Source organism: Varanus komodoensis, unplaced genomic scaffold, assembly GCF_004798865.1.
Source record: "Varanus komodoensis strain SLA01 unplaced genomic scaffold, ASM479886v1 scaffold20_1, whole genome shotgun sequence".
Classification (NCBI taxonomy): domain Eukaryota; kingdom Metazoa; phylum Chordata; class Lepidosauria; order Squamata; family Varanidae; genus Varanus; species Varanus komodoensis.
The window spans coordinates 2945008-3004391 of record NW_025335587.1 but is presented as its reverse complement, the minus strand read 5'-3'; the positions used below and the strand labels follow the sequence as shown (position 1 = coordinate 3004391).

At 41.0% G+C, this 59384-nt stretch overlaps 1 protein-coding gene across 1 annotated transcript; it reads left to right on the top strand.

Moving 5' to 3' along the window:
- The first annotated feature begins 19402 nt into the window (after positions 1–19402).
- Positions 19403–52680, top strand: TTC39A (tetratricopeptide repeat domain 39A). The gene is given in 13 exon segments (XM_044430215.1): positions 19403–19485; positions 28578–28709; positions 30274–30350; positions 32329–32444; positions 34190–34216; positions 36527–36591; positions 38616–38715; positions 41004–41069; positions 46307–46415; positions 48046–48113; positions 48209–48268; positions 48862–49023; positions 52585–52680. Coding segments are annotated over 13 exon segments (1143 nt in total). The 5' UTR covers positions 19403–19420.
- Positions 52681–59384: the final 6704 nt, after the last annotated feature.

Genomic DNA, 59384 nt, shown 5'->3' with positions numbered 1-59384 from the left:
TGTATACTCACTACTTTACATTGTAGCAAAGTGTCATTTCTTCAGTGTTGTCACATGAAAAGATATAATAAAATATTTACAAAATGTGAGGGCTGTACTCCTGTGATATACTGTACTTTAACCATAGACAAAGATGTCCACTGACTTCACCTGATGGAAAGGGTCTGTTGCTTTGGGTCTTTGGTGGTAAATTACTAGGCTGTAATGTCACTGGACTTGCCAGAAAAGCAGAGACTGTTGGCCTTTAACTTCCAGTTGGTGGCAGTACAACTTTTTTAGCAATAGATTAATACCATGAGGCATCAGGTAAGTCACCGTTGATCCCATTGCTTTTTGTCAACATTAAGATCAGCAGACTTGATCTAATTGCAGGAGGTGGATTTCTTTAATAAACGTTGCCTTTAGTACTCTCTAACCTTTCTCACTGCACCACCTCAGTATGGAAATTGTCTTTCCCAAAATCCATATGGGGAATTCATACTGCAACACTTCTAAAATCAATCCATCTTGTGCAAATTTAACTGCACCACACCCACAAGAAGAGATAATGAGCAAACTTGGTAATCCTAAGACTTGTAGGCCCTACAAAAATATCAGGGTAAAAAAGTGAAATCCCATTGAGCCTATGGAACCCTTTGTGTTGCCTAAAACACTTCTTTGGATTCTATTCAGTAAGCAGAGCATCTCTGAGTTGTTTCGAACCATTTTTTTCTTCATGTCCTCTTCCAAGTCTATCTCACAATGTGCTGTTCATTCTGTTAACGGTGTCCTCTTTTGTCACTTTTATACAACTAGAAACAGTTAATACCATTCAAACAAAGCTCAGTTTTCTTATAAAAAGGCTGTGGTAAACAAATATGTTATAAGACCTTTCTAAAGTACTGTAACAAAGGATCCTTCCAGATCCCAGTTGAAGATCTTCCTGCAGCTGTGGAAATATCACTGAAAAAGACTTATCTCTCATGACTGCTAACCTTTTGTGTGTTTTTAATTGGTAGGCACACAATCATTCCAAACCTTAAACTTTCAGCATGCAGGCTGAAAGGTGTAAATAAAGTCCTTTGACTAACATGGTCTCAAACAAATTAAGGTAGGTTTTAAAAGTTTAAAGTCAGCATGTTAAATGGGATACAATCCTATGCACAACTACCTGGGAAAATAAGATCCTACTGAATGTCTTGGAGCTTCTGTGTTGATATGCATTGATTTTTAATTGTAGAAGACATCTCACATCATCCTTAGCCAGCATAGCCATTCCAAAACTCTGAATTGATGGGTGATTATGAAGACTATACAGGAGAAAACTCTCAGTGTTAATATATACTAGACATTAATAGGCAATTGACCTCTGAGCTGGGACTCTGTGGAGTGCTTGCTCTCATTACAGCTGTCACAGAAAAAGGTTTAAGGGATGGAGAAAAGACTGCATCCCCAAGGTACAGGGTATTCTAGTGGCACTTCAGCCTCCTCCTTTGCAGTTCCAAAGTGCCACAGTTAGCCAAAATTGACTGTCTTTGCAGGGCACCCTTTTAGATTTGTGTTTTCCATCATACTTAAGAATAAAACCATTAAAATCACTGGGACTTACGTTAACTTAAGTCCTGGGTTTACTTAAAATATAACTAGGGGTGCCATCAGGTGAGTTCTTCATGATGGTAGCACCCTGCCTCATTCATGGTATTTTATGGAAAGGTTTCAGTAGCCTTCCATCTTTTTTACTGCCTACTCTTTATTCCCACCCCACCCCCCAAAAAAAATCTGTTAAGAAAGAAAAATTTGAATAGGTGCAGGATATGTTATTGCTGGTAGTGCTATGAACTCTTTACCATCTGGAAACACCCCAAGCCGAGTTCCAGCCAACTTGGTTGATGCACATAGTGGATAAGAGCAAAAGTAGCAATTGGCTGAAAGCCTTGCTTCAAATCTCAGCTCTTGCACCAAACAGTTGGGATTTAGTGTTCTGTAATGCTTATAATAAGAGGGGCCTACTTTGCAACACTGTTGTAAGAGTTGTGTGAACCATATTGTGCCTAGCCCTTCTCATACACACTGGCATATTTCCCTTTCCTTGGTAACACTTTAATTCCCCTGTGAATTCTTGCTGAATTTAATTGTTATGCCTCGAGCTTGTCCTCCCTCACAATTCTCCCTCACCTGCAAATTTGATACAAGCCTCCAAATCAGCAGTGACTAATCTCTACAGAATGAGTACTTCCTTCCATCTATCTACATCTTACATGATTTCCCCCCTCTCTTAGTCATAGTTTGATGGATTTGCTCTCAAATTGCTAAAATGAACGCAACACAAAACTGTACACCAACTCGTTTTAGAAGCATCTATCATGTGCAGTTATGCTTGGAATAACTTGTCAACTTTCACCTGGGCCTCAGTTCTGCTGTTGTAACCACTAAACCTAGGAACTTCCTCCAAGGATATCCACGTGGCCTCTCTTTGACAGTCTGCCAGACTAATGCCCTCTGTTTGAAGGCATCCTTTTTCAGAAGGTTTCTTCAGTCCCAAGTTCAGTTTAAAAATAAAGAACCATCAGAAGGAAAGCTGAGCCTTGGACTTGTAGGCCCAGCAGGCAGGCATATCGGTCACCCAGTATTCGATGTACTGCATCTTTATTTAAATTATACTTCTCCTTAACTTGGTATTTATGGATGTAAGTTAACGTGTGCTTCTCCGCCTCCCCGCCCCCGCCCGAGCCCTCTTTTGTCCCTGGGGTTCATTTCTTTGATGAAGCTGCTTGAGCGAACAGCCGGTGCCCTTTCGGACCTAGAGGTGGCAGTCGCTTCTCTTGTCTCCTAAGATTCAGAAGCCGCGGCTGCTACTGCAAGTGCCTGCCGGTAACCTGTAGGAGCGGCTCTTTAGGAAAGCAGGAGGAGGAGCTGAGCCCCGCGGGAAGCTTACTCTGAAGTTGCCCGCCTGCAGTGATCCTGCATTCGGCGCGCGCCGCGGGCTTGGACAGGATCTACCATTATTCGTGCGTCCGGGAAAACCTTGGGAAGCAAGCTCATTGCGGGCTGTCTTCCCTGCTATTCCCCATGGATGGCCGAGCGACCCGGAGAAGCAGCAGCAGGAGGAAGAAAACGGATCCTAGGTACCCTGGGGGAAGCGCATGGATAGCGGGCGGCGGGGGGACTTCGTGGTTTCAGGCTTGCAGCTGGGGTTGCCACTCCTCGTGCCTTTAACAGTTCTGGGACAGGCGGAATGTCAACCGGTGATACTTTTACTGCCTAGAGACGTAATGAATCATCTCCTCAGTGTTTGCACATCCCTTGCAGCTGTTGGAAGCATTACAATCATGGTGTATTGGTGGGTGCTTCTTCATTTTCCATTCCTGAGTGTAAGAAGGCATGGTATAAACAGATAAAGAAAGCTGGCAGCCCTGCAGCAGAACTGAAATAGTTAGCAAGTGTATTGGGAGCCATTTGATAGAAAGCAGGGATGGCCTGTGATCCTTCTTTGGACTGGAAGTCTGGGGAGATGTCTAAGCCCTGGATTTGCTCCATGTGCCTGGCCACAGGAGCCAAAGCCTTTGAGATGAAGAAAAAGAGTCCTCCAGGAAGCTACACTGAGTAGTGATGCTGGTGGGTATGTACTACCAAGTTAGTTTTTGGAGCTGTGAGGCCAGGGTACCTGCTTCTAGCACTGCCGGTGAGAATGCACTGTACAATTATTCTGTGATAATCCAAAAATTGCAAAAAGTGGTGGAATAGCCTCCCCCCATAAAATTCCATTAATGAAGAAGAATGATGAGAAACCCTGGTGGAAAGCACCTGGGTGTTGAGGTAATGCTTAAGTAGCTGATGTGTAGTTAAATAATAAAGTCCTCTAAATTAGCCTTATTTAATTAATTAAATCAACATGCCTCTAAACTAAGCAGCCTCATAGGGTTGCTTGGAGAATAAACTGGAAAGGAGGGTTCTGTACATCATCTTGGCTTCATTTGAGGAATGTAATAAACTCTGGCCCTGCCGAAATGGCAATTGTGCTCCATGTAATGGCTTATCTAGAGGCAAGTACAGTAACCTGGTGTGCGCAACACAAGAACCTACAGTAGATAAGTAGTGATGCTGTTGTGAGCCCAGCTGCTTCCTACAGGCTGCTTTTTTCCCCAAACAAGCTACCTTGAGAACTCATAGGCTGTTTTAGGGGTTGTTTTACTTATGGTGGGTTGTTCTGTCAACTAAACCTGGGCATCTTGCTTAAGTTGGTCCTCAGCAAGAGCAGCGGAATATTTCTGCCATTCGTGGCAATCTCTGCCATACCCCATGGGCCACAGCTCCTCTGAAGGCCCAAGGGGTACCTTGGAGTAGCTGTCACTGGTTGGTCACCTTTTCTTAATGCACACTCTAAATTTGTATACATTTTTCAAACTTCTAATTCTATTTAGACTTGTACAAAGGTGCAGGTATGTACTTCCAGAGGCCTGAAATAGGAAGCCTTACCTGGGCAACATATTTGGACATATCTGCTGTCTAAATGCGACAGGTACCAACCCTGGATATTGACCCAGAGAGGCTCCCCACACATTTCTTTCCCTTGACAGCTGTCAAAAGGCAAGCTGCCAAGGGAAAGCAGAGCTACAAGTAATATTTTTTCCCTGTTTGCAGTGATAGCCTTAGGACTTTGAGTGTCAAGACTAAATGCTTAGGGAGGTGGAAAAGTGTAGCCCAACCCCTTCTCACAGCTGTCAGAAGTAGGTATTTTATTGAAAACAGGGTTTTAGACAGTCCTAAAAGGGGTTGCTTGGACAGGGGAGTATGATAACCACATACTTCCATGTCTAAACTACTGTGTTTTGCCCTGCTTTTAAAATGCAACTTTTTTAAAAATGTGGAAGCTAACCACTGACAGCATTTCCAAAGTGCCACTTGGACACTTTGGAAGGGCTGCCAATTGCTATCAGATTGGTGAATGCTGTTTGCAATCTCTGAAATAAGAGAGAAATTATGCAGTGAGCCCCCAAAATGGCTAATTTTTGTGGCAGGGTGAGGGAATATGATGGTTTCAGCAGCCAGGTCTCCTGGGATATAGACTGGAGAACCAAAGGTAAGGAGGAGGGTTACAACCTAATGTGAGCCTGGTCTTCTGTTGGGCACAATGTGGATTGGTCTAGGGAAAAACCCAAAGTAGATCTTACACGGCTAATCTGCCTGTCTCTGCTGCAAAACTCTTGCCTCACAGATATCTCTGTCCTTCAATGGAGGGTTTGACAACCTGGCTCCAGTATGCCTATGGCAGAGCTTTGGCTATATTGTTGTTGTTGCTAGTCATGAAGTCGTGTTCGACCCATCGCGACCCCGTGGACAACATTCCTCCAGGCCCTCCTGTCCTCCCACCATCCCCCGGAGTCCATCTAAGCTCACGCTGACTGCGTCAGTGACTCCATCTAGCCCCCTCATCCTCTGCCGTCCCCTTCTTTTCTTGCCATCTATTGTTCCCAGCATTAGGGTCTTCCCCAGTGAGTCCTTCCTTCTCATTTGGTGGCCAAAGTATTTGAGTTTCATCTTCAGGATCTGGCCTTCTAAAGAGCAGTCAGGGTTGATCTCCTCTAGGACTGACCGGTTTGATCACCTTGCAGTCCAAGGGACTCACAGGAGTCTCTGCCAGCACCACAATTCAAAGGCCTCAATTCTTCGACACTCAGCCTTTCTTATGGTCCCAACTTTCACAGCCATACATTGCAACTGGGAAAACCATAGCCTTGACTATATACAACTTTTGTTGGCAGGGTGATGTCTCTGCTTTTTAATAAGCTGTCTAGATTTGCCATACCTTTCCTCCCAAGGAGCAAGCGTCTTTTAATTTCTTGGCTGCAGTCCCTTTCTGCGGTGATCTTGGATCCCAAGAAAATAAAATCTGTCACTACCTCCATTTCTTCCCCATCTATTTGCCAAGAAGTGAAAGGACTGGATGCCATGATCTTAGTTTTCTTGATGTTGACTTTCAAGCCAACTTTTGCACTCTCCTCCTTCACTCTCATCAAGAGGCTCTTTTGTTCCTCTTCACTCTGTGCCATTGGAGTGGTATCATCTGCATATCTGAGGTTGTTGATATTTCTCCCAGTACTCTTGTGGAAATCTGCAAGGTTAGTCCTGCTTCCCAAGTGGCTCCTGCTTATGGAAAAAAAAAAATCTGTAGTGGCAAGGTCTAGAATTTTCCAGGCACTGGTGAAGGAGAAAAGAAGGGGGGAAGGACTTAACTGAACTAACAACATTGTTAGAACACCAAGAGTGCATGTTTAGACAGAAAGAAGTACTGTGATTCCCAATGTGACCCAGTCAACATGGCTGGCTGGAAGGATACTGGGAGCCCTACGATCTTTTTTCTTGCCTAGCATACATATAATTGCACCATACAGCATACAAATGCCCTTGACTTAGAAAGTGCTTTTATAAATATTAATATCTAGATTTTCTACTAGGTTTGCAAATTGGTGTTTGCAAGCATGAAGTGCTCTCTCTCTCTCTCACTCTCACTCTCTCTGTGAGTGAATAGATATAGACAGATAGATGGATATAGAGAAAACAACATCCTTTTTTGACAGTTGTAGCAACTTGTATCGCTTGAGAGTTATTTAATCCTGCAAAACTGAAGTTTAAGAGTAAAGTGAATCAGATTCCATTTTCTCTAAGTGAGAACAGTATGCATTATAGACAGATGTTTGTTTGTTCTCTGTCAATGCCAGGTGGAGACAAGAAACCCCTGCCAGCCTGCAAATGTGGAAGGCAAGCAGGATTCCAGGTTTCCCTGCTGTGTGTGTTCAAGGGAACAGAGAAAAAGGAGTCTCTGAAATTTATAAAATTCTCCTGTTCTCTTCAGACAGGCACACTGCTTCCTATATGGGTTATCCATGGGGATCAATAAGTATAATATCCCTACAACAATGTCCAAAAGGAAGTACCAATTAAAACATCTGGAAAGGGCCAGGAGTATAAACCCCAGTAGATTTGTAGGAAATGATATAAAATAATACACTACTCCATGGTAGAAATGGGCTTAACATGTGTTTACCAATAGTTTTTTAAATGGCATGCAAAATGATTGATTTCTGAGGGTGGGAGGAGTTAAACTGCCTGTAAAACAGTGCTATATGGCAGCAGAAGATGCTGTTCTTTTCATTGTATAGGCGAGCTGGAAAGGCTAAGAAGTGATGCCTTGCCCCAGGCAATTTGGGAAGTGATGATCCACTGAACAGCACTAATGTTAGAGCTATCAGTCTAGTAAAAGCATCCCAGCTTGTGGGTAAAGTAGCAATGTAAGTTTTATCCTGTTCTTCAGCAGCCTTCCCAAACCTGGCACCCTCTAGATATGGTGGATTACAACTCCCAGCACCCCCCTAGTCCAAGCACAGCTGGTGGTACCAGGCTGAGAAAGGTTGTTGTACATCCATTCAGAAAATAGGCTGTACTTCCTTGCATCATCTGTACCCAAAGGTGAGCACGGAAAGGATTTAGTTTACAAAGCAACATTACAGTTGATCAAGTGAATGGGTCATGCTACATAGGACAAAGAAGGCAATCCACACAAACAGCTCCCTTGATCACATGTGCAGTTTTCCCCATGCCCAAACTGGCACCCTGGTGTTGGACCGCAGCTCTCATAATTCTCAGCCAGCATGGCCAATGATGGTGTTGGCTGAGAGTTCTGGGAGACGCAGTCTGGCGCATCTGGAGGGGACCATGTTGGAGAAAGAGGCGCTAATGCAATGACAACTGCGATATTATGCACATTCTGCTAGGATTAAACACCACGGAATATGTTGGGCTTGCTTTATGTTAATCTGCATGTTGTTGTGAGTGAAAGGAGGAAAAGGAGAATTATGCAAACCACCTTGACTTCTTTGATTGGAAAAAAGGTGGAATATAAATATATTAAATACATGCATACATAAATTATTGTGGTATTATTACTTCTATAATTGTTCCCATCTCAGCTTTTCTTCTTCTATTGGTTTTCCTACATTAAATGTTTAGGTTGTAACGTTTAGGAAGAAAGGCCTGCCCTTTCATATTTTGTAAAGTAATATGCAAATTGGTGGCTCTTGATAAAGAGTTGGATCCATTGATCATCCTATGAGCAGCAGGAATCCAGTGGATGAAGGCAATCTTAACTTATTCCTCCTTCCCTCTGCAGTTCCTTCCATTCAAACTGTGTCTCCTAGCCCTGCACAGCAGCTTTTCCTTGGGCTGCAAGAGAAGGAGTCGTTGTAAAGTTTGCCTCCCCATCCTCTGTCTCCAACACAAGGAAAATGATATTAAGTAATCTCTGGATCTAATCCAATAATATGAATAATCATGGAAGTAAGGTAACAATATGGTTATTTGTATTCAAGGAATAGAAATATGAACTTCAATTACATTAAACATCATTACATTAAATGTATTAAATTATACTAAAATGAATTCTGTTCAGTGTCTGGAGCAGAAATGGTTTTTGTTTTAGGTTTGAACCAGGCTTCACCAAAAGGTCTGCTTCCAAGAGCTATCTCATAGCTAAGATAAATGAGGCTGGCAACCTTGTGTCCCCCAGATATTTTGGAGGTGAGTTCTTACCAGCCCTGGCCAGCATGGCCAATGGTCAAGGATTAAGGGAACTGCAGTTGAACATGCTGGAAGGCACTTCTTTGCCTACCCCTTCTAACAGGTTAGGCCCAGTCTGGCTTATTAAAATCTACATGTGGGTCCTGCTAGACTGAAAAAAAATGCTTTTAAAAAGACCTGAGCTTTTACTTTGATTTAACATGCGTCACCCATAGGTAATATTCATTGCCAAGGCAAAGTTTAAAACAGTGAAAGAGAAGTTGATGCGGTTTCTGCAACATGTCAGGGCTCACTATGGGTTGCTTAAACCATGGTGAACTACAGGTAGTCCTGGGGTTATGGACAATTTCCATTCCTGATGATGGCCTTAAGTCAATTTTGTATGTAAGTTGGGTCACATGAGTAAGCCAAATGTTTGTCTTAGTGTGTGTATATATTTTACCCGTCTATGTGTATGTTCCAAAAACAGTTTAGAATATTCTTGAGGTAACATTAAGCCTAACATTAACTGATGATGATGGAGATGGACTTGGTGCTGCAGAGTCAAGGTTTGATTGTGTTGTTGGAGAGTAGGTAGGGTTACCACTAGAGTCTCTTTCTTGACGTAGACATCAAGGCTTGGTGGTACAACCATGTTCTGTTTCTCACCATAAATGGCCTTGTAGCAGCTGAAGGTCTAGTTACAAGGACAAATGCTAAAACAAAACCAGATGGGGACTACACATCCTACACATGCCCCAGAATGCAGTGGCCTGAGTATGCTCAAGGTGACAGCCAAAGTGAAAAGCCATGACCGCTGTATCTCTAGGGAACTAGGCTGCCACTGATAATGCCCCTCCAAGTGCATCATGTAGTTCTCCAGAGAAACGCTGCATACTTCTTTAGAGATAGCCGTGACTAACAATGACGAATCTCCATCTCTAGAAAAAAGCTGTGACTAGCTTTAGGAAACGACACAGCCACTGATGATGCGTCACAGAATTCCCTATAGGTATTTGCAGCTTTTCCTTGGAAATATCCATACAGGGTTTATGGTATACAGGGTTTATGGCAGTCTGCATGTTTATAAGTACAGGTTGTTTGCCACCCGGATATTCATAACCCAGGGACTACTTGTACAGCATTTGCCAGAGACAATGTGAAAATGCAGTTCCCAGTCAGGTGTTATTGAGTCATGTAAACCTGGCCATTAGAGTTATGCAAGGATTCATCATAACCTAGCAAGTAACTCTAACATAACCCGTTGGCTGGGTTCAGATGACATGACAACCCTCTAATTGAAATTTGGGCCAAAATGGTTACCAGCATGTACCATGGTTCATTGAGGGTTAAATAACCAATGATAGGCTGTCATGTTTTACAGACCAGCTCATCATCAGGGCAATACTGGGAGGAAAAGTTCAGTGGCAGAGGGAGGTAAAGCTTGTGTGCCTCTCAAACTGGAAAAACGAACAGATCTTTAGTGCAATGTTTTCTCTATATAATACATCTTTAATTTCTTAATTTCAAAATCCGTCAAGATTCTTTCTTCCATTCCATTCTATTTATCTGATTATGTTTAGAAGCTTTCTTCTGACATCCAGCTTAACATTCACTGATACCTTGTGAGTTTGTTTCCATTTTGATAACTAACCACTTTTCTCAGCCCAGTTGTAACCACATTTTAAAACAATAGAATAATAGCAGTGTATTTATGAATAGCTCAGTATATTTAAAAAAATTATAAGCATGATCAGACCCAGGCACAGTTATGCTTACAGATTTCATTATAGTCTCATGATATGCTTTAAAAACAACTAAAAAAATCTAAACATCTTGTATCTCACATCTACTAAGCATGCTTGAAAGGATAGACTTTTTTCTATCTAAAGTTTAAACAGACATAGATTGCACAGCAAATATTCTTCAAGATAAAATGCTTGGTAAAGTACTTGAGATATGGAATGCTCTTTGACCTTCTGTATTTATTGAACAACAAAGATGAAAAAGTACAATAACTAAGTTTACCTTAGGAGTTCATTAGTTTATATCAGTAAGGTACATTCATATACATTCCCAGGATATTGCTCAAAGAATGCTTTGAACAAAACTATTCAGAATTTTAACATCTCTTTTTAAAATGGTACCTGTTTATTTTAAAGTTAAAAAGTGTAGATATAAAGCAATAAACTTGATTCAGGCAACACATTCAACCTCCCCATTAAAAAACAGAATGAACACCTATCTATCTTGATTAATTAATTTTAAAAAACTCAGGTTCTAATCACACTAGCTCAGTTTGTAATGAACATATAATGCTTACATCTGTGTATAGGGCATTTAGAAAGTAGCTCTCCAGAAGTTTGGGACTTAGCACACAGAAGCGTTTACCAACATGGTCAGTGGTCAGGGATGCTAGGAATTTTATTTATTTATTTCATTTTTATACTGAAATGAGCTGAAGCTCTTTGGACAGTTATCAACAATTCCTAAAAGAATACCATAGTACAATAATATGGCCAGAATATTCTTTTTTCTGAAATACAGATTTTGAATACTAAGATACATGCATGCACATGGTCAGCTGAAGTGGGTGTTTTGCATCTTTATCTTCCATTTGATTGTTTTCTGATGCATGTTCATTTAACTTATTATTTATTTCATTTTTGTTCAGTTCCACAGCCAAAGCTCTCTGGGCAGATTGCAAAAATCCATAAAACAGATAATAAAATACAATAATATATAAAATCAGAAAAACATTAAAAGTTTGAAACAGCAAAAACCAAACAATGACAAGGAAAGATTCCAAATGGGCAATCTTCTCAAGCCCTTAGGTATCCAGATAAGTCTTAAAAAGCCTCTGCATTAAGGACCATCTTAACAAGGCACCAAAAAGATGACAAATTTGGGGCCATGTGGGCTGCAGTGAGAAGGTTGTGCCATAAGTGGGGGGACCACCACAGAGAAAGCCCCCCCCCCTTTGTTGCCAACCCCCACACTTCCCTCTGATATGTGGAGGAAGGCCCAAGAGGTTGAGCATAATGACTGAGCAGATCATGGTTGGAAGAGGAGTTCCAACAGGCATTGCCATGCTAAGCCATGTAAGGCTTTATAGGTTAAAACCAGCACCTTGAATTAGAACTGGAAGCATATGGGCTTTCAGTTTGTTAGCCCTCATCCAGTTAATTGTTGCAGCCAAGCACCAGTTTAGCACATCCACAGCTTCACCTATTTATGATGAAAAGGAGAACTAGAGCCATGTGTCATCAGTGTACTGATGACAATGCATTCCAAAACTTTGGACGACCCCATTCGGCAGTTTCATGTAAATGTTGAATAACATGGAGGACCAAACAGACCCCTGAAAAGCTCCATGCTGGAGAATCCACGGGGCTGAACAGTATTTCTTAAGTGCCACCTCCATAAGATGGCCCTAGAAGCCATGGCAGAGCTACTGTAATGCAGTGCCCCCCACTCCCAACTCAGTCAGTCATCCCGGAAGAATACTTTGGTCAATGGTACTGAAGCTGCTGAAAGGGCCAGCAGTATCAACTCCCCCATCTCTCTCCTGGTGTAAGTCACTATACTGGGTGACCAAGGCTGTGGCACTGCCAACCCAAAACCTGATTGAAAGGGATCCAGATAACCAGTCTTATCCAGAGTGCCTGGAATTGATGACCACCCTCTCAGGAACCCTGCCCAGGAAAGGAATACTTGCTGGCAGCCTAAAGTTGTTAAGATCTTCTGGGTCAAGGGAGGATTTCTTCAGAAGTGGTCTCACCACCGCCTCTTTAAGGCAGCTTGCAAGCACTCTCTCTCACAAGAAGCATTAATCACCTCCCTGCTCCAGCTAGTTATTCCTTCCTTGCTGGTTTTCATAAGCCAGGAACAGTAAGGGTCCAATATAGATGTGGCTGCACAAACTAATCCAAGCAGCTTCCACACCCCCAAGTTGTACTAGCTGAACCTTATCCAATAAAACCAGACTAGGCTGTGCTCTGGATATCTGCACAGATTCAGCTGCTTTAACTCTGGAGTCCAAGTCCTGGTGGATGCAAGAGATTCATTTCCTGAAAGTGCCCAGAGAGTAAATTACAGTGAACCTGAGGTGCTTCCAACTGTAGACACAGAGGAGGTTTCTGTTGCATTCACTGGAAGTTCTCCATCTGCACTCCAACAGTCTCTGAGTTGTTGCAGTTCTCAGCTGCAGGGCTTACCATGGAGCCGTATGAGTCCTGTAACAGAGAGGGTGCTTAGGAGTGATCACGTCAAGCACCCCGGTCATTTCTGCATGGAAGCCCTGCATTACCAGGGCTTCAACAGGAGCACCAGCCATGTCAGCCAGAAAATCCCCCAAAGCCATCTGGAAAGCTATTCAGATCCATTAGTCTGCAGGGCCGGGCCATCTTAATAGATCCCCCACCTTTGCAGAGGGGAAAAGCCATCAGTCTCAGGCAGTGACCTGACTGTGACCAAGAGACAAATTCAAAGTGCCAGACACTCTGAGCACCATCCTCATATCCAGCTGAGAAGACCAAGTCTAATATGCCCTGCTAACATGCGTCAGGCCAAGGACATGTTGGAACAGTCCTGTGGTTGTCATGAAATCCTGAGCCACTCTGGATAGGGTGCCCTCAGTGTGAATGTGGAAATCCTTCAGAACCAACAGCCTGGGGGGGGGGGGGCTCTGACATCCCCTTTGAGACCCCCCCCCCATGAACTCAGGTAGGGAGACTGATGGGTTGCAGGATGTGTGGTACCCCAGCAGAATCCCCAGCTGGTCCCAATAGCCCAATACAGGGTAGAAACATTCCAGTCTAGTCATCAGAGCGCCTGAAGGAAGAGATTAAATTCATTACCTTGGCAACACCCTCTTCCTGACCCTCAGGTCTACCCTGATGCAGAACCAATTACCCTGGTGGGAAAAGCTGAGAGAGACTAACTCCTCCCTTTTTACACCACAGGTCTTGGTTATACATTATTACATAGTTGCTAAATGAAACTGCTTGCTAACTTGTGAGAGAGTGTCACTTTGCACATTCTCAAAAGCACTTTATTTTCATTTCATATATTTTCAGAGTCAGGCTTTCTTTTAGGAAGAAAAAAACCACCTCTGCTGGAAAAATTATTCTCTCCTCCCCCACCTCTCACCCCTCTTTCTGTAAACTGAAAATCCCAGAATATCCCACCTATTGCTTAGTGTGTAGTTTGACTGTGTAAATTAAAGGAAGGATAAGGTTGTCTAGGCTGAATTGTTGCCAGCATTCTACAAAGCACAGGAGGAGATGTGGACCTATTAAATGTCAAATAGGCCTTGGTAAAGGACAGGATATGCCAGAACGTATTCCTTCTTTAATGAGCTTGTTTGTTATTGAATTATTCATCTGCTTTCAGATTGGCTAAAGAGGCAGAGGTGGTGCAAAAAAAAAAAAAAAAGTTGTGGGGGCTGATTGTTCATTTTTCTCTCATTTTGGCAGTCATGAGATGGCTGCTTGTATTAGATTATTTTTAAATTTGCTTTGCTTTCATAATGTTGAAGGGCTCTGTCTGATAGACTGAAAGCTGTTTGGCGCTTGGGGAAAAGAAAAAAATGTGCAGCTTTGTGGTATAGAAAGAATAGGTCTTTCATTTTCCTTTAAAATCTTGGGGTCATCTTCAACTCTGGAGACAAGAATTATCCCATTTCAAAGACTTGCAGCTGTATAATCTTTCATAAATTTTATATTACCTTTAATAAACTTGATCTAATTTAAGTTCCAATGGAGTTGTGAATTTAAAAAGTTTTCTTTCAAATCAAATAGTAATAGTTACTCTAAATATTTTCCCAGTTCTGAGACCATTCTGTTATTTGAAACTGTTGATCTACATTTTTTCCCTTGTTTTGAGTAAAGCTAGGAGCCTGATCATTTTAATAGTAAAAATCATATCAAATATATTTATTTATTTAGGGGACTTCTATGCCGCCCCATTCGCCGAAGCCTCAGGGCTGCTCACAAACCTTAAATAACATATTTACATGTCAAATTCTTCCGAAGTGCCAAACAGGGTGTTTATCTTTTGCCATAGCTCTGAAGCTTATAATTTTTATTGAAACTGAGTAAGCCCAATTTGTTATACCTGACAATGACTTGATGCCTATTCAGTTATGTGACTTTGTGAGCCTGAGTTTAAATGTGGATGGCCGATGCTTTTATTTCATAGTGCCAGACCTGGGCCAGGGCACCCTGAGTGCAGGTCTCCATTCACAAGGGCCAGTCATTACTTCTCAAAGGCAGGGCCAGCAAAAGACATATTTCTCCCTTGGGGAAAAACACATTTTATCTATTTCCTAGAGGGTCTTTTTGATGAGCTGAACAGATCCACTCTGTGTTACAATCAACCCTTCCTTCCCTTGCTATTTTAGAAAAACTGCTGGGAGCAATTAGGTCAGAGAAGCATTATAGATGACTCAACAGAAAGCTGTCAGGCATTTCCCCTGGGCAAACTGGGCAAACCCCCTTCCAGAACTTCCCTGGTCCCTCAATCTAGGATCAGTCACTGGATTCAGCACACAGCACACCCAAGCTTTGGAAGCAAACAGTTTATTAAAGGAATAAAGTATAGGGTGGAGGGTTCTAAAACATACAGACTAAACAGGATAAAACAAGGTAAAATTGGGGAAGGGAGGGGAAAGGGAAGATTGGACAGCAGCAACTTTATAGTAAACAGCCAGCCAAGAAACCCCAGCTCCCAGGATTGTGCTGGCCCACTTGGAAAGAAAATAGGAAATATAAATCCTAGCCTCAACTATCCACACAGAAGTACTACCTTCTGTAGGCTCAGGATACGCAAGGTAACAGACATTTTTTACATGAAGCAAGAGCAGCAGACTGGAAACTCCCAAGAGGGGAACAAAGAGCCTTTCTCTGTCCAAGCATTATCCCCCCATCCAGTCTAGGTCAGCTGACGTGTGGGGGAATAGCCCATCTCCCAGTCCCTGGAGCCAGTCACTCATTCCATAGGGCATAGCTGTTATCTCTGGCATCCTTGAGGCCATAATTTTAGATCTTTTCACAAAGAGAGGAGACTGACTTCCAAGGCCTTGGGTGCCAAATTCCTGCTAGGCTGGCACCTGGATTTACAACATTTCCCCAGTTACAAATTTAACCCTTCCTTTGCTTTCTGGAGCCCACCAGCCATTTCATGTTACAAAGCATAACAGCACCCTTCTGAAGCTCAGCTTGCAAGTCAGGTAAGGGCTTAGCCGGGGATGCTTGGAAAAGAAAAAAACTTCTTATGTACAATGCCTAAGAGGTTCTGATTAGATTTACCAGCTGTTTGGTAATAATTCATCTACAAAATGTCATAATTGGGCACATGAATTAAAAAAAATCACAAGGTTCAGTTAAATGTTTTCATAGGTATATGAGTATAACTGACTATACATTAAATGTAGCTGTCCAAATATTTGGACCAGGAAGGGACTGTGGATATCCAAAAGTTAACAGCTATTATTGTTAAGCAGAGCTGAAATCAGGGACTGTATTTGTGTTTGAAATTGCAAAACAAGAAAAGCAAGATGCTAAGTACGTTCAAAATTAGTTTGTTGTTACTGTTTGGTAGGGATGTAAACATCTCAATTACATTATCTGGAAGAGAACAAATCAAGTTTGGTTATGATTGACAACTCACTGTTACTGGTTTTTAATTCATTCCAAAGAAGCTTCCATTGAAGAGGATGTGTTGTAGTTCCTGTCTCCTTGAACCTGCTGGAGGGTCCTGCTGGGGCACCATAGGAGTCACTTTCTCTCCTGGCATTTAATGTCTTCACTTTAACGATGGTATTTTGCTCATAGCACTTTGAAGCCTGTTGCATTTGGACCAGGTACAGCCAACTGAGAATGAAATGATTAGGGAAATAGGAAGAATAAGGAGAAGGGCATGGTGAAGCCTGCAAAACTGGAACCGCTGCAGCTGAACTGCTTATGTTGCTCTGGGATTCATCTCTTTGCTAGGGTCATGTGATATTTCATAGGGTACGAATGATGAGCAAAGTACCAAAACCAAAGTATCTGTACCATAAAGTAGTGTTGACAAGATTTCCCAGTTAGTAAGTGTCTAAAGCAGGTCACGGTGCTGAATTAATTTTGCTTGACTTTCCCAGAAGCATATCTGCACTTCTCTCCCTTTCGTTAACACAAGTTCACATTCCCATTGCACCTTTTACACCTGTACTGGATGAGTGGACTAATCTAATTTTCACCATGGACCAATAATCTTCTGAGTAGCAAATGACAAGACTAGCTGGTTGTGTATTGGCTAGATAGGTGGTTGGGAACATATTCTCCTGCAGCTTACAAACTGTAACCTGCTGGCCTATTTGTCAGATGTCTGTTTTGGGGCTTCCAGGTTAGACTATCATCAGAAACATTTTTAGTTCCATTTTACATAGGGAATATAGAAGCAGAGAGTACGATGTACCAAGAGTGCTTCACAAAAGCAGGAAATGGTGGAAGGCTTGGATTTGGAACTCCACAGGCCAAATTCAAAACACTACAGGAAGCATGCCTATCGCAAGCCTGGTGAGACTAGAAAAGAATTCTACAGATATGCAATACATTCACCAGGAGGAACACGGAAGGCCTATTGATGGCCACTATTCCACTTCCTGACCTGCTTGCTTTCTTGGAGGAAACTTGGGTACAAAGTAGGGTGAGGAACTTTTTTCAGCCCAAGGGCCAAATTCAATTTTAGAGAAGCTCTTCCAGTCATGTGTGTGTCAAATGCAAAAGAGGTAGGACTAAAACACCCTAACTGCAGCATATTTTAGTTTAAAGTTTTTACTTCCAGTAAGACCTCTAGGAGTCCTTTATTAACTCTAGGAGTCCTTTATTAACTCTAGAAGAGTTAATAAAGTTCTTCAATTAATAGTTCTTTATTAATTCTAGGAGAGGCATTTCAGCCTTTTGGAACAGGAAATAAAACTGTACAAAATCAGGGAAACCTATTTGATATACTTACCCTGTATGAATATCTCTAGAGAAAAGCCATAAATATCTCTAGGGAACTATGCAATACATTTGGTGATGTGTTTCTCAGTGGCCACATGGTTCCCTAGTGATACAGTATTCACAGCTTTTTGTTCTACAGCATCCAGATCCTAGACTTCAGTAGTGACTCCTCTCCCTCCAGCAGCACAATTAACCCTTGACTCTACAGCACCAAGTCCATCTCCATCATCATTGATTAATGTTAGGCTTAATGTTACAAGAATGTTCTAAATTGTTTTTAGAACTGTTTCTGTTGATTTTTCCTGAACTGCATACTTACACACTTTCATATAGATTATCTGTCTACCTTCAGTACCTGTAGTTACATTATTATTACAATGCTGTATTGTGTTTAAAATGTTTTACCAAATATGGAAGTGTTCCTTAAGTAGAAACATGGAAAGGTAAAATATATACATACACTAAGACAAACATTAGGGTTATTCATGTGATCTGATTTACATACAGATTCAACTTAAGGATGTTCTCAGGAATGGAACTTGTCCATAACCCAGGGCCTACCTGTATTTTACCATTATTCCCGTACTGTACTGCGCTGTCATATAGCAGCATATGGTTTTACTGCTATATGAAATGCAGTAAACCTGAAGTCCAAAATGTGCCACCTATGAGAAATGGTAACTGCTCAGAAGAGACAGAATGGGGGTGGAGGAGTAAAGAATGACATCAGTTTGCCACTGATCCTGTTTCACTGGATAATCAGAATTGAATCCTCATTTAAAATATGGAAACAACTGATTGACTATGAAGCAAAAAATTATATATAACTCAATAGACAGATATTTTAAAAACAGCCTCATCCCTCTACTGCAACCACTACTGCAGCCACTAGAGAGCTAAGCTGCTTCCAGACAAAGCTTTTATGGCACCGTCATACTTTTACCTGGGATCTCAGATACTGTCCTAGGGCTTTTCGGTGTTTAATCTGCTGTTTTATCAAAGAGTTTTCTTTCATTTTCTTGCTTCACAAGAGAGTATTTTTCTCCCTGGAGATTTTCTTCTCTGCTTTTGTCTATGATGCCATGGTAGAATTTACAAACTTTACACATACTCTCATGGCTGCATCCTGGAAAATACTGTATTAGCTTCAGTCCAAAAAAATCCATGAAAATACCTGTGAAACACAAGAGAGACCCTGGACAATGATGTTATGTAAGGAGCCCACAAATGTCTGTGAGGGAGGGATCACAAGTAAGAAGCTCATATTCCGATTGTAAGACAGATGTGCTTGGAGCTGGCCACCTACCCCTCTCTGGATCACCCTGCCCAGGATAGGGATCTGCCACTTGAATAATTAGTTACGCACGGTTCTTTGTAGAACTGCTACAAAAACAGCAAGAACCCCTAAAAAAAATTGGAGGTTAGGCCGATAGAAAGATCCTCTCAATCTACTCTACGGCTGAGAGCATTTGGGAAGGGCTGTTCTTCTCCTCTTGTTTAACCTCTCCCCCAAAACTTTCCTTCTTCACGCTGACTACAGCTGCCATTGCAGCACTTCTGGAGGGTGAAGATAAGCATCAGCATTGTTAGAAGTACTAAATGTAGGTGATGAAGAGAATGAATGGACATTAGCCCTTTATGAGTGCACAGTCTTGTATCTGGCCCATCTTTTTTTTTTTTTAAGACCATTTCAGATTAGAATACCTGATGATATTTTTCATCATGACTATACTTTGTATATTACATGGTATCTAAGAAAAGTATTCTGATCATTATCTCGCTGATCTTCATGGGAGAAACTTACTTTTTCATGCCACCTCACAAGCAGAAAAATTAGCTTTATTTCCTTTTCTTTCAGATCATCCACGCTGGACTTGAATGTTGCTCTTCGTGAATGCATGGCAGCTGTGGACTTATTTCTGAATAACAAATTTCAAGATGCCCTTGTTTCTCTACAAACAAAGTAAGCTGCTTGTACATTTCTTCTCCCAGTCATTCATAGTGTATTTACTTACAGAAACATGGAGGCAGGCAAAGGATGTTTGGGCCCTAAAAAAGGAATGCCTGGAGCATCAGCATGTGCTGGAGCATGAGAAGAGAAGGCTGAGGTGGCACCAGGTGCTATGTATCATGGCAGCCTCTCTCCAGAAATGCCCCCCAGATCAGTACATCCAAGGCTGCTCTTTGGACCTTGGGGTTGCAGCTGATGCAGTTCTTTCTGCCGGCTATGAACAAGTTTCCAAGGTCAGAGCTAAGACTCCAAAGTCTCCTACAGCCTTCCAGACAATGTTTGGTAGGTGTAGGATTGTGCCCTACATATCTTAAATCAGGTTCTTAAATATAACTACCATCTACCTGGATAATAAAATCAACCACTGGGGCCTGTCTCCAGCCGCCACCTCTGGGGTAGGCTTGGTTGGTGGCAATAAGGAGAAGGGCCTTTAGAGTGGTGACCCCCCAGTTGTGGCCCTGGCTCCTCACTGAGGCCTACCTGGAGCCAACCTTACTATCTTCAGTGTCAGCTCAAGACTTCCTTCTGCATAATTAGTTGGAACTTTGGTAGTGTTTAATCCAGGTTCAATCAGGTTTTCTCTTGTTTATGTTATTGGAATTTTATGTGTTTTAAATGTGGTTTAAAATTTTTGTATGGTAATTTTTTGCCTTTTTTTTTTGAAAATTGTGTACATTTTAGGTCATGTTTAATGGATTGATGTAAACTGCCCAGAAAGCTTCAGCTGTTGGGCAGTTTAGAAGTGAAAGAAAGAAAGAAACAAATTTTAAACAGCAAGCTGGCTTGTCCATGTATTAATGAAAGTAATTCATAAAGGTTCCTACACAGGTCTACATTTATTTAAACCAGGAGTACACAACATGTAGGAATGACATCTGAAAGACCAGAACTCCCATCAGCCCTAGGTTGCTTAGCTAGGGGCAAGGGATGATGGGAACTGTAGACCAAAATATTTTGAGGACCATAAGTAAGTCAGTAGATTAATCCCTGATTTAAGCCTGTGAAATTCTTTAAAAATATAACATGGGAGGGATTCAAAAGAGGTAAGAACCACATTTTGTATTGAAAAAGGACCACTTTGTTTTATAGTTTATCGCTTGATGGTTTAGATTATTGCCTGGATGTGGCCTTGTTGAACTGATTGATGTGTGTGAATTTATTTCACACTGCAGAGCCATCTTAACATGGGGAACCAGGCTCCTTTGCTTTCCGGTTTGGATTGTTTGCCCCAGAGAGTCACTGTTTAATTTATCCTCAGATGAGCACTGGTACTGCAAAATGCCTCTCTGTAGAATTTGTAGCAGAGCTGAGACAGGCGTATAGTAAGAATATTTCCTTTGAACAACATCTGTTCCTTGTCATTGGTTTCAGTGTCCTTAGGGTCTAAATGTGTTTTCATGGATTATAAATGCACCAACTAGCAGAAACACAAGTGAAAAATCAGCTTTATCCTACTGAAGCTTTAGCACTCCATTTTCAGTGTGTGATCCACTCCAAATTCTGTTCTTGCAAAGCCATAAAATAAATTGTGACACATTAGCTGTGTTTAGAAACTGTATAAGAAAAATACCAACCATGTGCTCAGGTTGGGTATTGCTATTTCTTTTGTGGTTAGTGGTGCAAATAGGAATAAATGCATGGGGAAGGAAATGAGCTGTGTCAGGAAATCCCCACAGAGCTATAAAGTAAGCCATTACTGTCATATAAAATTAGCATATTCATTAACCTTTTTTTTTTTTTGCAAATTTGTCCCTTATGTCAGGATGTTCCAGCCCCAGATTACTGCTTTCTCATCTTAATTATTTTTAAAATAATTACCATTAGGTTCCAATAACACATTCATTGTAAAGGTACAAAAATGTATGTGGCATTTATCCAAAAGGCAAGGAGTATATTGTGTGGGTGTAGAGGACCTGACAGAAGGAATGCTGAAAGCTCTAGCAACCTTGTTTCTTTGCAAGTTCTTGTTCTTGCAGGACTCCTGTGCTAATGATATTGACATCTAATGTGGAAGGAAGCAAGCTCTTACGACAGAACATAGGAATGTGTGTAAATGTGTTTACATTTTAATATGATCTTACCAAATTCACACATCTGGAAATTAAACACAAAACAGAATGCATTGGAATTTCCAGATAAATGCAGTTCACAAAAAAGTGCGCTTACCTTAAGGAATAAAACAAACATGCTTTATTCTTTAGGGTATTACTTTAGAAATATGTATCTTTGCAGAAGAACACACAAAATGAATAGTTTTTTCAAATAGTGTACAAAAATACATATTTGTTTTTGTGGGGATGGTTTTAAAAAATCACAGTTCCATCTAGAATTTTCTCACACTTTGTACAGTCCAATTCAGTAATGTCATAGAATGAACTAACAAGTGGAAAAAATGGAAACAAGCAAATCTGAGCTTGCCAGATGACGCAGACCTTATAGAATTGGAAACTAATAGTTGCATCCTTCTGAAAAGCTTGAAATTATGTTTTGCTTCAAGTATCAGTGAGGAAGGGGAATGTAGAAATCAGGCTTCAGAAAAATAGGTAAATATTATCAACAGTATGACAGGAAAATTGCTGCCAATAATTGAGCTGTGTTCTTGAATGTATTAAAAAGAATTGATGGTACTAAAGAATGAGGAATAGTTTTTTCCCATGCTTTGTTATGGGATAAGAAGTATATTAATTGTATACTTGTGTGTGTATGAACTATCTTTTCAGGAAATGTTTGTGTTTGAATCATACACACACACACACACACACACACACATGCTATTGGCATAGTAATTGTAAGTGCTGAGGAATTGTGCAAAGTAATAAATTGTGGTTTTTAAAAAAGGGAGAATGGAAAGAGAGTCATTTTGGCTAATGTAATAAATAAATAAATAAATTCATGGTTTTCCTCAAGTTCTTTCTACCAGAAATGGCTTATACCTGTTATGTTTCAGCCTGTCATCTGTCTGAATGGGCCACATAGATCCTGAAAGAACAAAAATTACTCCACATTTGAACATTAGCTTCCCCTGGCCACTTCTGTAAGCTTAGCTTCTGTTCCACTGTGCATGTTGGCTGCTTGTCTGTAGAGATACAAAAGAGACATAAAACTTGTATACACATAACAGCAGCAAATCTTGGGTTAATAACCCAAGATTTTCTGTCTTGTATCATGTATGAAAGGCACATGCTACAGCTGTTTTAAATATCCAACTTTCAGACAGTCCAAGTGTAGCTTGAATTGTGATGTGTAAACCTATGGTTTAGTTGTAGGTTAGACAACCCAACATTAACCCACAATTTGCTGTTAGTAAAGAAAAGGCGAATAAGAACTTGAAGACAGAGACAGCTTTGCATATTCCTATTAAACATAGCCTTGTCTAGCTTCTTTTCTCTTCATCTTCAACTTTGGGTTGTTTAACCTATAGTAACCAGGTTTGCATGTCATAAAACAACCTTTGAACAAGCTGATTGGAGGTTATATATTTAAAAAAGCAGCAGCTGCAATTCTTGGGTTAATTAATCCACAATTTGCCAACATTAGATAAAAATGGGTGGCAGTTACAGTGGACCACTCTTGTGTCAGTTAAACAATACTGATCTGTGATTTTTGAGAAATAGTGCAGGTGGGCTTCCTTCCCACATACACCCCTGAAAGGCTGCAATATATCTACAAGCTGTGCCCGCTCAACCCTAAAGGCACATAGTCTTGGGGGTGGGTGGCAATAAGCCCCTCCTCTGGGGAGCAGAGGATTCCTTGCAAACTCCTTCCTCTGTGCCGTATTTCTTCTTCATCCATTTCTTTCATTTTACTGGCCTTCTCCCCCCTCCCCCTGGTGTAAGAATGCCACTTTGCTTCGGAAGCTTCAGCACTGCTGTGTACTTGACTATACCAACTTGGAATGGAGTAAGATTAGGAACAATCCACTTAGAGAGCAGAATGTGAGGACAGGATGATTTGCAAATGCTGATGGGACGCATGAAATCCTGTCTCTTCTGCAGAGAGGACATATACAATGTCTACTGATTGAGTAACAAGCCACTCAAAGGAATACAGACAGTTCCTTCCAACTCATGGATGGAAGGTAGAGCCCATTTCAAGACCTTTGAAGCCCAGATAGCATAGATTAAATGAAAGATTTGGTTATTAGATTGTTGGCTCTTGACTGCATTGTTCCTACATGAACTGAAACAGTACTATTAGGGATACTGACCTGACTGCCAACCCTGTCTGAAAACACAACATTATTAGACTTTGGCGAGAGACCAAGATGTCTGTTTGATATCTTATCTTGTATTGATAAATGGAATGGAACTACATGTCTGTGGTGTTTCTCTGTGGGAACCAAGAAAGTATAACTGTTTCATTACCTTTTGTACTTAGATATTTCCTATCATATTCAATGCCAAGTAAACGTATACAATATTAGAGTAAAACCTGAATACAGCTGATGGGGGGGGGGGGATAAAAAGAGAAGTTTATATCTTCCCTCAAAGCCAAGGTCACTGTAAACTATAGAAACACTTCCAGAGGTGATATGGATACTGGCTCTTTCACAAGCTAGATTTATTTTTACTCTGCACTAAGTAACAGACCAAGTCTCAGCCTTTGTTTGATCCTTGACAGAAGTTTGCAGCCCTGATCCATTAAGCACTTGTACCTGCTGGCATCCTGATAGGCTAGCCGTGCGTTTCATTTCATGGCATCATAAATGTGCTATGGGAATGCTGTTGATACCTGTTGAAGAGGGAATACCTTAAGGGATTGCTGTTATTATCTGCAATTTAACTTACAAGGAAGAGCGCTTTGTGAGTTGCAGCAGCCCATCTCTTCTCCCCCAGTGCTGAGAGCTTGCCACTTTCTGTGCTTTATCCAATATGATTAAATGTCTGAAATAATAGGTCTTTTTTCCTTTAGAGATTGCCATTTAATTAATGCCTTATACCTTACCATCTGTGTTAAAATGATGTCTTGAAGAAAGCAAGGCCTCTAATCTGGGGAGCAGTTGCTTGGCTGGTAGAGAGAGCAACAAGAGAGAAATAAAACAAGTCTGTTGTGTCTTATGGTGATACACAATCACAGCTTTCACCAATGTGGTGCTGTCCAGACACTTTAGACATCAGTCCCAGCACGATGGGAGGTGACCAGGAGGCCACAAGGTTGGGAAAGGCGGCATCAATGTATATATTACAAAACTTTAAAAAAATCATTTAAGGAGACAGTGGGTTGCATCCAGATTCAACACTGGAAGGACAATCCTGGCAGAACAGCAAACAGCAGCACTGCTTGTTACCTGAGGACCCCACACACAATCTAAGCCCACTAAGGAGCTCTTGCAAGTGCCCAGAGGGTACTCTAGGGAGCTGTAAGGAGGAGGAGAGGATGTGGAATGTGAACAGAGAGAAAGAGTGGATAGTAGTCACAAGAAGTATAAAGAATAGGAGCATTCAAGATTTAGAAGAAAAAATCTAGAGAGGACTTTATTTTATCAGAGTGTGCAAATCTTTTATGTCTCTATCTCTCCTCTGGTGGTATTCCAGGCCCATAGGCTTTGTCCCATTCTTCTCTCACTCTCTGTCCCTCTCCCTCTCCCTCTCCCACACACACAGGGTGGTGCAAATATCTGGGTGACCATAGTTGATGCTGCAATCCGTGCAAGTGAGTTGCTACTTTTAAAAGGGGGTGATGAAGGAGCACAGTAGCTGAGCAGACCCTGCCAGACATCCCTGAAGATTGTCCATGTGAGCCCCCATTACCTGAAACCTGCAAGATATACGGGGCGGGAGGGGAGAAAGCAATCCAGATGAGAGAGGGAAGCAGAGGAAGGGGCAGATGGCAGAGGGTGAATATGCTGTAAGCATTGCAAACTAGAACCAACAGAAATACCACCAGGAAATCCTTCAGAGCAGACGCAGTCTTAGTAAAAACTTAAACCCTGTTTCCTTGGTACTTCTATGGCAAGCTCACATTATAGGAGTGGATGTTAATACTGGAGATTCCACTTCTAGTGCCAAGTCTGTAATAAACTGGTGTGTGGCAAGACGGGAAGACACAGCTGCTTTGTTTGCAAGCATGCAGTGAAGAAGAGCATGAAGCCAAAGCTTTCTATGCCTGTTTCCAGCAATGTGCTACCTGTGAAAGGGACACTCCCTCTGACCTCTTTTTTAGATGTCTCCCTGTTAGCTGTGAATGTTGTGCGAGGGCTCCAGTAAACCTGTGCTGCCACTTCTGTACAATTCGGAGGATCCACTGGCTAAGCCCTCATAATACCTGACTGGGTTTGCACAACACACAGACACACATGAACAAGAAGGCCATGGTAGGACCTGCAGAGCCACCTCAGGAGGCATGGCTTGCTGTAGAAGCTCCCTGTGGAGCATGCTGTGCTGCCTCAGCTTGGGTGACATGGCCCATGAGCCACAACACCCAGAAGGGAGGGGTGTAGCAAGAGCAGCACCAGCCCCTGCCTGCTCCGGCTAAGTGGCTCCTCCTGCCCCACAGGAGCTGGTGGGAGCTGCCTGGAAGGCGGCCAGGTGGCCCTTGCCAGTAGCTGACACTGGTGTCCCAACTTCTGCATGCCTTCTCCCCAGGTTCCATTCAGGGCTTGGGGGGGGGCATGGCAGACATTGGCTCCCCCCCACCTTAGTTTGGTGCAGTCCCGCTGGGCACACACAAGCCAAGTGGGGAGGCATGGGCAGGGGTGGTGCTTCCTCTGGGGAGTCACGGCCAAGTGTGCCCCATCACCAGCAGCTATGGGTGGGGTGGGGTGGGGTGGGCCACCATGGGGATCCTCTCCCCTTCCCACCAGCAGCCACAACAGTGCTTGTGGCTGGGGTGGGTCTGAGGATTTGGCTGGGCTTCTTCCTGTGGACACCCAGGTGAAGACACCCTCCCCCCCCACCCGGTTGCACTTGCTCCTTGATTGCAGCTACAGGCAATGGCGAGGGGGCACATCCCCTGGGGCTCCCTGGGAAGAGGCTGGGCTGAAGCTGCCACCCGCACTTCTAGCTCTGCCCGGGTACCACGGCAGGAGAGTGTGAGGCACAAGCCAGAGCGGGGCCTTTGTGTCACCGCTTTGTGTTGCAGTGACAAACGGAAACATCTGTATCCCAAAAGTAGTGGTCTCATAATGAAAGGATTTTAAATTTACAGATTTGAATGAATGGTATTATTTGGTATGGAAAATTTGGTATGGAATTTGGTATTCCATAGGGATACTGGAAAAATGCCATACAAATTACAGATGATGAGAAGCCGATGAAAGTTTGATTCTTTTGCGATTGCTTGGCTACCATTCATTGAATATACTAATGTAACTGAATATGGGGGGGACAATATCAGCAAACTGTAGACTGTTAAGATTGTCACAACAGGCTCTGTATAACCCACCTGCATCCGGAGGGACTTGATTTTAGGTAACTCAGTCTAGGGATGGAAGGGGAAAAGGTTACCAATAAGGTTAACTGTACTCATATGTTTCCAAATGTTTGTTTGCTTTGTTTCTTTCTTTGGCTTTCAGAGAAGGAAACTTACCAAAGCAAAAAAGAAAAGAAACACCAGCACCCTTCTCCACTTGGTGGAAGGTGGAGGTTTCTGTTTCTCCCTGAGCCAAGGGCAAGCACAGGGCCAAGCAAAAGGAGAGGCTAGCCCATGCTGGGCTTGGAAGGTGGCTTGGGCATCCTGTATCCCGCATCCTGCTCTGTCCTGTACCCCGCTTGGCTCTGGGGGAGTAGGATTATGCGAGAGCAGCCCTGCCATCTTAACATCTGCAAGAGCTCTGGGTTGGGGAACAAATGGGTGCTTCTGAAAGTGCTTGGCAGCCGTCATCCCTGCTCAACTCAGCGCTTCTGTTGTGCCCCATGGGATGCCAGTAGGGAGACTGAGAGGAGGAGGAGGAAGGGGGCGAGGAGGACCACAGCCCCACTATACCAGTGCTTTGGCAGGCACAGTATTTGAGGAAAATGCTGAGGCGGGCTAGCATCTCATGCAAACCTGTTCCTGTGGCTTAAACAATCCATCATCGTTTGTTTCAGCTGCAGCACATGTTGGCATGTACTGGACACCATTTGCCTAATTACCCACCTGAGCCCAGATAATTAGGCATATGGATCTGTGTTTCTGAGGGGTTTTTCCTCCTCCAAAAGATATCCCCAGGCTTTCTGATCTCCCCTTATTGCCCATCCAAGCACAGTTTGTCATGTTGTCTGAACATAGGCAGCATGGCTTCTTGGACAGGGACACACTGCTTAAATGACCCATGGCAATTTGCCTAATGCATGCGGTCAGGTGGGTAATTGGGTGAATGGCACTTGGTTAAACCACAGTGATCCAGTCAACAGGCCAGAGTGTCCTCCCCTCCCCTGCATCTGGCCCAGCCACCCCCAGTCTGGAGGCTTTCAGATATTTTGGACTAGAACCCCCAGCATTCTGACCATAGGTCATTCTGGCTGGGGCTAATGAATGTCAGGTCAAAGCAGCTTGAGAGCCCCATGATGGAGAAGTCTAGTCCAGATCTACTGATGGAGTTGTGGCTGCTATAAAGTAGCTCGGCATGGATTTCTGGCCCCTCATCACTTAACAAGAGCTGTAACAACAAAGTTGCCCTAAATGATACTGCTAAAATGAGAGCGCCTGGTGTAAACCAGAGTGTTTTTTTCTGTGTGGAATTTCTGGGAGCTACATTAAGTTCATTCAAAATTCCTCAGCTCTGCAAGTTTTAATTCTTTTGGCACCAGGTTCTGGGGGTCAAAAGAATTAAAACTTGCAGAGCTGAGGAAAAAAGGCAGGTTCCGCAGGCCTGAAGTACCATCCTAAGCAGATGGTTCTGTGACGGACGAAGTTTGATTCCTTAAAATAAGGGCATTTCCCTCTCTCAGATACTGCTGTTTCTAACACCATCACTTCAGTTTCTCTTCCAGTTTTAAGGCCATGTTTGCTTGTTTGCTGGTTTTCCTTCCTTTGTTTGGCTTCTTGTATCTTCTGTACGCAGAAGCACAGCTTGTACACAGCTTGTCTTATAGATGTATCTCTCTCCCACCTGTTTCCTACAGAACAAAGGACAGTATGTATCATGCACTGACTTACGCCACCATATTGGAAATGCAAGCCATGATGACCTTTGACTCTCAGGACATTCTGAATGCTGGGAACACAATGAAAGAGGCTCAAGCTGTGTGTCAGAAGTAAGCACAGAAGACTATCCTTGGCAACTGATGTTACTGCATAGGGGAGCATATGCATTGCAGGAAGAACTAGATATTTAGCTGCTTTTTTAAGAAGCAAATTTTATTTTATTATGGACTGTTGGATTCCAGTTGGATTCCACCATGTGGAAATACACTCATAGCCATTCAGCTTTCTACATTTTCTAGATTAAAATCTAGAAGTATAATTTTATAAACAACACACCCATATGTCACCACATTTGAATTAATGCCTCATGCAGCAGCATCGTTCTTTGTTGACATGAACACAAAATAATGCTGGAGCACTAAGCACATTATGAATCAATAGACCATTTCTAAATGATCAATTTTTGTGTCAGAAAATAATTTGTAAAGCAACCACACATGCATGACATTGGATCCTGACGTGCTATTCTGTGGAAGTGAGTTGGAAGCAATGGGTGCACTTACTCTACTATCCAGATAGTCCTGTTGGCCAAACGCCTCAGAGAAGCAATGTTCACCCTTTCTCCCTGTTGCCCTCAGCATCACTCTCCAAAACCTCCAGAGCAAATTTTCAGGGGCATAGAGGACTACATGGGTAAGGAAGTATCAACAAAATTCACCTTTGCTTCCAGTTATGTGAGTGTCCAATTTGTGGAATCTGTGCTCTGTGCAATCCTGCATCCAACCCATTGAAATCTGACTCTTGATATTACCATTTTAGCATCCATTTGTTCATTGGCATTTGTTCACTCATAGAAATATTTGGTGATTCAAGTCAATTGGAATGAAAAAGAGAAACATAATTGAAAAGAGTTTTTTAGAATATTACATTATTAAACCAATTTTGGGAGATTACTATTGACAGTTCTAGTTAGGGCTGTTGGAACTTGTAGGCAAAACATTTGGAGGTCCACAAGTTCTCCAGCCCTGCTATAGTGGTGAGGTCTCAAGAGTTAAGTCAAATTGTTCAAGGGAAAAACAAAGGTAGCATCTGAAATAGATGTTGTGGAATACAGGCAGTCCCAGGGTTACAGACAAGTTCTATTCCTGAGAAAACAGAAATTAACCTTGTATGTAAGTCAGATCATGTATAGTTGGCCCTCCACATTCACTGGGGTTAGAAACACAGGACCCTCATGAAAGTGGAAAAACTGCAAATATGTCTAGGTTCCCCTCCCATCAAAAATCACCAGTGCCTCCTCTTTGCAGCAAGGAAATGCCAGAGAGATTTCCCTCTCCAGATGGGAAGGGCAGGAAGGCATACTTTGGAGGTTTCCCTCTCTATCTTTTCATTCTCTCTCTCTCTCTCTCTCTCTCTCTCTCTATGGTCATGCTTTAGAGGCCCTCCCTCTCTCCCCTTTTGCTTCTTCTCTCTCTAAGGTAATAAAGAATTTCCACAGTAATTTTAAAAAATAGGCTTTATGGCAGTTCATTTCTAAGTACAGGTTGTTCCTAACTCAGATGTTCTTAACCTGGGGACTGCCTGTACATAGTGATTGGATTTCTGAATGAATAGCTTAGCTGTGTAATATTGCAGGTGTGTTCCAAATTGCCAGTCTCTGTACTTTTTCTTTAGGTTCCGGAAAAAATCCACTGTAGCAGATTCTTTCAACAACTTAGTGCACAGACACAACCTTGAGCAATTAACTGAAGGTAAATAAATAAATAAAGCATTGTCTCATGTTGCTTCAGTTCACATCACTAGCAAGTACAATGCCCCAGGCTTCTGAGATTCAGTATTGGGTATATTTGGGATTAAGGGGTACTGGGTTTATCGAGAGACAGTGTGGTGTATGACAGCTAGTATGGCTAAGACTTGGAAGATTTGGGTTCTGATCCCCACTCAGCCACTAAGGTCACTTTGGGACAGCTATTGGTGCTCAGTCTAAGCTACCTCACAGGGTTGCTGTGAAAATAAAAAAAGAGGAGGAAAACTTTGTACACCACCTCGGGTTCCTTGCCAGTAGAAGAAATGTGGACTAGAAAATTAATACAATAATAACAATATTGGTTGAACATTTTCACATTCTCTGTGAGATGCCTACGGATACAGGTGGCATGGCTTAGCTGTGAGGCATGGATCCTTGCTGCAGTCCAGCTTTCAACATGGATTCTGGCTCTGAGGGTGAAGCTGTACAGTCAGGCCCAGCTGTGGCGAACCCAGTCAGTGGACAGTTTTCTCTGCCAGGATCAAATGTCCAGTACGTACGCTTAGCAGCTAGCCTGCTGTATTTGTGTAGCTTCCAGGATCCTTGTAGGAGACCACATGCCAAAAACCTTCCTGCCTTCTTTGGAAATAGGATCTTCATGGGAAGCTGCCCTTTGTGAGTTTACATTCTGCTCAGGAACTCCCAGACTGGACTTCTTGCCTGAAACTCAGTTTCTGTTGAACTGTTGAATGTTATTGCCTCTGTGAAAGCAAATAGAATTGTTACAATAAAAGGTTTTATTGGCACTCTTGCCTTGACTTTGGGAAACTGGGTAGGAACATTACAGGAATTTGAATTTTGTTACTTAAGTTGTCATTACATCAAGTGAAAGCTCAGGGTCCCTGATGGAAAGTCAATGTAGATGCAATAAAATGGTATTTGGTGATATACTCTAGGTATATATATATTTATGAAGTCTGCTCAAATATAAGCCCCACTGAATTTAAAGGGGTTTACTCTCAGGACACTGGCAAAGGTTTTGCAGTCTTAGTATGCAAAGGACATTTAGTTTTCAAGAAGATGAGGGAGGAAGCACATTTCTATCACTTTGACAGGGTGAACTGTTCCAAACATCACACTGAAGCAGGAGTGCAGATCAATAGCCTTGCCCGCTGATCTGGTGACAGCAACATACATTTTGTTTCGTTGTTGTGTTGTGTATTGTTTGTCTCAGGGTGAAAAATTGTTCAAAACAGCCAAACAATTAAAGGATTTGTACTGTAGCAGCAGGAGTAAAATCAATGAAGACAATGTTTTACAAGTCTTCTGTAAATGCAAAAAAAATTGCTGAAAAGGTGTAAAGAGCTAGGTTGTGCATAAGAGCAACATGTCAGTTAAGCAAGCCATGGGCTGTTGTGCAAAACTGGGAAAAAGTGAGTGCACACTGCCTGCCACTTCCAGTTTGACTCCGCAATCCATGCTCAGATTGTTCATAGGCTGTGGAAGTATGATGTCTCAACCTGGATTGATAGATTGTTTAGAGGCTAATTACAGTAAACTAATGTTTAATCCATGGCCTGTTGCTAGGTTGTTTAACCCCTAGATAACCCATTGATGCAGGCTCTAATGTCACACACCACAGCCTACAAAGGAGGTATAAAAGTGGAAGTAATGTGCATGCTGCAGGCAACACATCTGCTTGCTTCCATTTGACTCGACAGCCAGTAGTTTATTTAATCACTAGGTTTAACCTTTTTACAGTTATATGTGACCAAGGCCAAAGAGTGGGCACCAGGCAAGCCATCTACTCCCCAGAGTTGCGGGGACATGGAGAATGGCCTCAGTGGATAATTTAACATGTGGGTTTTTGAGACATGCTTGTTTTACAGGTGGGAGACAATACTGGCAATATATTGATATCATTCCATTTATTAGTGGATGTTTTTTCCTGTCCACTTGATCATTTCCCTTTACTTTTCTAGAGGAAATTCATGCAGAAATTTGTTATGCTGAGTGCTTGCTTCAGAGAGCTGCTCTTACATTCCTCCAGGTAAGAACTTTGTTTCTGGAACACTATTGTAAATGCAGTGCTGGAAATGTGACAGCACAATAAATTTCAGTAAGGCCTTGGAAGATGTCTGGCTGATCCAGGACAGCCTTCCCTAACCTTGTGTATTCCTGATGCATTGAGTTACAACTGCTTCATCTCTAACCAGCATGGCTTGGCCATGTTGACTGGAGATGGTGAGAGTTTTAGACAAACACCTCTGGAGGGCACCTGGCTTGGGGAAAGATGATCTAATGAATGGATTTTATTATTACTAGCAAACAGTATTTGGAATGACAAAACAATGAAAAGTATAGGCTTATTTGCTGACAATACCTTGATAACAATAAGGAATCCATTAGAAGAATGGAAGAATTTGAAGAGATAGCGGGTTTAAGAATAAATTAAGATAAAGCAGAGATAATGTTATTTAAGAGTGATAAGGAAGAGAAAGGAAAAATAGGAGTAAATTGAAAGTTAAGATACCTAGAGTTATTAAATATTTAGGTATTAATATTGCTAGGGATGCAGTGGCACAGTGGTTTAAACTGCTGTGCTGCTGGGCTGGTTGATCAAAAGGTTGCTTGTTCGAATCTGCACAACGAGGTAAGTTCCCATTGCTCCATCCCAGCTCCTGCCAACCTTGCAGTTCGAAAGCATACAAATACAAGTAGATAAAAAGGTACCAGTTGGGTGTTTAGTCATGCTGGCCACATGACCACAGAAACTGTCTGCAGACAAATGGAGATGAGCACTTCCCCACTAGAGTGAGATATGACTAGACTTTAATTTCAAGGGGAAACCTTTAACCTTTTAACCTTTAATTGCTAAAAAGTATAATGTTTACAAAAATAACTTCAATAAGTGAGGCATGTGCTGGCTATTATACTACAATCCATTATGGCTAAAATTAGATTTTATTCAACTAGAAGGATCCTTGATAGATTTTTAAAATAATATGATAATAAAAATATTGTAAAAACATGGAAATCCTTTCCTTAACAATACATTGCAAATATAGAATAAGTATAAGGAAAAAATATGTCATCAATCTCACCATTATTTTCAGTAACTGAATTGGAAGGGTTCCCATTAAATTTGAGAGAGAATTTAGGCAAAATATTAAAGAATAGACATATAAATAGATTAAAATGAATAAAAATGGGAAAATAAAAGTAATATTAGGAAAGAAGAAAAGAACTTGGTATAATGTAATTCTATTAGAATGTTGGGCTAGAGAATGGATAAGAAAAGGGGTAGATGCAGGGATCATAGAAATTTGAAGATATATTTATAGACAAGGAAAAACAAGAAGATATGCTGATGAAATGGATAGTAAATAAAATATATAAGATATTATTGGGAGTACAGGATCAGTATGATTCATTTAGAGAAACATAAGAAATAGATTTGAAGAACATCAGAAATGAAGATTGGGAAAATATTTGGAAGAAAAGGTTCTTAAAATATATGTCAGTAAGAATAAGGGAACATTTTTATAAAATTATATGAAAGTGGTACCTAATTCTGCTGAAGTTGAATTGTATAGATAACAAATATTCTAACTTACACTGGAGATGTGGTCGCGAAGTGGGCACATATTTCCATATATGGTAGGAATGTGAATATATAATGACGTTTTGGAAAGAGCTTTTTAAGGCCGGGCTCTGTCTTACTCCCCATGCTCTTTACCATCTACATGAAACTTTTGGGAGAGGTCATTAGAAGGTGTGGGCTGAGATGTTATCAGTACACTGATGACACTCCGCTCTACCTTTCTTTTTCATGCAATGCAGGTGAGACAGTGAATGTTCTGAATTGGAGTTTGGCCTTGATAATGGATTGGGTGAGGGCTAATAAACCAAAACTTGATCCAGACAAGATGGAGATACTGTTGGTAGGGGGATCGTCTGTTCAGATGGATGACATCCCGCCTGTCCTGGACAGGGTTGCACTCCCCCTAAAGGACAGAGTTTGTAGCTTGGGGGTGCTCCTGGACCCTGAATTAGCTCTGGAATTCCAGATGGATTAAGTGGACTGTAAAAAATAATATTTATTTATTTATTTAGGGTTTTTTATCCTGTCCAATTATGACATGTCTCTGGATGACTTCCTTTAAAAAAAAGGAATGGATTTTATTTATTTGAGAAAGAAAGCTGTATGAAACTGTGTTGTGGTGGACCAGTACAATTGGTTGCCCACCAACCTTTCCAGACCATTTGAGGTGTTCGCAGCTGCATATGGGTTGTAGAGGAAATCTGTTCCACTAGCAGTCATCTTCTGTTGGTGGAATAATGCACTTGGATAGAACTCGCTAAGTGATATATTCAGTTTGGCTGTCTTTCACAGCTCTGACATAATGGTCCTGGGACCGGCATCTCCCTGCTTTTTCCATAGCTTCCTTTGGTTACTTTTAAGAAGGCTGTAACATATTAGCAATCAATAAAAGGCAGAGATTTATGGCAGAGTCTAATTCTTTCTGAGGAAGTGGAGACACAGTTCCAGGAGCTCTTGTCAGGGTTAGGGTGGTTAGGTGTGGCAAGTGCCCAATCATGGACAACTTTGATGCTGGCCCTGAGTCCTGATAGAAAGGCTTTCTCAGGCCATAGTGATGGAACACAAGTGTGTGTGTGCTTTTCTTTTGTCAGTAAGTCACAGCTGTTTGTAGCAAAGAGAATACTTCTTGGTAAATTTCAGCAATGAAGGATAATCTAACTTGCTGTGTGTGGTATTCACACACAGCTAACTAGGAAAGCAGAGATGTGATGAGAAAAAGAACACAGGAAGAGTGGTGCTGGAAAAAACCAGGAGTCTGTCTAAGTCACCACCTGTTCGCACAATGGCCAACCAGCTGCTCACAGGAAACCCACAAGCAGGACAGAGTGCAACAGTGTTCTTCTATCCAAATTCCCCATTAGCACTGATACCAGAGATAGCATATATCCAACAATGCTAGTAGCCATTGGTAACCTTATCCTCCATGAACCCTAACCCTAACCCTAACCCTAATCTCTTTTAAAACTATCCAGATTGCTGGCCCTCGCTACCTCTTGAGCTAATGAATGTCATAGTTTAACTAAGTGAAATACTTCCTTTTATCTGTCCAGAGTCTTTCCCCATTCAGTTTCCTGGAATGGCTTGTCTGGGTTCTACTGTTATGGGAGAGGAGAAAATCTTTCTTCATCTACTTATTCCACACCATGCACAATTTTGTATACTTCTGACATATCTTTCCTTGCCTCTTTTCTGTGCTAAATAATCCCAGATATTGTAACCTTTCCCGGTTGGGGAGTTGCCTGGGTGACACCACTTGGAATTAAATCCAATCAGTGTAGATTTAATCCAGTATTAGAACACTATCTTGCCTGGAGGCTCCCTGAGTTCATTTTCCATTTCAATACTTTTCATCTTGAATGTTTTGGTCTGGGGGACATCGCATGTTCCTACTATTAAATTAGTTTTGGAGTCTGCTGTTCTGTGGAAGAGCTTGGCCCTTTTAGGCTTTCTGGTCTACTCAACACAATGCTGCCTTGATATACAGACCAAGCCTTCTCCACAGTGCTCTTCCTACAGATTTTTTCATCCATAAATGAGTATATGCTACAGTCCTCTCAGTTCTACCTGATTGACATAATGCCCACTATTTCTAACTATATCTAATTTACCATTTAAAACCAGGCACTCCAACTCCGCCATCTTGGTGCTGAAGCTTCTAGTGTTTGCATAGAAACATCTGTACATGGCGTCCTTCCCAGATGTCTTTGGCTTACACATCATCTGATTTGGCACTTAGGCCTTTTTGACTGGCTATCATATTTTATCATACGCTCATGACCTATTTCCTTCCTTTCTGCTTTTGGGCAATCAGAAATACTTCCATGTATATCTCCTGGGAATGGTTCCCAGCTTTCCCTTATGGTTCAGCTTAAAAGTTGCTCTGCCACCATTTTTATGTTTCATGTCAGTGCCTGGTTCCATTTCAGTTCAAGTTATGTATAAGAAAAGGACAGTTGTAGCAATTTACCAACCTCATTTTTTTCTAGTTGTTTCACATGGAGTTGTTACTCCTCTAAAGTAAGAGGATTTTCATCTATTCACAAACTGAAATGCACAATCAATTGTATTTTCCTTAGGATGAAAACATGATTAGCTTTGTCAAAGGCAGCATCAAAATCAGAACCAGTTATCAAACATACAGGTATTAATTTATTTATTTGTTATTGCTTGGAATATCTTCTTGCAGTGGAAAACAATTTTGTTTCAGATGTTTCTCAATGTTTATCATTCTTGCATATTATCTATGGTGTCTCTGCTTTTCATGTTTTACGTTGGCCTAGTTACTTTGGACTGATTTTTAAATTTATTTCTGTTGTCTAATGTATTCGTAAATATATATGAATTTATAATATTTTGTAAATTTATATAAACATTTATTATAATATCTAATTTATATTATGTTTCATATATCTATCCATAATTCATATAATGATTATATAATTTATATAATGATTCATATCCTGCCTTTTACAATAATATCCTCACAAAGCAGCAGTGAATGAATTCCATATGTGAGGAGATAAAACATTTAAAACAAAAAATGTTTAACAACTAAAAGAGGAACCCAGATAAAGCTAACCATGAAATGATGTGAAGAAAAATTGTTTTTAGAATGCTCTTGAAAACCATATGTACCTTCCTTTGTGGAGCCAACACTGACTGTGCTCTGGCCCTGATAGCTATATAAGAGCATGTACATAAATTAATATTAAAGACTGTTCCAAAATAGAATTTATTTCCTTCCAAAAAGAAACCTGTATTGGACATTGCCAAATCATAAATTTAAAAGAAGGATGAGCTGTATCACATCACCGATCGTGAGATGAATTAGACATTTCCTTATCAGACATTACTGTGTCAACTAGGCATGAAAATTGTATTTGCTGAGTAAAAAAATCCCTAAGCATAGACAGGATAGTTAAATGCCTAAGCAGTGATCTACTGATTAGGCATTTTGTGGTGGTACTGAAAGGAGTTTCTAATATTTTTAGTCTTAATAACATTCTTATATTTTATTTGAGGTGCTCTATTATTTTATTGTTTTATCTGCTTAATACTTGCTTTATTGTAATTTATGTATGTTTTTATGTTCTAGTTTTATAAGTTGCCTTCGGGTTATTGAGGCAGCATGGAAATAGAAATAAAGAAAGAAATATGCCGTTCTGTGCCCACAAGTCCCTAAAGGTTGAGGAGCCTAAGTTAAGTAGTGTATAAGCAGTAGTCCTTAATTACTGTCACATAGTAAACTTTGGCTGGGTTTGCATGGCACAACAACCCTTCATGCTACATGAGTTGCTGTGTCATGTGCACCTGGACTGTTTGTGTGCAACAAGCCACCCTGGCAATCCATGGTTTACTGTAGGGGTTGCTGGGCCTATGATGAGTTGTCACATTGTTTGAATCTGGGCAGCCAACTCCATTGTGGGTTCCTGGAAGTGACTAGTAAGCTACTCAGCAAGAATGGTAAAAATTCTTTGCTTGTTTGCTGAGCTCACCCAGATACCCGCCCCCAGCTTTTTCCCTTTTTTCAGAGATAATATTTCACTTTAAAAGGAACTTTTAAAAGCCTGAACTTTGACTGCTGTTGGCTGAAAGTAAAATGTAAAAACAAAAACAAAAAAACCAACCTCTTCGCAGCCTCTCTGGATCAGTATGTATGATGGGTGCCTGCTGCACTTGGACATCAGACACCTGCCAAGACATTGGTCAGGTGAGGCAGCTTATTTCAGTTCAACTACAATTTAAAAAATTACAAAAGACTTAGATAAAGATTGAAAAGGTTGGTGGCAATCCAGTGATGACCCTTCCAATGTGCCACTTCACAGGGGTTGCCACTGGTTATCAACTTAGAAACTGTGAAAAGGAATCTCTGAAAAGATAAGGGGAAAGGGAGAAGCTGTGATGAGAGAAAAAAGAGCTTGCAGTCACAATGGGGAGAGCAGCCATTGGATGCTGGTCTGAGGGATGGATGGAGTGGAAGGGAGAACAAATCCACCATGGCTCCAGTTGTCTTTCAGGTACAGTGTGGATTGTTTCACAGATAACCGCCCCCATAGCTTATTTGCAAGGTAGGTTGTCCTGATGTGAGAACCTGCCTGTTAAATCATGATTTCCTTTATATTTGGGCTATATTCTATTAGTTAATTAAGTCTTTTGTTTTAATAGGGAGCTGGAAAGCCTAATACATTCTTCCAACTATGTCAAAGGAGAAAATCACCCCCATTTTGAAGGTGGTGTCAAGCTGGGAGTTGGAGCATTTAATATGGTATGAAATACATTTTCTCGCTGGAAACCAGGTGAACAGGACTGTCAATCGTAGACCATGTGGATGCTGCTGAATTGCTTCTGAATGGTTGAACCAGTCCTGCTACCTGCCTGGCTTGTTAGCTGACCAGCACATGAAGAGCATCCATGTCAAGAATGAGTGGAACTAGTGTGGAAACTCCAAGTTATAGGAACTAGTATGTTATGTATACCTGTATCCCCTTGGCCTATGGCTTTTGAACATTGTGGCTGCTACACCATGGGAAAGCATGGCCAAAGCTTCTGCTTAGCAGCCAGAATGAGAGCGCTGTCTCTGAGGTACGCTTTGCAACATGAAGGGTGGGAAGCAGTTGTTGCAATCCTGGACTGTCCCAGTGACTGTAGACCTCTCTCGTTACTTAAAATTGGGGTGAGGAACCTGTGGCTATCCAGTTTTGTTTGACTGCGTCTCTCATCAATGCCAGCCAATGTGGCCTTTGGCCAGAGATGGTGGGAGCTGTATTTAAATAGCATCTGGAGGGCTGTCGGTTCTCCTCCCCATATTTAAAACATTAATAGTGAAAATATGGCAAACCCAAAGAAAATAGAATAGGGCCATGGCTTTTAGATCTTACATACTGTGACAGCCTCTTACAGAGTCCAAATGGCATTTCATTTGGGGTTCCCTGCACATACGTATGCCTGACATAAATGTCTGAGTGGATATTTGGTATAAAGCCCAGAGTGGGAGATTCCATGAAACTCTAAAGCATAGCAGAAGCTCTTCAGACACGTTCCTGCTTTTCACCTGTGACCCTAGTGTTTCAGAAGGCTACTTATACAGAGGGTGTTAGTTACAACATTAAAATCAGAAGCACTTCAGCAACCGAGGAAAGAAATATATGATGAAATGGGGCAGCAGGGGCTTGAAACTAAAATTGATCAAATTTTCAAGATTGCCAAGAGCTGCATTCACCTCAAATTATTCCATCATATAAGACGTTTATCTAATTGGAATGTAATAGGGCAGCACAGTGCACTCAAGAGCCAGTGCATAGATGGAGGGTCGCTTTTGATGTTAGGGCTTTCAATTGCAGGAAGGTAACTTCCTGCAAGCATGCCTCCAACTGTGAGCCACTCCTGGGATTATTAGCTGTCACAAATACTGTTGTAAACAGTCACAGCTATAAATCCATCAAATGCTGCACTTTTTTGCTAAATAAGTAACATGAACAAAAATACCAAAGTACTTCTTACATGCAGGAAATTACCTTCCTCATATTTCCCTTTCATTTCTAAATTTGCATACCAAACGTATTACTTGCAAAATGATAAGACTATAAGGTATTGCTTTATACTGAGTAATAATCTGACCCCAATAGCCCTGTGTTTCTCCAAGATCTCGGGCAAAAGTCTTTTCAGCTTACGTGAATTCTTTGGAGATGCCTGGAACAAAATCTGTAGTGTTGTGCAAGTGACTATGGAATATGGGAGAAAGAAAGAGAAAGAGAGTTCATCTTAGTACATAGTGCTGCTCTCTCTCCATGTTTCCTGTAGCAATTTTTCCCATTGCACTACTGCATGTGACTTAGCTTACTGTCAGGGTTGCTGATAAGCAAACACCCACCAAGAAACTGTTCTGCCTATTTTTTGATTCCTCTGAGTGAGCAAAGTTCCATGGCAGAGTGAAATTGCCGACCTCATAAGCTTTGTTATCTGACTTATGGCTTCTCCACTGGAGTGTAAGATGTCCGCCATGATTTACTCAGCTCTTTGTTGGCCTTGCTCTTCAGAGGCATTGAGAAATTTGCCTTCCCAAAATCTTTGCAAGCCTGAGATATTCCTTCCAGTGCTGCCACTGAATGGTGACTGGGGGTGGCATGGATCCTCTCAGCATTATGTGAATGGATAGCACAGAGGGGAGCTACGTATGATGATGAAGCCCTGCACAACACTTATAACGGTAGACCCTAGATATCTTCATGGGGAGGACGCGTGGTGCTTATCAGAAGGCACTGGGTAACTGCTCTGTATTTTTCCACTCCTCAACTGGTTTTCCTTAGTAAAGGAAAAAGTTGGAAACAAATAGAAGAGGATCACAAAAAGAAGACAATGACATCTGGACCTCCTGTAAATGTCGCCCCAGGGTCCTCATGAAAACCCTTGAGCAGAAGTGTCCTCTAAGGACTAGACTAGTAATGACTTTGTATCTTTTATTTGTGAATATTTTTTTTTCTGAGAGCTGAGAGGTGACATGGTAATATGCCATTTACTTTACACTGCTTCTGTCTTTGGCTTTTATTTCTGTAGACTTTATCCATGCTACCAACAAGGATTGTAAGATTACTAGAGATTGTTGGGTTTTCAGGAAATAAGGCAAGTATTCATCTATGGACTACTTCAACTATTATGTGTAATATGTACATACAAAATAGTTGTACAACAATGCTGTTTTCAGCTGCTTGTATTTACGGGTACTGGAATAAGCCATGGTTGCTTTCATACACCCGAACATTGATATGCAATGGAAAATATTAGCATTTTGATCCAGAAATTCCCATGAGTAGAGTTCTGCCCATGAGACCCCCTTTGGTGGAAGCAGTGAGGCATTTCTCCCCTTATTCTCCCTTTGTAAAGCCGCTTTGGAGATTTGAACATCTAAAACATCTTGGAAGGTACTTTTGAAGGAGAACCTGGTAAAAATGCTTTTTCCCAGCCCTTCCAGGAGGAGGCCCTGTGGGGTCAAAGCCCCTTCTGCAAATGGAAAGACCCTTCTGTTCATAGAAGTGTATATCTGAATCCAACCCTTCTCTACTGCAAATGTTTGCTAGATCACACAGACTTTGTTTCCATATTTGCTTGTCATGTGAATGCTTTTCCAGCACTATGTAAAGTTAACATTTTGAGATGCAATACATGGACAATTGCAGGAGTTCTCAGTGGACTGTATGTAAAGGGGAATATATTCAATTTCAAGAATTTAAAGAGAACTACCTTTAGGAAAGTAACACATAAAACCAAACTTTGATTGGCACCACTGTACCTTCTCTTGAAATATAAATAGTAGCTTCAGAGATAAAGTTTTTGTCTAGGAGCTAGCAGTGGGAGAGAGAATTAGACTCTCTCACTCCTTGGGATCCTGAGGCTTTTAATGAAAAAATGCATAATAATTGCATTCACAGTACTAATATCAAATATAATTTGGCCTTAAAGTGTACTTTAAATCGCAGACTCTTCCTTAGGGCTGCATTCTTCCACATGGTGATCTCAAGATGTATAGGATGGTAACTCTTACTTGGAGTTTATGGGAAAGATAGAAATTACAGCCACTGGAATATTTTAGATAGCATCAGAACAGAGGCTTTGATTTCAGTTTGATTACATGCAAAATAAATAAACAAGACTGTTGGGTAACTGAAAGACTAATTTTGTCCTTCTCAGGTTGTTCTAATGTGTCTATGTAATGATAGTTCAAGTACCATTCTTCTGAAAAGCCTGAGATGTTTAATATAAAGTGGAATATTTTAATGTTAGTCAAACCACCTGGTTTATATTAGCAGTTGTCCTTTTGAGGAATGAGGCTTATGGCATTATTAGCTAATGAATTATATGACACTGTCAGTCTGCATACTGGACCCTATTTTGTTCCTGACATGATCAGGCAAAGCAAGTTTTCATATAGCAGTTTTATAAATGAGAAGTTGATGTGGAGAGAGACAGGCTTATCTGGGATGACTCGGTAAGCCTTAACAGGAAATTGAATCCCAGCATCTCTGATTCAAGGCAGCAGAAACACAGCCTGGGACACTTATCAGAAAGGATCCTTAAGCAATTTAAAGGGAAAACTGTCATCAGGCTGAATTGGCTCATGATGAGTAATTTCTGTTACATGAGGCAATATCTGGGAAATATCATTACATTTCTTTTAACATTAGTCAGAAATTCTTGAAGCTTTGCTTTCTTCATTTATAGGCTTAGTAAACATTTAGAATAGCTCCCAATCTTAATTCAGCTAAATTGAAGCAACATTTTTATCCACAAGTGATTCTAGATTTGCCTGAATGTAATAACTAGGGCACATTCGGCAATGATAAAGCAAAATAAATATTGCACCCAACATCTTTTCTGGTATCTACAAAGTTATTTTACATATCTATGTGAGTGTATGCCTTCAGCCATTCCTTTCTGCACTGCAAGATACTCTTAGGGGTACAGAGCCTCAGGACAGCTCCAAACTCAGTCATCCTGTGGTCTCAATTCAGGCCCCTGAGGTTCTCCAGTTGGCAGTACTTCTTTCCCTCTCCCCTGCCTGTTTCCTGATTTTATGGCCATTTGATGGTTTTCCAGATGTTGTGCAGTGTTTCCCCATTCTAAAATGTTAAAGTGGCCCTCCTAAGGCCTCTCTAAATGCCTTTCAGATTCAATGAAGTTGAATATTTTCTACGTAGGGACCCCTGCTTAGTATTGGACAGTATAACAAACATGCCCTGTAATGTCCAGCAACACTAATCAATCCATCATCAGTTAAGCTTCTGCCACACAGAGACCATCCCCAGCTGCCCTTTACATCCCCATTCAAGGAAAGAACAAAAATGCCAGAAATTAAGCTCAGTTTATAGCAACTGTGACATCTACACTTTTAAGCATCGTTTTCAAAACCATTAATTATCTGCCGATTAGTTATGTCAATAAGAAACAGACATAAGACTCAGCTTGTTGGCTCATTGCAAAAATGCTAATAAATTGAATGTCTTATTTAGAGCACATGAAGCAACTGTCTGGAATATGTCTTTGTGTTTTAACAGATGTGTGAAATTATTCAGTAGCCATGAACTTTAAATCTTAAACTCTGCTGTTAATACTGAAAAGTGTGAAGTCAATAGAACCTAAGGAGTTTTGCTTTTATGTCCACAAATTACTAATCTGTAATTTTAAAACTCTACTTGATTAACCTATGTAAGGTACAAAATTGCACAGATTACTTAAGTAAAACCTCTCAAAACCTATAAAACAGAAACTTTTATAGGATAAATAATTTTGGATTTCATATTAAATTACCTGAAAAACTAGTTTAGATTTGAGGACCAATACTATTATCAGTAGCTCAACCTGATGTATACATTAACAAGAAGAAAAAAGCATCAATCAACAACCCTATCATAACTGGGCATAGTAGGTGCTGTTTCTGGTTTCAGTAGTTGCAGGAATATAAAGATGATATTGAGCAACTCAGAGAGGAAATGGAAGGGGCATCCCTTAGCCAGGATCAGCAGGAAACAATAAAACAGGATGAGCCTGCAAACAATAAACTTACTTGGTATTGCCAAGAACCTTTTCTGCATGGGAAAGGGCTTGTAAGTAAACATGACGGGAGGATCACAGCTATAAGAGCTTTGCTGGGTGCTCTGTGAAACCAGTTGAATTCTGTTTCCAATACACTCTGGATAAGAAATGCCTCAATATTGCTCAAGGGCTGCACTGGATGAAACCTGCCCTTCAGAAGGATGATAGACTTATCTCTTAATATACACCTGGCTTAATTTACCACTTTCCCAGACAACCTATTCTTACCCTATGTTGACAGCAAGTAAGAAATACTTGCAAGACCTCTGACAAACAGTGATTTTTCTGCTTCCTGACCAAATAATCAGTTTCTGAAAAGAGAATATCACTTGTTAAATCATGTGACAAGAAAGGGAGCTTTGTGACATCACTCCTTTAAAAAGCTTTATAATTCAGAAATTGTGACTTGTAAAGTTGAGTGAATTTTCTTATTATCGAGTGAATTTGCTTTGCTTAATAAAGATGCAAAATAGGCTCTGCAAAGCATGCCCACTGAAAATTCCTATTGTGATCACTTTCATTTTTTATTTGTATTCTACTCACCATTTATATCCTGTGTCTTCCAGTATCTTGAATGAAAGAATCCTTTCGCATGTATTATTTATTCAGGGCACTTGGCTGGCTGTTGTTTTTTCCTTCAAAGTAGGCAGTTGATTAAAGATGCGCTTGGATATTTTGAGCCAAAATAGGCCAAGATAAAACAGCCTTGGTCTGGCTTCCCATGTATACCCATTTGGGGGTAGGGAGGAATTTAATGTTAAAGGAACTTGCATGTAACAAGGCTCCAGCTAACTAATTTGGATAGAAGGAAACACTTGGGAGTAATGAAAAGTGAGTGTTCAGTTGCTTAGCTTTTTGCACCCTTCGCTTTTCCATCACCATTCTCTTTCTACTGCTTTCCTTACCTGACTTTCCAGATTTATTTATCTATTGACATATTTCTACTTCCTATTGATTGATCAAGGTGACTCTCTTAGAAATTTAAAAACAGTCAAAGCAGGCTCAATAAGCCAACAACAGAACAAAATGTATCCTTATAATTGACTAATAAGGCAACAGTGTGAACATCTGAATTCTTAGTGTCTTCTCACTAGCAGAACTATTTTAACTGTATGTAGATTATGTAGAACTTTTCAGATTAAAAGATAAGAACAAGGGGTTTTTAAAACTTACAGTGTTAAAGATTGAACTGAATTGTTCCATCTTAGATCCCTGTAGAAGCTGAAATAAAACACACCTGAGCAGCCTATAGAACCTAGCCACATAGATTTTGTTTGCTTATAAAACTGCATTACTGTATGTTGAGGAGATCTTTCCATTAATTTAAAAGAGCATTCAGATTTCAGGAGTGAGTGCATGGTGAATATGCTCAGGCAGGCTGGAAATCAGCCCCTCATCTCATTTTCAGCATTGAAGCTTTTGTCATGGGTGGAACTAGGAAAGGGGGAGCAGACACCCAGATGCTGCAGAGATGCAGACAAATCTAGAGAGAAGATCTAGTTTGGTGAAAAGGGTGGTGCAGTAAGAGGAGAGAAGCATGAAAGCAATGAGGGAAGAGAAAGCAACAGCCTTCTCCATAAACACTGCAAGGCAAGCTTTGCAGGGCCAACATTTTGTTCCCATCATGACCAAACCCAAGTCTACAGGCAAGGTGGAAGTTCAGCTTACTGAGAGCTAGTATACTGCCTTGGGCACATCATGACTAGTAACTATTGGCATATTTACTGTCCATTCATTTGTCTAATCCTATTTTAAGTCTGCACAAAATGATGGCCATCAGTGCATCATGTGGTTACATACACCATAGTTTTATGTATGCTCAGTGTGATGCCTCCTTTTATCTGCTGTGAATCTTCCACTGTTTGGTTTCATTAGAAGTTCTCTTCCAACCTTACTGTGAAATGTCATGGAAATCAACATGTGTTGAATTCACTGAGGTGACGTGTGTTATATAGAGACTTATCTAGTTTGCATGATGGAAATGGCACCACTCCTTCTGTTTGAAAAAAAATGCAGATAAATGCTATTGTGTTCTCTCTCAGTTCTGCGAAATCATCACTTGTTCATTTAGTGGTTGCATAAGAAAGTTCTTATAACTTCATGGTTACTTGCTCTGGGATTGTTTTCTCTTTTGCTAGCTGTATTAAACTGATTTGACCACATGATACTGACATATGATATGCTAGGAGATACTAGCCTCTTGGAGTGAAACAAATAAAGCAAGTCAGAAACAGAATGAACTTACAAGCTTTTCTTTGGCTACGATGCAGGAACATGGTCTGCAGCAGCTTCAAGAGGGAGCATCAATGTACAGTTTTAGATCCGTGCTGTGTACTATGCTACTTCTCTGCTATCACACCTTCCTCAGTTTTGTGCTAGGTAGGATTCATTTTCTTCTTTAAATGTTCCTCTTCATAAATCAAGATTGCCTCAGGATGGAAAACAGTGACATTCAATGCAAACCTGCTTATAGATTAGTTCTTTTAAATGGTTTTGAACTGTTTGTATGCAAATAATTTTTCAATTTTTTTCTTTTTTTGGGAAATATTCAAGATGGATATAACTTTATGCTCAGCTCATCCCAAATGATTTTGAAACATGGTTACACTATTTGAATGAGACTAATCTCAGGGATTTGAGAGGCATTAAATATGATCAACTCTGTGATGAGTTTGCCATTCCCATCCCTTAAAATAAGGGTGTGCTCCTTGTTATCCTATTCTAGAGGAGGCATTGTGAGGTCACAGGAACCAGTGTGCTATAGTGGTTACGAGCATGGGGCTGGGACTCAGGCGATCTGTGTTCTCATCATTCGACCATGGAGGCAACTGGGTGACTTGGGCCAGTCCCAGACTCTCGGCCCAACCTACCTCACAGGGTTGTTGTTGTTGGATATGATTGAGAACAGCAGGAGGAGAATGATATAAGCCGCTTTGAGTTTGTAAGAAAAAATGTGGTCTATAAATCTAATAAATTTAAAAAAAACCAAAACCGGAGGGTAGTAGTCAGCACTCTTGGTGTGGGGTTACAGATGCCTCCATTGCTAGGAGCCTAGCCCTAAAGATGCAGTGGACGATTGCTGGTTAAAAGCGATTCTAGTTCCCGGTCCCTGCACTAGCCTCTGATGCTGCTAAGATGGCCTTATGATTGCAGAAGTCTAAACCCCTTGTGCCCAGAAATATAAGAAGACTCCACTGTCCCCAGTGCCAAAAATTGTAGACAATAGAACTTAGGTAGCTCTGTTATACCATTGCTAGGACATCCTTTAATAACAGTCCTCTGAATCTCAGAACACATTCAAAAATACATTGTTATCCAAATTGTTCTCTGAAATGAAGAACCCCTCTCCTCTGTTTTCTCTGCATCAAACTAAATGGTCTAAACTATAGCTGGAGCTTTCTACATTTTCTAATGTCATCATGGGTGGCACAATCCCATGCAGTTACCTCTGCACTTTTCCTGTCTGCAAAACCTTAGACAGCCACTTTAGGCCACCTCAGTGTTTGACCCAGAGTGTAAAGAAATGGGGATGAGCACTGCCAGGATATATATGCATGCTGGTGGCATCTGTCTCCTCTCTCCCCACCAGAACATCCAAAAGCAACACATCTGAGATTGCCCCTTTGAGCTCTTTTTTGCACCAGCTGCAGGGGTGGAAGGAGGGCACCTTGGATTCGGACTCCTAGTTGTAGCCTCAAGGTGAATTTCCTAGGTCAGAGCTGGGACTCCGAATTCTCCTATGGCTTTCTAAACAGTTTCTTTGTTTATTTGTCTATAATGCTTTTATACCGCTTGCTGTATAGCCTTTAGTCATTTACATTAAAGTACAACATAGCAAAACTGAAACAAGATAAAAATAATAAAAATGAATATTTTAAAAATTATATTCCCAGAACAATAAAACCTGGCGGTAGTAGAGAACTTCATGGCTCAGGGAAAACCTGGGTTTTCAATATGTGTTTAAAACATTTCTGCTTCTCAACTTATTTTTTCCTCACAATTCATTTAGGGACAGGAAAAGCAAATGTTGAAGAAGCAGAGAAACTTCTCAAGCCTTACTTGACTCGATATCCAAAAGTAAGATGTATCCTCAGTTCATCTAATATGTGCAGCTACATAATATGTCACTATATGAAAATTGTTGCCAATGCTTTCTCTTGGATTCATTCCAGGGAGCCATATTCCTATTTTTTGCAGGGAGAATAGAATCAATAAGAGGCAATATTGATGGAGTAAGTAATCTGTTTTTATCTTTCCCCTGTCATCTCTTGAGTTTAAGAGCTCTGATTCATGATTATTCCACAGATGGTGAAATCCAGCTGATTCTTGAAGAATCCATTTACATATACAGAACCTTAAACTAAGTGTATAAAGGACAGCGGACCTAGTCTACACTTTCTAGTTCTATACAACATTCTGATCAGCTCTTGAGCAAATTCAAGGCACACCTGAGGTCAAATGTTCACATGCACAGATGACCTGCTCTTTTCCATGACTCTGCTAGGACCAGAAATGTAACACCAGTAGCCATCCTACTTTACCCCTAAACCTGTTTTAGTACAATTGTGCTTGGAGATTCATCAGTTCCCGAGCCCCGCCCTGTGTCTTTGGAATTGGGATTGGGATTGACCTTAGTCAGGAATAGGGCTTGTTCAATGGTGGCTCCCCAGTTGTGGTCACACGCCCTTCAGGTGTCTTCTTGGTGCCAGGAAGGACCTTTTCCTTAGCCTGAATACATGCTTGGAAGGTTGATATATTTTGGATGAATTTTAAAGTTTGTTTAAGCTTGAAGTAATGCTGTAGTTACATTTGGATTTTTTCCTAGGCCATCGCTAGGTTCGAGGAATGTTGTGATGCCCAGCAGATTTGGAAGCAGTTCCATCATATGTGTTACTGGGAGCTGATGTGGTGCTTCACATACAAACGTCAGTGGAAGATGGCGTACTTCTATGCAGACCTGCTCAGCAAAGAGAACACCTGGTCAAAGGTGAGCAAAAGGAAGATGTGATGAACACATCTGATCCGCAAGGATATTGTTACATATTTAATTCAGATAAGTTAAATAATTTCAAACAGATATTCCAAATGGTGGTTAAAAAACTGTTGAATGATCACTGTAGCTAAGAAAGATTATTCTTAGGTGGCTGACCATCCAGGCAAATTGAGGTTCACTTAGAAATAAGTTGACTGCTGCTCAGAGTGCCCAAACCTTTTCCGCACAGTAGCTGTCACTTTCCCTTTCTAACCAAGTCCCTGTGGCATTTGCAGTTCTGAAGGGTCAGTAGTTTTGCTCTTCTCTCTTACTCAGAACGGTTCAGCAAGAGTAGAGAGAGAAACAAATTTTGCTGACTAATTTCAATATGTCCCTGATTCAAATCCCTTTTCTTTCTCCAACAGAAATTATTGATTCACTCTGAAATGATCTACATTTCTAAAGATGTCAATTTAACCTTTTCAGTTCCACCTTTTCTCCCTAAACCTTTCCTTCCCAATTTCCAGCAGTGTTTTAAAACTATAAATGCACATTCAGTTACCTGTGTAAGAATCCTCCCTCACAGATACAAAGACATATTATCATTTAGGGGTGAAGTCATATGTCTGTGAGGTGGAAAGATCTTGCATGTTTACTCTTCAGTGACTGGGTTCAGTTCTCAGCCTGATTGGCCAAAGCCCTTCTGATGGGATATACTTTCAGTCATAAGAAACACAACTAAGCCACACTTGATCATTGTTACCTACCGTGATTGAATAAGCCCCCTAGAACCATGGGCTACAGTAGGATTCTAGTGTGCCCTGTTAACCACAGCAGCAAGCCACCCTTTCCAAGCTCACATGTCATAATAAGCTGCTGCAACTGCCTGCCACAGCTTAGATATTTGCAGTGATTGCTTAAACACACCACAGTCCAACACAATTTATTTAAGCCATGGTGGGCAGCAGCAATCATGCACATTGGCCCATTGTCTCTCAGTAGTTCCAGGTTGGAACTAGTTTCTTCAGCTGAAGAGATCCCAGTTGGAACATGCTGACCATGTGGTGAACCGACCTTTTCTTTCCTGAGGCAGCATGGAACTGACTCAATTTTGGAATGACTGGAGCTCTCTTGACCATAAGGTCTTGCATCAGGCAATGGAGAAATCTTGCGTTTTTATATTTGGCCATGCTTTTTCTGATGTATTTAGAGATGTTCTTCTTTTAGGGGGCAATTTTGAAATAACTTCCTGTGCTGGAGCAGTGATGGGGGCTCTGTAGCCTTCAAGTCACACTATCTGGTCTGGATACTTAAAAATATTGATATTCTCATTATAGGGAACTTTAAAGCATTCTTTGGAGATTTATTGAAACAGCTGAAGTGCTGGATTCCATTAAAGTTCTTGTGAGTTTTGATTCTTTGGGAATCAATCAGGTTGGGATCGGGGTAGGAGCTAAAGAAACACCTCTGTGATCTCAGGCAGTAATCAGAAATGTTACTAAAGTAGAGGAAGAGTATTGCTGTTGTCCCCGATAATGATGGCTCTCATCTCAAGTATTTCTAGGCTGGGAGCTATTTGCTTTTAAGTGAGAAAGGAAATGCATTATTCTGTCATCCTGCATTGCACTGTATTGGTATGTAATGATTGGCAAGAATTTGCATCACCTTTGTTCAATAAACCATTATAGTGGAAACTTACAGTACATTTTTACTTTGGTTATTGCAGTTTGCAGTCAGGCTTGTTTCTTAGTGAGGTGGTAAATGGGTAGTTTGAGCTGTTCCACTGTGCACTGGGAGTACATGACCACCTGGTTGAATTGTCCTTTGTATAAAAATAGAAATCCCAGCATATCAAAAATAGGATGCCAGAAAGAAGATTCTACCCTCACCTTCTTCCCAACATCTTGCCTTCTTGTATAGAGGATATTTATTTGTTAAACTTTATGTACTGATGTCTTCGGTCCAAAATGTGACAGCCCAAACATAGATCTACAGGGAAAGACCTAAGGAAAACCTGCTTATGGGCTGATACTTGCAAATGTTGTGCCTTTGAATTGAGCCTGATTATTCTTTCATGTGATGGTGACATGCATGGCAATCCACTGTGGGTAGCCAGAGTTGTGGTGGGTTATTGTGCCTTGTGAACCCAGATCATTTCCTGCAGGGAAGTTTGTTTTGGAGCAACAAGGTACCCTGACAACCCATGGCTTGTTCTGACCACATTGTGGCTCCAGGAAAATGGTGAGCTTGCGTAGAGTCACTGCCACTAACAGCCACTCAATGAAGTGCCCAAATGGCATTTTGGAGTGACTTTCACTATTTTGCTCTCTTCCCTACCATTGCAGTCACCATGGTGCTGTCTGTCTTTCTGTCTGTCTTTAGGGATCTGTGACAGCCCCCCAAAGTGCCAAAGCAGCATATCAGAAGTGCCATCACTGGTTTGCCACTTTTTAAAAAATTATTGTATTACCACAAGTACAAGGAAATATTTACTGGTCATTTTTTGTTTACATTTACCAGTAGTTCTGAATTGCTCAAGTACACAACTCTCAGTCCCTAAAATTTTAAGCAGTGCCTCATCAAAGTCCCAGGAACTGCTTGCAATTAAAGTAGTCAGCATGACATTGACAAAGCCAGGTTACAGATTCACTTTGACAGCTGTCAAACGGCAAGCTGTCGAGTGAAGGCAAAGCCACAAGTAGATGTTTGCTTTCATAGGGAGTGGCAAATAGGTAGCCTCCCTTCACATCAGGATCCTCTAGGCTTTAAGTTTGGATCTGACAGTTCTCAATGTCCCCTATTGTTTCTTTCCCTGAAAATTTAGCTACTCAGGAAGATGGAAAAATGCACCTCACCTAATTTACAGGAACACTTTTTAACCAGTGTCACAAGCAAAGCTTTCATTTAAAACAGAATTTTTGACAAGGCTACACTTTTTGGGGCAGGGGGAGGGAAGGACAGGGACGGCCATTTATGCCAATGCTAATAATGTTTCATGGCAGAATTTTAATTGAGGCTGCTGATGGTGGAAAAAGATTGTTTCCTAAATGCAAAATATTCCTTTTGGACAACTCAGAAGGGATATTCTCTCTTTTATTTTCATGATATGTTAGTACCTTCTCCTCTGAAAACACTGAAAGGAGGGAGGGAGTAAAAGGAGAGGAGACAAGATGGATTCAGTTGCCAAGACCACTGAGGTACCTGTGGAAGGAGTGATGGACAACCCACAGTCAGTCAATCTGATTATTTATTGGCACACTGCAGGTTGTTGCACAAACAACACAGTGTGTAGCTTATTTGCAGTGAGGGTTTGCCCTGCCATGCAAAGTGACCCAGTGATACAGGAATGCTTGATTATAATACTAATACATTTCTGATGTCTTCACTCAGCATTTGAAATTACTTCTTTTAGGAGGTTAGAATATCCTAGTACAACAATATATGTTCTAAGTAATGTTAATTTAGGGACCAGAGAGTGGTGCATCTTCAATTTTACAGGGCTGACTTGTGCATTGAAGGGAACATATGAATACAAATTGAATAGGAATTATTAATCAGAAACTATTTTCATCTTAGGCTACATACATGTATATGAAAGCAGCCTATCTCTGCATGTTTGGACCAGAGGAACATAAACCCTTTGGGGATGATGAAATTGCACTTTTTAGGTAAGATTTTTACAGTCTTCCCAAGGTATATATCAAGGTGAAGGGTATTGGAGAAGAATTACCTTTTATAGTTTCTCAAATTCTAAGCCCATTTGTACATTTCTGTGCACTTAATATTAATGTTGCTGCCACTCATTTCTTGACCCACTGTAATTTATTCACTGCACCTTTTCAGATTTTTCCAGTCACTTGAGTAGAAGTTGTTCATCTTTAAATGAACTTCTCCTACTGGATGAAGCTTATTGGAAATAATACAAGCAGGGATAGTTCTTCCATTCTGTTTTGGTCTCTTTTCCTCCAGCTGTTTAGAGAATTAACAGGTGTTACAGAGGAAGCCATGTAAATTATTTTTTCTGTTTTTCCTGCCAGGACTGTGCCTAGTTTGAAACTGAAAATAGCAGGAAAATCTTTGCCTACAGAAAAGTTTGCAATTCGGAAGTCCCGTCGATATCTATCCCCAAATCCTGTTTCCCTGCCTGTGCCAGTTTTGGTAAGCTGAAGAGACTTTTTCAAAACATTCACTGCTTAGAAATGCCAGTATATAGATGCACAGAGAGGCTTGAGATGCTAGAACTTCCCAGATAATTTCTCTGGAGACCAGCCAAACTCCCTCTCGCCTTAGAGAGTCCTGCTAGACTATTGATTAGTGGAATATAAATTTAATAAGAAAGAAAGAAAGAAATATATTTTAAATTCAACTGCCTGTGGGCAGTATCTAGCACAACAGTATCACTAGCATAAATACTACTACAGCAAAGGAAACCATCTCTGGGGTGATGCCTATAGTACTTTCTGGCATACTAGACTTCACCAGAAATCCTATTGCACAAGAAGTGCTACTGGAGTTGTGTTAGAGGCAGTTTACACAGCACTTCACCATTTGCATTAGTGGTACTGCGGCATTGGACATGATGAAAATAAATGTCCAAGGAAATGCTCCTGTTGTTGCAAGTGATACAGATACTGTGCATCCTTTTGTGTATACAGCCTGTGCAGCTGCATCTCCCCCAGAAAATACAGAGATAGCATGTGGATCCTAAGATTTGCTTGTAGGTATGTGCACATGTATGAGCCATTTGGTTCCAGGCTAGTAAGCGGTTATTTTTTTCTGTGCACGGATGTATCCTGTTATCCAAAGGGGTAATAGCTTAAAGGTTAAACATGCAGAGAGGCAATGTGATGTAGTGGTTAAGCGCATGGGACGGGAGCTCAGGATATCTGGGTTCTAGTCCCCGCTCAGCCATGGAGCCAATTGGGTGACTTTGGGCCAGTCACAGACTCTCAGCCCAACCTACCTCACAGGGTTGTTGTTGTGGGGATAAGATTGAGAGCAGGAGAATTATATAAGCAGCCTTGAGCTCCTTGAAAGGAAAAAAGACAGAATATAAGAAATAAATACACAAATGAAATGCAACAGAAGAAAACAGAAAAAGATGGAGAAGGAAAGACTCAGTCTTCATGTGCTGTCAGGATCCATTATTAAGAGCAGCTGTTTTGTGAATGGTCCCCACTAATATTGGGCTATTTTCAACATTAACCAAGTGAACCACCCCTCATGAAAAGGATGTTGCCGTCCTCTTCCACACCACAGACTGTCCCTCTAGCATATCTGCATCCAGAAGGCCTCCCAGACTCTGGGGCAGATTTGAAAAGTGCCTGGGAGGCTGCTGCAAAATGGGAAATCAACCCACCAGGGTGTCTTTCCGGAGGACAGCATTGGATCCAAGTCAACATAGTTGTTGCCATCAATACTTTCCGCATTTAGTTTCCAGTAGACCTCACGCTTCATGAAATTTACTATTGTCCATGCCAGCTTATGTCAGAATGTGCTTTCATATTTAAAGTGTGTTGTTCTAAAGAGCCCATTTTCATTGGTATTCAATTACAGTAGCCACTAGGAGAAAAGAAGCACCAGTGGGAAATTGAATAGGAAATCTCTCTCTTGGAAGCCCCCTAAGTGTCAAAGAGGACCTGACCTCTCTTGAAATTGCACTGCGAAGGCAGCAGATGGCGCTAGTTCACAATGAAGCTCTAAGTGGAGGAAATGGAAATTGGCATTAAGCTATTTATAGCAGTCTGTTAATAGTTAACTGCACTAGGCCTATTTTGGTTTGGATGGAAGATCCTAATTGCTGAAAGCTTTTAATTTAAATATTAGGTGCTACATGCATGTTGTATATGTGTTGCTTTGAATACCATCAAAATACATAATGCATTTTCTTCTATAGTGTTCATTTTAAGTATGGAGGAAAATGTACTTTGCACTGTGATTTTATTACTTCAAATTCCTGTCTGAGTAATCTTGACAAAGGCAATTTCTCCATTCTGCAACATGATTGGTCAGCACAAAAAGGTGCACAGGATGAGACTGCTTCATTGGAGTGCATTTATAATCTGTCAAGACAGGACAAAACAATCTGCAGAGGAGGTTAGCAAAAAGAATCAGATGCCAAAAGGGTGACATAGAATAGGATAAAATATCTTGATTTTTATTTGTCCCAATAGTCTAAGAATCCTTGAAAGTTTTCAGTCTTGGCATGGTTTAGCTGACGGGATAGATGTTTAAAACAGAGATGAATAAAATTAGATGAAATTCTTACCCGAATCTCTTGGCCAGTGGGGGTGTGGTCATCTGCTTTGTCTGAGAACAAAGGAATGCAGCTGGCCTGGACAGGGAGTCCAGACATTGTTCTTCAGGAACAACTGGAGTCGGAAATCTTGCAAAAATGCTGGTTGGCAGAAGGGAGAAACACTGACACCATACTCAGCTTTTATGGTGCTGTTACCTCTAGATCTTTCTAAAAGAATTAGTAAAATATATTTCAAATGATAGCTCCTACTCAAGCACTAGATTAGGAAATATGGTGTTGGAAGGCATTGGTTGGAGCATGTGTGTGCCCGTGTGCTTATATGCATGCATTTTGAACAAACTATATACATTACTCCAGAGTCCTTACCAATATAAGCCAGTATATATTGGCTTATACTGCAGACCAAGGATGAGTGGGCTGAGGCAGAGACGTGTTGGCGTGGTGGCTTGTATAAGGGCCACGTAATGAGTGTTGTGGCAGAAGTGAGAATCAGTAAGTGTAGGCTTACTGATTCATACTTTAGTCTCTTGAACACTTTTTGCAAAACAGGATCATTGTTTCACATGCACATTTTAAAATTATTGTTGTTGTTACATTGTGCTTAGATTCCACTTTTTCCCCCCTTGTGAGCAGATAAAACAGCTTTCATAAATCCGTTTTCTCCTCACAACAACCACCCTGTGATGGTGGTTGAGTGACCAGACTGAGAGTGACCAACTCCAAGTCATCTGGTGAGCTTCATAGCTGAGTGGGGAGTAGAACCAGGTCCCCAGACCCCACTCCAGCACTCACCACCGCATCATACTTGCCTTTAAATGCATTTTCAAATGTATGCATTTTTGCCTTCATATTTTCATTTGCAAACTGCATCACAAACTCCAGGGAACTTACAAAATCTAATCCAATTTATGTTTCACTTTGGGAAGTGTAAATTTGCTAAGTTCATATTGAAATTTCATGTACCCCTACTAAAAATCCTGTGTTTGCACAACAGTATTAGAAATGAGTGGGGAAAAACAGGAGATTGCATTTAAAATGAATACTTCTATTCTAAGGAGCAGAGTGGCAGACAACGTCACTTCCGCTCCCTTGCCTTTTTATCCCAGGAAACTGTTCCTGATAGGGAAGCTGCTCATTTTAGTTGCCCTTCTCTGCACTTTTTCCAGCTGAATGATTTGCTTTTTCAGGTGCAGTGACAAGAACTGTAAACAATATTCCAAGTGTGGTTGTGCCAAGATTTGTATAAGGGGAGTACAATCTTCAGTTTTATTTTCAGTTCCTTTCTTAATTATGCCTAGCACAGTGTTTTCCTTTTTCACGGTGACTGCACACTGGGTTTATAGTTTCATCAAGCTTTCCACCACTGCCCCAAGAGCCCTGACATAATCAGCCACTGCTATTTCAGCCTACTTGGAATCGGGATTGTCTGCCCCAGCATGCATTACTGTACACTTGCTTACCCTGAACTGCATTTGCCATTTTGATGCCCATTCTCCCAGCTTGGAGAGATTCCTTTGTGTAGAACCCCTACTTGTTACATCTCTCTAGGGAAAGAAACTACCATTTACTCTTGCTTTCTGTTCTTTAGTTCTTTTAGTTCTTCAGTTACTGATCCATACGAGGATCTTGCTGCAGCTCCCTCCCCGCATTATTCCATCACTGCTAAGATTACTGAGGAGCATTTGGTGATGAACTTTGTCAAAAACTCTTTGGAAGTTTAAGTAAACAATGTCTACCGGATTTCCCTGGTCCATGTGCTTACTGACACACTCAAAGTTCTCTGATAGGTTAGTGACATGGGCCAAACCTTTGTGGAAATCATGTTGATTCTTTTCAGCATGGCTTTCCCCTCTATAGGCTTAGTGATTCTATTTTTAATGGCACTTTCGACCAGTTTACCCAGAAGAGACTTTAACTGGCCTGTAATTACCCTAAACCCTTTCACAAATTAACATTGACCATTCTCTAATCCTCTGCCACAGAAAGATGATCTTAGGGACATGTTATGTATTGTGGTAAGAATGTCAGCAATTTCATATGTGAGCTCTTTAGGAACTCTAGCATGCATATTATCTGGGCCCAGTGATTTATTAGCTTTCAGTTTGCCAATAAGGCTGACATTGTTATCTTTTGTCACTGCTATCTGCCTTGGTACTTCAGACCCCCTTCCATAGTCAGTTCAGGAACAGGTATCTGTTCTGTATCCGCAGCCGTGAAGACAGATGAAAGGAATTCGTTCAGCTTCTCTGTAATCTCCTCATCCTACTTCAGTGCTCCTTTAATTCCATGGTCAGCCAATGGTTGAAGTGCCCCTCTAGCTGGTTTCTTTCTTCTGATATATTTAAAGAATTCTTTATTGTTTGCCTTGATGTTGTTAACAATATGCTCTTCAAAACATTTGTTTGTTTCTCTGATTGTCTGCTTGCATTTCCTTTGTGCAAGTTCATGCTCCCTTTTGTTTTCCTGATTTGGGCAAGAGTTCTATTTCCAGAGGAAATGTTTGTTAATTGGGGAGAGGGAGAAATAGTGCGGGCAGGTTGAAGAGCAAGTGGAAAGCAGGCTCATGGGTCGGAAAGAGGCAACACTGGGCTGGGCGGCTGAAGAAGAGATGAGACAGTATGGCAGGAAGCATGAGCTTGGCAAAAGGATACCAAGAACAAACGGAGAACTAAGGACAAGAGGATACAGGAGGAACCAAGAAGAAGTGAGACTGGGCAAGGAGGATCAGAGTGCCCATGGAAGATGTGACGAGACAGAAACAGCTTCCCCGATTCATCTGAGAAGCCACTCGGGGCAGAGCTTTGAAGTCCATCGGCTAAAGAAAGATGAAATATATCATAGACTAAAAATTTGAGGGGATATTAAATGTTGAAGTAAAAAAGAAAGACTTGATGGAAATCACCAGGGGCAGAACAAGCATTCATGCAATGAAGTTGGGAACCTGTAGGTGATGGAGGCCAAAAACAGACTTGTAACTGGGAGTTTGTGGAAAGGCAACCAGAGTATTGCAGCAACTAAGGACATGATCCCATACGGCTTAGAAAAATATAAGTCTTGCAGGAGCTTTAGCTGGCTGAAAGCACTGGGAGTTGTAGCATTTTCTCTCTGAACTTGCCTATGGTTGTGCCTCAAAGGTGCCACAAGACTTCCTTTACAGATGAAAGGGGCAGCTGTATTTCAAAGGCATGTAATATCTCTTAATTAACCTGCTAATTCCTTTGGCCAGAGGCCTCTAGTCTCCAACAATTTAAGGCAGTATAACTGTCTGGGGAACACTGTACAACTTCTTCCTGTACCCTTAAGTAACAGCATATACTAATTTCTGATTGCTTCTAGGAAATGATGTATATCTGGAATGGTTATGCAGTGATTGGGAAGTGTCCTGATTTGACTGAAGGCATGTTGGAGTCCCTGGCAGATGCAGAAGCAGTCCTGGAAAGAAGCCCAGGTATCTCATGTCTACTTTCAGCAAGTTATCATTGCTGATAGTATAGCTACTTAGAGATTGCTGTTATCTATGGAGTTCTAGGAAGTTAAACTTGTTAACTTCTTTTTCTTTAGTCATAATGCATCACTGAAGTGATGATAAAAATAGTAACAATATTTTTAACTGTCACTTTTCCTAGTACTATAAGACAGCAGGTAAATAAATTCATAATGTTGTTTATGGGGTTGCGAAGAGTTGGATACGACTTTGCAACTCAACAACAACAAAAATAAATGCATAAACAACTGTGTAAAGCCAGCTTATGTCAGGCCTGAAAATTTGTTGCCTTGATGGATTTGTGTCATCTGGATGCTTACTGAAGACAGAAATGGCTACTGTCTTGTTAGACTCCACTTTTGGAGTCATCTGTCAACCACTTCTTTTTTACTTGTACTGTTTCACAAATTTCCTTTTTTTCTGGAGTTCATTTCCCCAACATTTTTGAGCTTTTAAAGAATATTATTTACTTCATTTTTATACATCCCAATAGCCCAGGCTCTTTGGACAGTTAACGAAAGTTAAGGAAAATTTAAAACACACAAACATGCATCTAAGATAAAACTTTAAACATCCAAACCACAATTGCAATTGCATCAGCATAGAAGTATAGTGATGATACAGAATACAATG